This window comes from Rutidosis leptorrhynchoides, chromosome 5 (assembly GCF_046630445.1).
Source record: "Rutidosis leptorrhynchoides isolate AG116_Rl617_1_P2 chromosome 5, CSIRO_AGI_Rlap_v1, whole genome shotgun sequence".
Classification (NCBI taxonomy): domain Eukaryota; kingdom Viridiplantae; phylum Streptophyta; class Magnoliopsida; order Asterales; family Asteraceae; genus Rutidosis; species Rutidosis leptorrhynchoides.
Window position 1 is genome coordinate 333981903 of NC_092337.1, and position 72089 is coordinate 334053991.

At 34.0% G+C, this 72089-nt stretch overlaps 3 protein-coding genes across 5 annotated transcripts; 2 read left to right on the top strand and 1 right to left on the bottom strand.

Annotated features, from left to right (window-relative positions):
- The first annotated feature begins 12312 nt into the window (after positions 1–12312).
- LOC139847909 (expansin-like A2) lies at positions 12313–15129 on the top strand. Its single transcript, XM_071837639.1, has 5 exons — positions 12313–12473; positions 12581–12690; positions 12772–12950; positions 14480–14612; positions 14698–15129. Exons 1-5 carry the CDS (start codon positions 12353–12355, stop codon positions 14926–14928), a joined length of 774 nt encoding a protein of 257 aa, XP_071693740.1. The 5' UTR covers positions 12313–12352; the 3' UTR covers positions 14929–15129.
- A 7783-nt stretch (positions 15130–22912) lies between these two features.
- On the bottom strand, positions 22913–28400 carry LOC139846742 (uncharacterized). 3 transcript variants are annotated; one of them, XM_071836235.1, is made up of 5 exons: positions 26670–28400; positions 26409–26572; positions 26080–26303; positions 25023–25787; positions 22913–23076 (listed from the first exon to the last, which is right to left on the bottom strand). In XM_071836235.1, the coding sequence occupies exons 1-4, from the start codon at positions 28249–28251 to the stop codon at positions 25052–25054; spliced, it is 2706 nt and encodes a 901-aa protein (XP_071692336.1). In that variant the 5' UTR covers positions 28252–28400; the 3' UTR covers positions 22913–23076; positions 25023–25051. The 3 variants fall into 3 exon arrangements, with proteins under 3 accessions (XP_071692336.1, XP_071692337.1, XP_071692335.1); XM_071836236.1 differs by lacking the exon at positions 22913–23076 and adding an exon at positions 23245–23382; XM_071836234.1 differs by lacking the exon at positions 22913–23076 and having other exon boundaries at positions 24705–25787.
- On the top strand, positions 23423–24711 carry LOC139846743 (NAC domain-containing protein 6-like). The gene is made up of 3 exons (XM_071836237.1): positions 23423–23631; positions 23934–24202; positions 24309–24711. Exons 1-3 carry the CDS (start codon positions 23466–23468, stop codon positions 24651–24653), a joined length of 780 nt encoding a protein of 259 aa, XP_071692338.1. The 5' UTR covers positions 23423–23465; the 3' UTR covers positions 24654–24711.
- Positions 28401–72089: the final 43689 nt, after the last annotated feature.

Below are 72089 nucleotides of genomic sequence, written 5' to 3' on the forward strand. Positions count from 1 at the left end.
AATTGCATTTGGGTTCCCCGCATTTAACGCTTTAAAGAAAACACGGCGTAACTTACGGTCTCCCCAATGTGATATACCCCACCTATCAAAGGAAAGCCTTTTATAAACTAAGGAATTTCTGGAAAGTCTTTCAAATGTTTGACAAGTTAATTTCGCCATAACTAAATGTGCTGATGAATTCTGACCGACTCTAGACAAGATTTCCTCAATCATATCCTCTGGTAGGTCTTCTAAAATATTCGGTTGTCTACCCTTAACGTTCATTTTGTTTTTATACTGTAAAATAGACAAGGATTACTTTCGTAAAAGATAATTAACAAACAATACAAGCAATTTTTACATAGAACATAAAAGTACAAGCACACTACAATAAATATAATACATAACATGATCACAACCCTCTATTCTGAATCACTGGTTTCTTCTTCTTCGGACTTGGTTTGTTTTCCTAATTTTCTAGGTGAAATGTCCCGTTCTTATTGATTAAAAACGTTCCATATTAATTGATTTCGTTGCGAGGTTTTGACCTCTATATGAGACGTTTTTCAAAGACTGCATTCATTTTAAAACAAACCATAACCTTTATTTCATCAATAAAGGTTTAAAAAGCTTTACGTAGATTATCAAATAATGATAATCTAAAATATCCTGTTTACACACGACCATTACATAATGGTTTACAATACAAATATGTTACAACAAAATAAGTTTCTTGAATGCAGTTTTTACACAATATCATACAAGCATGGACTCCAAATCTCGTCCTTATTTAAGTATGCGACAGCGGAAGCTCTTAATAATCACCTGAGAATAAACATGCTTAAAACGTCAACAAAAATGTTGGTGAGTTATAGGTTTAACCTATATATATCAAATCATAATAATAGACCACAAGATTTCATATTTCAATACACATCCCATACATAGAGATAAAAATCATTCATATGGTGAACACCTGGTAACCGACATTAACAAGATGCATATATAAGAATATCCCCATCATTCCGGGACACCCTTCGGATATGATATAAATTTCGAAGTACTAAAGCATCCGGTACTTTGGATGGGGTTTGTTAGGCCCAATAGATCTATCTTTAGGATTCGCGTCAATTAGGGTGTCTGTTCCCTAATTCTTAGATTACCAGACTTAATAAAAAGGGGCATATTCGATTTCGATAATTCAACCATAGAATGTAGTTTCACATACTTGTGCCTATTTTGTAAATCATTTATAAAACCTGCATGTATTCTCATCCCAAAAATATTAGATTTTAAAAGTGGGACTATAACTCACTTTCACAGATTTTTACTTCGTCGGGAAGTAAGACTTGGCCACTGGTTGATTCACGAACCTATAACAATATATACATATATATCAAAGTATGTTCAAAATATATTTTCAACACTTTTAATATATTTTGATGTTTTAAGTTTATTAAGTCAGCTGTCCTCGTTAGTAACCTACAACTAGTTGTCCACAGTTAGATGTACAGAAATAAATCGATAAATATTATCTTGAATCAATCCACGACCCAGTGTATACGTATCTCAGTATTGATCACAACTCAAACTATATATATTTTGGAATCAACCTCAACCCTGTATAGCTAACTCCAACATTCACATATAGAGTGTCTATGGTTGTTCCGAAATATATATAGATGTGTCGACATGATAGGTCGAAACATTGTATACGTGTCTATGGTATCTCAAGATTACATAATATACAATACAAGTTGATTAAGTTATGGTTGGAATAGATTTGTTACCAATTTTCACGTAGCTAAAATGAGAAAAATTATCCAATCTTGTTTTACCCATAACTTCTTTATTTTAAATCTGTTTTGAGTGAATCAAATTACTATGGTTTCATATTGAACTCTATTTTATGAATCTAAACATAAAAAGTATAGGTTTATAGTGAGAAAAAGTATAGCAAAACATTTCTTCAAATTCGAGACGTGGAAATTGTTATGTACAGCTGCGAGTTGTTGAGGTAACTCAAGTCGGTAAGCTACTGGTCCGACACGATCAATAATCTTGAATGGTCCAATATACCTTGGATTTAATTTCCCTCGTTTACCAAATCGAACAACGCCTTTCCAAGGTGCAACTTTAAGCATGACCATCTCTCCAATTTCAAATTCTATATCTTTTCTTTTAATGTCAGCGTAGCTCTTTTGTCGACTTTGGGCGGTTTTCAACCGTTGTTGAATTTGGATGATCTTCTCAGTAGTTTCTTGTATAATCTCCGGACCCGTAATCTGTCTATCCCCCACTTCACTCCAACAAATTGGAGACCTGCACTTTCTACCATAAAGTGCTTCAAACGGTGCCATCTCAATGCTTGAATGGTAGCTGTTGTTGTAGGAAAATTCTGCTAACGGTAGATGTCGATCCCAACTGTTTCCGAAATCAATAACACATGCTCGTAGCATGTATTCAAGCGTTTGTATCGTCCTTTCGCTCTGCCCATCAGTTTGTGGATGATAGGCAGTACTCATGTCTAGACGAGTTCCTAATGCTTGCTGTAATGTCTGCCAGAATCTTGAAATAAATCTACCATCCCTATCAGAGATAATAGAGATTGGTATTCCATGTCTGGAGATGACTTCCTTCAAATACAGTCGTGCTAACTTCTTCATCTTGTCATCTTCTCTTATTGGCAGGAAGTGTGCTGATTTGGTGAGACGATCAACTATTACCCAAATAGTATCAAAACCACTTGCAGTCCTTGGCAATTTAGTGATGAAATCCATGGTAATATTTTCCCATTTCCATTCCGGGATTTTGGGTTGTTGAAGTAGACCTGATGGTTTCTGATGCTCAGCTTTGACCTTAGAACACGTCAAACATTCTCCTACGTACTTAGCAACATCGGCTTTCATACCCGGCCACCAAAAATGTTTCTTGAGATCCTTGTACATCTTCCCCGTTCCAGGATGTATTGAGTATCTGGTTTTATGAGCTTCTCTAAGTACCATTTTTCTCATATCTCCAAATTTTGGTACCCAAATCCTTTCAGCCCTATACCGGGTTCCGTCTTCCCGAATATTAAGATGCTTCTCCGATCCTTTGGGTATTTCATCCTTTAAATTTCCCTCTTTTAAAACTCCTTGTTGCGCCTCCTTTATTTGAGTAGTAAGGTTATTATGAATCATTATATTCATAGATTTTACTCGAATGGGTTCTCTGTCCTTCCTGCTCAAGGCATCGGCTACCACATTTGCCTTCTCCGGGTGGTAACGAATCTCAAAGTCGTAATCATTCAATAATTCTATCCACCTACGCTGTCTCATATTCAGTTGTTTCTAATTAAATATGTGTTGAAGACTTTTGTGGTCGGTATATATAATACTTTTGACCCCATATAAGTAGTGCCTTCAAGTCTTTAATGCAAAAACAACCGCGCCTAATTCCAAATCATGCGTCGTATAATTTTGTTCGTGAATCTTTAATTGTCTAGATGCATAAGCAATCACCTTCGTTCGTTGCATTAATACACAACCGAGACCTTGCTTTGATGCGTCACAATAAATCACAAAATCATCATTCCCTTCAGGCAATGACAATATAGGTGCCGTAGTTAGCTTTTTCTTCAATAACTGAAACGCTTTCTCTTGTTCATCATTCCATTCAAATTTCTTCCCTTTATGCGTTAATGCAGTCAAGGGTTTTGCTATTCTGGAAAAGTCTTGGATGAACCTTCTGTAGTAACCAGCTAGTCCTAAAAACTGGCGTATGTGTTTCGGAGTTTTCGGGGTTTCCCACTTTTCAACAGTTTCTATCTTTGCCGGATCCACCTTAATACCTTCTTTATTCACTATGTGACCGAGGAATTGAACTTCTTCCAACCAAAATGCACACTTTGAAAACTTAGCGTACAATTCTTCCTTCCTGAATACTTCTAACACCTTTTTCAAATGTTCACCATGTTCTTGGTCATTCTTTGAGTAAATAAGTATGTCATCAATGAAAACAATGACAAACTTGTCAAGGTATGGTCCACACACTCGGTTCATAAGGTCCATGAACACAGCTGGTGCATTAGTTAAACCAAACGGCATGACCATAAACTCGTAATGACCGTAACGTGTTCTGAAAGCAGTCTTTGGAATATCATCTTCTTTCACCCGCATTTGATGATACCCGGAACGTAATTCAATCTTTGAATAAACAGACGAGCCTTGTAGTTGATCAAATAAGTCGTCGATTCTCGGTAGTGGGTAGCGGTTCTTGATGGTAAGTTTGTTCAACTCTCGGTAGTCGATACACAACCTGAATGTACCATCTTTCTTCTTGACAAACAAAACAGGAGCTCCCCACGGTGATGTGCTTGGTCGAATGAAACCATGCTCTAAAAGTTCTTGTAATTGGCTTTGCAGTTCTTTCATCTCGCTGGGTGCGAGTCTGTAAGGAGCACGAGCTATTGGTGCAGCTCCTGGTACAAGATCTATTTGAAATTCAACGGATCGATGTGGGGGTAATCCCGGTAATTCTTTTGGAAATACATCGGGAAATTCTTTTGCAATGGGAACATCATTGATGCTCTTTTCTTCAGTTTGTACTTTCTCGACGTGTGCTAGAATAGCATAGCAACCTTTTCTTATTAGTTTTTGTGCCTTCAAATTACTAATAAGATGTAGCTTCGTGTTGCCTTTTTCTCCGTACACCATTAAGGGTTTTCCTTTTTCTCGTATAATGCGAATTGCATTTTTGTAACAAACAATCTCTGCTTTCACTTCTTTCAACCAGTCCATACCGATTATCACATCAAAACTCCCTAACTCTACTGGTATCAAATCAATCTTAAATGTTTCGCTAACCAGTTTAATTTCTCGATTCCGACATATATTATCTGCTGAAATTAATTTACCATTTGCTAATTCGAGTAAAAATTTACTATCCAAAGGCGTCAATGGACAACTTAATTTAGCACAAAAATCTCTACTCATATAGCTTCTATCCGCACCCGAATCAAATAAAACTTAAGCAGATTTATTGTCAATAAGAAACGTACCCGTAACAAGCTCCGGGTCTTCCTGTGCCTCTGCCGCATTAATATTGAAAACTCTTCCGCGGCCTTGTCCATTCGTGTTCTCCTGGTTCGGGCAATTTCTAATAATGTGGCCCGGTTTTCCACATTTATAACAAACTACATTGGCATAACTTGCTCCGACACTACTTGCTCCGCCATTACTATTTCCGACACCATTTGTTCCTTTCGTTCTATTAACCCCTGGTCCGTAGACCTCACACTTCGCCGCGCTATGACCATTTCTTTTACACTTGTTGCAAAATTTGGTGCAGAACCCCGAGTGATACTTTTCACACCTTTGGCATAGTTGCTTCTGATTGTTGTTGTTGTTGTGGTTATTATTGTTGTTGGGATGATTGTTGTAGTTGCTGTTGTTGTTGTTGTTGTTGTTGTTGTTGTTGTTGTTGTTGGGCCGTTTGTTGTAGTTGCGATTGATGTTGCGATTGTTGGGATAATTGTTGCGATTATTGTTGTAATTGCTGTTGTTGTTGTTGTATTGGTGATTCTTATCACCGTTTTCCTCTCACTTTCTTTTGACTTGCTTCACATTGGCCTCTTCAATAGTCTGTTCTTTAATTCTTTCTTCAATCTGGTTCACTAGTTTGTGAGCCATTCTACATGCCTGTTGTATGGAGGCGGGCTCGTGTGAACTTATATCTTCTTGGATTCTTTCCGGTAATCCTTTCACAAACGCGTCGATCTTCTCTTCCTCATCTTCGAATGCTCCCGGACACAATAGGCACAATTCTGTGAATCATCTTTCGTACGTGGTAATATCAAATCCTTGGGTTCGTAACCCTCTAAGTTCTGTCTTGAGCTTATTGACCTCGGTTCTGGGACGGTATTTCTCATTCATCAAGTGCTTGAATGCTGACCATGGTAGTGCGTACGCATCGTCTTGTCCTACTTGCTCTAGATAGGTATTCCACCATGTTAACGCAGAACCTGTGAAGGTATGCGTAGCGTACTTCACTTTGTCCTCTTCAGTACACTTACTTATGGCAAACACCGATTCGACCTTCTCGGTCCACCGTTTCAATCCGATCGGTCCTTCGGTTCCATCAAATTCTAAAGGTTTGCAGGCAGTGAATTCTTTGTAGGTGCATCCTACACGATTTCCTGTACTGCTAGATCCAAGGTTATTGTTGGTATGTAGCGCAGCCTGTACTGCGGCTATGTTTGAAGCTAGAAAAGTACGGAATTCCTCTTCATTCATATTCACGGTGTGTCGAGTAGTCGGTGCCATTTCCTTCAAAATAGTCAAATGGAACAAGTTAATCATACAGAATATTAAGAGTAGTTAATAGTATTTCGTAGCATAATATGAACTCATTTATAAAAGCTTTTTCTTCATATTAGCGTTTTATAAGTTTAAATTCGGGTAGTACCTACCCGTTAAGTTCATACTTAGTAGCTAATATACAATTCAACTACTACAATTATATATGAAAAACTGATTATAATAATATTTCGCGTTCAAACTTTTACACAATATTTTACAAACTTATAATACCGCTTATTTTACAAATAGCATGAAATATAGCACACAATAAATTTGATACAAGATGGTTGTGAAGATAATTCTAGCTAGTACACAAGTCGTTCAGCAAAGGCAATAAAGACACGTAATTCATACGTCCAGAAACAAGTCATGCATTCTGGTTTTACTAGGATTACTTCCCATCCTTGGTCTTGTGGAACATAACCATTATGGCCGTTGATAAGACATCGTGTTGTAACGTCGTCAAAGGGACGAGGGTTACGTAATGTCCAACAGTCCCGTAACAATCTAAAAACCTCATTTCTTACCCCAATTACCGACTCCGTCACTTGTGGGAATGTTTTGTTTAATAGTTGTAGCCTGATGTTCTTGTTCTCACTTTGGTGAGAAGCGAACATTACTAATCCGTAAGCATAACATGCTTCTTTATGTTGCATGTTAGCCGCTTTTTCTAAATCACGAAGTCCAATATTCGGATATATTGAGTCAAAATAATTTCTTAACCCATTGCGTAAAATAGCATTTGGGTTCCCTGCAATATATGCGTCAAAGTAAACACATCGTAACTTATGGATTTCCCAATGTGATATCCCCCATCTTTCGAACGAAAGCCTTTTATAAACCAAGGCATTCTTAGAACGTTCTTCGAATGTCTTACAAACTGATCTCGCCTTAAATAGTTGTGCCGAAGAATTCTGACCGACTCTAGACAAGATTTCATCAATCATATCTCCGGGTAGGTCTCTTAAAATATTGGGTTGTCTATCCATTTTGTGTTTTTATACTGTAAAATAGACAAGAGTTAGATTCATAAAAAAAATACTTATTAATACAAGCAATTTTTACATATATCATAAAGCATAAGCCCACTATATTACATATATTACACCACACGAATACAACTATCTTATTCCGACTCGCTTGTTTCTTCTTCTTCGGTTTTGGTTCGTTTTGCCAAGTTTCTAGGGATATATGATGTTCCCCTAATACGAGCCGTCATTTTCCACATTGGTTTAGAAAAACCTGGTGGTTTAGAGGTTCCCGGGTCATTGTTACAACTTAAGGACTTCGGGGGTTGACGATACATATAAAGTTCATCGGGGTTGGAATTAGATTTCTCTATTTTTATGCCCTTTCCCTTATTATTTTCTTTTGCCTTTTTAAATTCAGTTGGGGTAATTTCTATAACATCATCGGAATTCTCGTCGGAATCCGATTCATCGGAGAATTGGTAATCCTCCCAATATTTTGCTTCCTTGGCGGAAACACCATTGACCATAATTAACCTTGGTCGGTTGGTTGAGGATTTTATTTTACTTAACCGTTTTATTATTTTCCCCACCGGTTCTATTTCTTCATCCGGTTCCGATTCTTCTTCCGGTTCAGACTCTTCTTCCGGTTCCTCTTCGGGAACTTGTGAATCAGTCCACGAATCATTCCAATTTACATTTGACTCTTCATTATTATTAGGTGAGTCAATGGGACTTGTTCTAGAGGTAGACATCTATCACATAATATCAAACGCGTTAAGAGATTAATATATCACATAATATTCACATGTTAATAATGTATAGTTTTCAACAAAATTTGTTAAGCAATCATTTTTCAAGTAAACACGGTCGAAGTCCAGACTCACTAATGCATCCTAACAAACTCGGTAAGACACACTAATGCAATTTTCTGGTTCGCTAAGACCAACGCTCGGATACCAACTGAAATGTCCCGTTCATATCGATTATAAACATTCCATATTAATTGATTTCGTTGCGAGGTTTTGACCTCTATATGAGACGTTTTTCAAAGACTGCATTCGATTTTTAAAACAAACCATAACCTTTAAAATATTACGATGATTATCAAATAATGATAATCTAAAATATAGCGTTTTCACACGACCATTACATAATGGTTTACAATAATATTACACAACAATATATATGTCTTCGAATGCAGTTTTTAAACAATATTATACAAGCATGCTGACTCCAACTCTTGTCCATAAATTAGCATGCAACAGCGGAAGCTCTTAATAATCACCTGAGAATAAACATGCTTTAAACGTCAACAAAAATGTTGGTGAGTTGTAGGTTTAACCTATATATCAAATTGTAATAATAGACCACAAGATTTCATCTTTTAATAACATGCAATCTGCATAAAAATCATTCATATGGTTGAACACCTGGTAACCGGCATTAACAAATGCATCTAGAATATCCCCATATATAAATATCGAAGTACTAAAGCAGTTCAAATTCTCTGACTGGAGCGTGTCAAAGCCCATAGATCTATCTTTAAGATTCGCGTCAATTGGTGGCAATTATAATAAACAACAATTCTTAGGCTACCAAGTTCAACAAGGGCGATATCCGGTATAACGATTCAACATAGAATGTAGTTTAAATACTTGTGTCTATTTTGTAAATCATTTTCAAAACTGCATGTATTCTCATCCCAAAAATATTAGATAGTAAAAATGGGACTATAACTCACTTTCACAGATTTTCACTTCGTCGAAAAATAAGACTTGGCCACGGGTCGATTCACGAACCTATAACAAATATGTACATATATATCAAAGTATGTTCAAAATATATTTACAACATTTTTAATACTTTTTAATGTTTTAAGTTTATTAAGTCAGCTGTCCTCGTTAGTAACCTACAACTAGTTGTCCACAGTTAGATGTACATAAATAAATCGATATATATTATCTTGAATCAATCTACGACCCAGTGTGTACACGTCTCAGGCTAGATCACAACTCAAAGTATATATATTTTTGGAATCAACCTCAACGCTGTATAGCTAACTCAAACATTACTGCATATAGAGTGTCTATGGTTGTTCCAAATAATATATATACATGGGTCGATATGATATGTCAAAACATTTGCATACGTGTCTATGGTATCCCAAGATTACATAATATATTAGAATACATGTATAATACAATATAAGTTAGCTAGGATATGATTTGTATAGATTTGTTAAAAATTTCACGTAGCTACAACAAGCAAAATTATCCAATCTTGTTTTACCCATAACTTCTTCGTTTTAAATCCGTTTTGAGTGATTCAAGTTGTTATGGTTTCATATTGAACTTAAGTTTATGAATCTAAACAGAAAAAATATAAGTTTATAGTCAGAAATACAGGTTACAAGTCATTTTTGTAAAGGTAGTCATTTTAGTCGAAAGAACGACGTCTAGATGACCATTTTGGAAAACATACTTCCACTTTAAGTTTAACCATGATTTTTGGATATAGTTTCATGTTCATAAGAAAAATCATTTTCCCAGAAGAACAACTTTTAAATCAAAGTTTATCATAGTTTTTAATTAACTAACCCAAAACAGCCTGCGTTGTTACTACGACGTTGTATGTCTGGTTTTACGGTGTTTTCGTGTTTTCAGGTTTTAAATCATTAAGTTAGCATATCATATAGATATAGAACATGTGTTTAGTTGATTTTAAAAGTCAAGTTAGAAGGATTAACTTTGTTTGCGAACAAGTTTAGAATTAACTAAACTATGTTCTAGTGATTACGTTTTCAAATCTTCGAATAAGATAGTTATTTATATATGAATCGAATGATGTTACGAACATCATTACTACCTCAAGTATAGTAGGTAAACCTACTGGAAATGATAAAAATAATCTTGAGCTTGAATGGATCTTTGATGGCTTGGAAGTTCTTGAAGCAGAATCATGACACGAAAACAATTTCAAGTAAGATTATTACTCGAATCAAGATAGTTTATAGTTATAGAAATCGAATCAAAGTTTGGATATGAGTATTACCTTGAATAAGAAAGATAACCTGCTGTAAATAACAAAGGTTTCTTGATCTTGGATGACTACTTGGATTGGATTAGAAAGCTTGGTAGTAATCTAGTAAACTTGAAATGATTCTTGAATGATTTTTCTTATGACGATTATACATTAGATTTTGAAGTAGAATTTGATGTAGATGAAGAAAGGTTGCTGAATATAGATGTGTTCTTGAATGAAAGTGTTTAGGTAGAAAGAAAATTAAGATTAAGATTGAAATCAAATGGGTTATGGTGATAGAATTATGGACGTGAATATGCATGTATATGTAGTCAAATTTGATTAACTTTTAAGCTTGGAATTTAGTTGCAATAATTCTTACAATTAGTCAAAGATAAACCCTACATGAAAAACTCCAAATTCCAATCAATTATGGTTGATCATGATGGTTTCCTATTGGTATATACCAATAGTAAATACATCTAGAAGCTGTGTATTGTATGAGTACGAATACGGGTGCATACGAGTAAAATTGTTGATGAAAACGAATGAGAATGAAATTGTAAGTATTTTTGCTAAGTAGAAGTACTTTGATATGTGTCTTAGTTAACGATCTTATTTAATGTTGTTGAAATCTTAAAATCAAATTTTTAACACATTTTTAATAGAGCGATATTAACCCAAACAAAAAGTTTCCAAGCTGACCTAGCAGCTCTACCCCAGCCAGGGGCTCTGCCCCTTGGACCCCGCCAGGGGTTGCCACCCCTTGGACCCCGCTATCGGGGGCGCTGCCCCCGAACCCGCGTCATAATGAAGATAAGTTCAAACAATTGTGCACTCCACACTTTTCCAAGCTTGTTCGATATTTATCAAAGTTATTTTGGGTTAACAAATTAATCCCATTACACTTAAATCATATTGGTGACACAAATCACCAACAATGAATATATCTTGATATGATATGTATACTTTAAAATGTCGTTACAACGATAATCGTTACATATATGTCTCGTTTTCAAAATTCTTAAGTTAGTAGTCTCATCTTACTTGTATAGTTCATTGTTAATACACTCAATGATATACTTAATTATCATTTTATCATGTTAAATATAGTATATCAATATCTTAATACAATACATATGTATTTAGTAAGACGTTGTTATAACGAAAATCGTTATGTATATCGTTTCGAGCTTCATAATTCAATATTCTCATTTTTTATGTATATCACACATTGTTAATATACTTATTGAGATACTTACTTATCATAATCTCATGTTAACCATATATATGTCCATATATGTATCATCATGTCGTTTTTACAAGTTTTAACGTTCGTGAATCGCTGGTCAACTTGGGTGGTCAATTGTCTACATGAAACTCATTTCAAATAATCAAGTCTTAACAAGTTTGATTGCTTAACATGTTGGAAACATTTAATCATGCAAATATAGTTTTCATTTAATATATAATCATGAAATAATCATGGAAAGTTCGGGTCACTACAGTAATCCTGTTGAATTGCGTACATTAGAGTATGAGGTCTGATTACTCGCCTTCCCGAGTAACCCGGACATGTAAAATCTTTTACCTTTTTTACCATACATGAACAACAAATAAACATAAATGCTAGTAATTATTTTCTTTTGTTGTTATCTTCTATAAATAGTACATTTACCGACATGTATATGTGGAATTGTGGATATAGCAGGTATATAAAGGAGAAATATTTCATTCCCATTTTATTTTTGATACTTCAAAATCAAAAATGTATTTCAAAATATATTAATAAATCATTCTTGATACAGTAGTATGAAAACACCAATAATCTTTTAATATATTCCCAAGACAAACCCATGTTCACCGACATTTTGTCCTTAAACTGTTACGGAGTATAAAAAATAAATATTTTTAAATACTTTCAAATACTCGTATCTATATCTATATAAACTCGATCATATTCACATTCCACATAGTTCACATTCACATAGGCATATATATCACATCCATCTATAAACACAAAAACACACTACAAACACAATGGCAATTTTCATCTACTTCCTCTTTACCCTTCCAATAATTGCATCATCGACTAGTGGGTGTGACAGATGTCTGCACCAAACTAAAGCTGTTCTTTTCACTAATGCTTCTGCTCTTTCATGTACCATATTTTGTTTTTTTTTATAAAAATTAAATTTTGAGACTGACCATGATAATATTTTTCGAATTAAAATAATGGGTATCAATTATCTTTGTGAAATAATGTAGATGGAGCATGTGGGTATGGTTCATCTGCAACAAGCTTCTATGATGGTCATCTTGCTGCTGCTATTCCTAGCATATTCAAATCCGGGTCGGGTTGTGGTGCTTGTTTCCAGGTACAAGTTTTAAATATTTGGACATATGTAGTTGTTTTAATGTGATGCCGATGATGATGATGAAATGTCATTGATTTGTAGGTTAGATGCATGGATAAAAAGATGTGTTCAAAATCTGGAACACAAGTAATAGTGACTGATTTGAATAAGAACACACAGACAGAGTTGGTGTTGAGTAGCAGAGCTTTGATGAGTATGGCTAACAAGGGTATGGAACAGAATATATTGAAACTTGGTGCTGCCAATGTTGAATATAAAAGGTGCACATTTTCATTTGCTTATTGATATAGAATTTTTTAACTGGCAACTTTTAAAGTGTTATAACACTAAAAAATGGTGGTTAAAGCACTTAAAGTGTTGTATAAGTTGATGATCGTCATTATAAAACTAAAAAATAATCGTTGTATATAATGATTTAATGTGTATTAACATAATCCTTAAAAAAAATCCATTTATATATGAGATATTTAAAGTGATCGTGGCCAATTAACTAACTTGTAATCAACTATTACTATTAGTTACATACAATACTTTTTCTTTACTTACAATTTTGACTCTTACTTTTTATTTACTTTTTTGTTACGTAAGAGTATAAAAAACTCTGTTTTCTTATTCTTATCTATTTATATAAGTGAACAATTAATTTGAATAATCTAAAAAAATTTATGGTCAACAAATTAGCGACGGAAGGAGTATTATATTAACTTAATTACATATTTTATAAAGGATTTTGTTGTGCTCTCATGCCACATGATAAGAAGGGTTGAGAGTGAGTATATTCATCCATTCCATAAATTAATTAAAATGCATTGAATAAACGTGAAAGTTTGTAAAATAAAAAAAATTATGCCAAAAAAAGTTTCTAATAGTAATTGTTATTTTGCCAAAAAAAAAAGTTTCTAAAATAAAAGTTGTAATTAATGTAATTTTTCTATCTTTGGAAAGTTTATGATAATTTAATACTTACGTAAGATGATGTGATATAGAGGCACATGTTAGCAATACTCATTTATAAATTAGAGTTATTATGTAAATTAAAAAAATATATATATGCAAAATAAAAGATAAAGTAATATCTATGCTCTATAATTTTTTTTATTTTTTTATTTTTATTTTTATTTTTGTGAAAGTCAAGGTTAGTTGTTAGTTGTTAGACTCGAACCTGGATCACTCTCGAATCCATGAAACATGGATACCAATGAAGCAAGGCCTCGTTGGCTATGCTCTATAATTAATATTCAAAAAACAACACCACATAATTTCACAGCTTACGAGGTATAAACGATGTGAGATGTAAACAATCTTTCTTATCATTTATTCTCCAATACATCACAAGTTATTTTTTTATCCACGTTTAGAGAGAGAGTTCTTCACTCTCACATGAAGAAAAAGTCATCATCTCTATTTGAGTGTGAGAGATTTGTTTCTGCTCCAGCCAATAAAAAATAATAATAAATATTTCAACGTGTATAGCTACTTTTATCTTTGATTATGCATTCAAATAAGTCTGACTTCATTAATTAAAAAAATTGCTAAATCTCTTCAACTTTAGTGGCATAGTGCTGGCCTAGTGGTGGTGGGCTCTACTACTGGGCCACAATTAAAAATGCCCATTCTTGAGCCATATGTCAATTAACGTGTGATGTAAAAGTGTGCACCATTTATTGGGCCACAACCATTTTAGGTACGTTAAAAAGAGCATCATAAGTATATAGTACTACTGCACTAGCAAAACATCGAACGTAATTATTATGAAAAAAAAGTACTGATTTCTAATTAAACTGTGTAGAGTGCCTTGTGATTACAAAGGAAAAAATCTTGCAGTAAGAGTAGAAGAATCAAGCCACAAACTTCAATATCTTGCCATAAAGTTCTTGTATCAAGGTGGACAAACCGAGATCGTGGCCGTTTATATTGCCAAGGTACGTTGATCTTTGTTGTTACTCGATCAACATTATACTACATCGAAAATTCACATAAGTAACTTGTGAAGTATTATTTATTAAGGTTGGTTCGACAAGTTGGGGTTATTTGAGTAGAAAGTCTGGTGCTATTTGGGAGACAAGTCGAGTTCCGGCTGGTGCATTGCAATTTCGGTTGGTGGTTACATCCGGATACGATAGAAAATCGATTTGGGCTAAAAGTGTGCTTCCGGCTGATTGGAACGTTGGAGTGGTGTATGACTCCGGTGTGCAAATTGATGACATCGCTGAAGAAGGTTGTGGGCAATGTGATTAGACTCGAAAATATGTTACGAAGTGAGTTGAGTTTAGGATAATCAAGTTGATGGTGTAACTAATAAATATAATCTATCTAATGTATGTATTATATCGTATCGGCATGAATTATATTTATATACTACTCTAGACCCGTGTATACACACGGATTTCATGAATTTGTAGTTATCTTTCTAGAAGAACATATTTATTACCGAGTATTTGATGCTATATTTATTATTTCTAAAATGCCATATAAGTATTTTAACCGGTATACGCGGTAATAGGTAACGTTTTGTTTACATAGATATATAAATACACGATTTAAAAGTTGTTTACATAGATACATGATTTATAAGTTTATGACATATAATAGTAGTATATTTACGAGGGTATATAACGTACAATAGAATAAAAATAAAAATATGATCTATTTATAGCTTTAATCGTAATTTTAAGTGTGAAAAGACCAGAGTGTCCATGTGAACAGTAAAATGTTTATGGGATTTAGTGTGTATATATAATGTATAATATAATTCAAATCATAAAACAATAAAAGTAACCATGTGTACAGTAAAATGTTCATCAGATTTGGTATGTGGATATAATATAATATAATATAATTTATTTTCTTTCAAGCTTTTAATCTTTTATTAAATTTATACTTTTATTTAACATATTTACTTAATAAATATTTTCTTTTCACTATCATTTTTAGTTATAGGCTATATCAATTAATTTGGTAGATCTCAAAAAGAAATACGATTATATTATTTTTTTATCATTTTATTTTTCATCTAATATATCTCAAATAGCCTATACTAATTAACACTTTAATAAGATTGTTGTAAATGTATGTCCACTAAGAGTAAAATAGCCTAATGAGAAACATATATCTTTGTGACAATTGTGGATATGTATATTGTAATTGTAAATTATTAAACTAGATGGTTAATGTATATATTGAAATCTATTGTTGCAAACGATTTTTCGCAGCAACTCGTGGTGATCCTTTTTGCTCGTTAATTCTAAAATGACATTTCTATTAGGAATGGTAATGGACCGGGTGATCTTAAATCCGTATCCATTTCATATATATATATATATATATATATATATATATATATATATATATATATATATATATATATATATATATATATATATATAATCGATCCATATTCATTTTATTCATCGGTTGATATCCATATATGTTGGATTAAGCTGGTTAACGGGCAGGTATCCGTTGAAAGTTATTTTCAAAGATATTTCTATTAATGAAATGAAATCATTAAAGTATTCATAAAAATATAAATTTAACGTAAGTTAATAAAAGTTATATACAAAAACGTGTAACTGATATCGTCAATTGAGCAAAATATATACAATTGTAAGTAAATATATAAACACCCTACTTACGACCAAAATTAGTCGCGGCAACGCGCAACTCAGCGTTTATATAGTTCAGGCTAAATACCCATTTGAATCACCTACATCTAAGTATTAATTTAGTACTTTACAAATTACAATCGTAAATCTTATAAGACAACATATAAGTTAACTTTTAATAAAAGATGATATGACAGGAAATCATGATTGGCATCTTCATGAAAGTTAATCTTATGAGCATGACCTTTCAACACTCAACAATAGTTTCAGCTTGACCTTTCGACAAACAAAATTTTATATAAAAATATGAAATGCAAATAGATTTCACATCTTTTTACCATAGACTATTCGGACATAAACCATCGACCTACAAAATTCGTTTGATCAAATAATATTACCAAAAAGTGCAGAAAAATAAGGAATAATAGTTTCCTTATTTAAATCCAATTAAAGAGACAACGTTTTTGCAAAAATCATAACTAAATCATCACGACTCAAAATAACCTGAAACCACTTGAAAAAATTTGTTAATCAAGTCCTATGTAACCATAAAAAAAAAAATTCATTCCCTAATTCAACACCGATATTTTAAGACAATTAAACTATACTCGTAGGTCACAAAAAATTTCCAACAGGGCATATGCACTTTAGAAAAATCATAAATAGTTCAGAACTCAACGAAATATTATGAATCCTCTATGAAAAGTTATGTATTTTAAATGTAGAATCTAAATATGAAATTTATAAAAATAATAAAATAGATACCTAGCAAGAACAGTCAGTTTAAATCTGATTACGAATTTCAGTCAACTCAAAAACAAGTGAAACATGCATGAACACTTAAGAAATGATCATATACATTAGTTAAACCCTTAATTTTGAAATAATATGTAATAATTTTAGATTATAAAAGATTAGGTTCTGATTTTCTTACAATCTATAGCAAGAAATCAATAGAACGCGCGAGAATGATTATCAACTAACTACTAGCTTTCAATTCCTAGCTTGAATCAATGAATAATTTTAAAAATTGATGATGGATTGGACATGGTGATTCGGTCGTCAGCTTCAAAGAGAGAGGGGGAAAAGCACGTACAAATTTAAGGGTTGCAAATAGGAGTTATGGACTAGATAAGTTGCCTTATATTTTAAAAATGAAAACCTGGCCTAGAGATCAGGAAGGGCCGATCGGTATTATGAGCCCACCATGGGTTTCCTCACAACTTTTAATTTTTTTTTGTAAGTTTGACACTTGAACCTTTATGTTAAATCTCGAATCTCGATACATTTATATCGCAATACATTAACTTTTTAAAATTAGACCACTTCTAACGGGCTCCGCCCTCACTCATTCTTCATCCGCCCTCCCGAAAACTTCATTGGCATTCATGTGTCATCACCACCTCCCTCCTCCGCCCTCCTTTCCTTCTTCCTCATGACATATTGCAGCACGGATATATTTTCTCTTTCCTTATTTTCCTGCATAATTTATTTGTACATTACCATAAATAACTTGTACATTACATATTTAATTAATTTTGTGGGGTATGTGATAGGGAGGAAGCATGTCATGGTTGGTAGTGGTGTGTGATGGGGAGGAAGTGAAAAATAAATGGAGAGAGAAAGCTGATGTGGCGCTGATGTGGCGGTGTGTCCTGGGGAGAAAGTGCGTCATGGTTGGGAGTGGTCTTACAGGAGATCGAAACCTAGTAAATCCTAGAAATATGATAATATTTACGTGTGCATAAACTATAATAAATGCAAATAATGTCGGGAATTAATATGTTTTAGAAATAAATTTTAACGGAAAAATCAGAGTCGTTATAGTACCTAACCATATAGAAAATTTCGCAAATTTTAGGTAGTGCCTTATGTTGGCGTTGCGTCAGAAAACCATGAGGATACTTTTGTATCATTTGATATTCACGTCCCCATTAGAAATTTTGCACGACTTACCGTAAAATAACCACGTTGATCTAGAGTCATTAAATTACAATAACTCATATTTTCATTCCAACATCACTCCATAAAGTCAAAATAATGTGATCAATTATCTACTAATGTCATCTAATCGACGCTCTAACGTTTTTCTTTTGTTGTACTTCTCGCGACATGGAGAATTGAAGCGGTGTAGTTGCAGGCCATAGTGGATAACGATACAACAATGTACGTTTATAAATGGTTAATGTGTTACGAATGAATGCCTTGCACGAATCACCACAATGATAAACTCTAAATTTTGGAAATTTCAGTGTGAAAATAAGAATGCTTACTACCGAACCGATTTAGTGTTGCTGAGATACACGTCGTCATATCCGAAACCGCGTTTTGAAATTTTCATCGTGACATTTGCAATCTTCAACAAAATAGTCATCGTAGGTGTGCAAGTTCATTTTCACGTTGTATTTAACGACGTGTGTATGAACTCTCCGCCTTGTTTTCGCTTTCCATTTCAACATCGCTCTATATTTACCTTTTACCTAGTATAAAGCACTTGCATGATATACACATCGTTAGATGAAGATATTTTTTTACTTGTATGGAAATTTGAGAGAGAATAGTTTGAAAAAATAATTGATATGTATATAGTATATGTGTTTATATAGATGAAAAAATGACATCTAAAGCCGAAAAAAATATATCTATTGAAAGATATACGTTGGCAACGGATATATTTCAAAATTTTCAAACAAAACCGATGTTTTTACAAAGTCGTGTGCCAACACTTAACCTCGACGGCGAGAAGGGACGGTGATTTGACGCCAAAAGGGAGTCACCAACGTCGGTTTCTCGGTGTCAAATTTGGTCGACAAAGAAAAAAAAAAATGTATAGACTCCGGGTGCTCTAATAATAATAAAATTGGAAAGAAAGTTGAAAACTAGTTTTTCTATTTATTTACTTTGACAAAGTGCAAGAAACATAGGCATAAACTAGTGATGAACATGGTATTGTACCGGTATTGAATCGTACTAAACCGGTAGGTACAGGGGCGGAGCCAGGATTGGTGGTCAGTGGTGTCACCGGTTAAAACTAAAAAAAAAATTCTACTAGATGTCTTATTTCAGTGGTGTCACTAAAAAAAATTTACACTGTCCATTGGTGTCGCAAGTTAAAAACCCAAATTTTTTCCACTACATCGCGTATTTCAGTGGTGTCCCGTGGCCACCCTGGGCTCTACATAGCTACGCCTCTGGGTAGGTACCACCAGATTTTTATTCAAAAATGAGTACTGATTACCGTACCGCTATTATCAATTCGGTACCGGTATGGTTCCGGTACCGATACGGTAAAAATACGTACTACACCTATTTCCTACTGATAAGATAACAACATGTATTATACCGTACCGAATTAAATAATAAAAATAAAAGATTAATTTGTGCATATTTTAAATAACTTGAACAATAGTTGTCATAACAATATCACAAAGGTTCATAGTTAAAAAAGTTCATAGATAGTCAAGAAGATAATACTGTAATCATATTAATTCAATAAATAATTAGTGCTAAAACCTTACCCACAATGACATGAGACATGTAGCAACATGGTAAAAAAAAACTGTAAGAGTATAAGACGTAATCAACTAAACACCAGGATAGTATAACAAGAAGACTACAAGAGGTAATCAACTAAACACCAGCACAATATACATTTATAGCATGTCACCTCTTATGTTATCAACAAACTGATTCACCTTTTCATACTACAGTAAATTAAAACAACAAAATATCCATATAAATAGTAAAATATCTCGGACCGTACTATATCTATAAATAACTTATCTTACATATTTATAATGTGACCGGTATTGGGTACTAAAAGGAAAAAATATCGGTACCGTACCGAAAATAACGAACTGAAATTTCTGAATACTGAATATCGAATATCATACCGATTGTAGCAGTACAGTACCAATTCGATAGGAGTATGGTATGGTACCAAACTATCGATGCTCATCCATAGCATAAACTTTTGAGATAAAATGTAAGTGAGAGTGAAAAAGTAAAGTTGATTGTTTATTTTTTAAAATAGATAGTAAATCTTGATACCAACTAAAATGGAAATGTGAACTCTTACATTGAAACGACGAATATTTTTGTTGAAATAAATTCTTCCTTAACAAAATATCACAAAAAGTTATTAGAGAAAGTCTTTTTTAAAATTCGATGATGCGGATTTTCAAAAGATAGTCTAGTGGTTGGTATTTTTAAAACTCAAGTACAAATCTCAATAGCAACATATCATGGGGTGTTTGATAATAAATGGTTACCTAAGCGGTTACCGAGTTGCCCAAAGAAGTACACCACTCGGGTTCGATTCCTGGTTATGCCAAATCGTTCAGAAAGGGAGATAATAAATGGTTGCCTAAGTGGCCACCGAGTTGCCCAATGAAGTACACCACCCGAGTTCGATTCCTGGCTATGCCAAATCGTTCGGAAAGAGAGTGTGACTAGAGGGTGCGCATAATGTGCAATTCACCCGATATCAGGTCTTACGCCCGGGGGGCTTGATTACTCGAGGTTTACCCTCTATTGGGGAGCCAATGTATTCGTTCATAGGGAGATTCTCGCTAACCCAAAATAAAAATCACAAGATAATTTAATTATGTTGTGTATATCAGAATAACATAAATTTCCTCTCCGACTAACTTGGACGGAGACAATCTCATCCATTTAGTGATGTCAGATTTAGGCAAGAAAGTATAAGCCTTCGTGAAAAAGTGTGAACAAGAAGTTGGATCATTTGATTAATACTCTTCGAAGGGGATGATGATTTGTATAGACGAAAAATAATAATAATAATAATAATAATAATAATAATAATAATAATAATAATAATAATAATAATAATAATAATAATAATAATAATAAAATAAATGAAATGGAGTCAAGATCACAACTTGTATATTTTGATTTTGTATAGTTGAAGTCAAGGTCAACCTAACTTTTCTTATTTACGGAAATGTAATGAACTAGTTGTGGAGCACTCGCTTCGCGTCGGGAGCTCCGTTTTAAATGCGAGTAAAAAAAAAATAAAGTCTTGATCTATTTTGTAAAAAAGAATTTTTTTCGATATCTAACATTGAAACATTGAAGGTTGTTCCTTTTGTGAAAGTTGCTTCTTTTACCGTTCGTTTTTTTTGTTTTTGTTTTTAAAAAAAGTTAGTTGATCTATTTTGTAAAAAGAATGTTTTTCGACATCTTTTGGTAGCATTGAAGGGTTGTTCCTTTTATGAAAGTTGCTTCCTTTATCGTTGAGGAAGAAAAGGAAAAAAAAAGGTTAGTTGATTTTTTTGGTAAAAAAAAAAATTTTTTCGACATCTTTTGGTAACAATGAAGGGTTGGTTCTTTTATGAGAGTTGCTTCTTTTATCGTTAGAGACAAAAAAAAAATGTGAAATGACAAAAATACTCCTGATTACTATTGATGAATAGTGCTACAGGGTTTGTCTATTAGATATATAGATAATTACACTGGTTCTGACCCATTTACCTAAGTGCGTTATGAAGATTGAAGATCGTGTTCAAGTTGGGTATATTTGATTCATGAATCGGCTAACTCAAATGTTGAGTTTGTGATAAAGTTTTTGATTAACAGGTTAATCGGCCAACTCGAAAATAATACTCCGTAATAATTTTGCGAATCTGATATGTTAACATGACAACTGATCAGTTTACCTCAACTAAGATTGTGTACGTATTGAGTACTTTCCACCAACATGGATATCAAACGAGTCAGGTTCGGGTAGGTACATTGGACCAATCAACAAAATCCTACCCAATTTTATCACACATCCTCCTAAAACTAGTTGCAAGAATCAAACAATATGAGAAGTTGTGATGCGATTCTGTGGTTGATGGTCTGCCTTCTTTAGAGGAAGTCGGGAGTTCAACCTTCGTTGACTACATATTAATAACCCTAAGACCAAATTGGATGATTTTTTTTTTCTTTTTTAATTATTCTATTTTTTATTAGTTTACGTCATATTTTCTCTCACCAAAACTTTGTCACAGCCAAACGACACTCCACTTTAATTAATTTCAATGTTAAATTTTAATTGATATATAGATTAATTTATGGATGATAGAGTTAAAAAACAATTACGAGTAGTCGAGTACTATTTTACAATTTAATAAAAAAAAAAAAAAAAAAAAAAAACTCAAACCCCACAGTAAATAACATTTATTTCTTTAAATAGAACAAACTTATATATTCAATGTTCAATGGTCCATGACTCAATGACCACTAATTAGTTCCACTTACGACTCGTTCAAATCAAATCTAACACAATAGCGATTTCTCTCTAGAATTTCAAAACTATAATCACTATTGTCCCTTTCATCGGACTTGCATATTAGCCTAAAGGTAGGAACTTGGAAACTTCAATAATATCATAGCATTAACACATTAAGTCAAAGTTTTTAATATCAAGATCTCGATCATATATGACATTCCAAGCAAAACATAGCCCAATCATAAAATGATCGTTTTACATAGGATCGAACATATGATCATGGGGACGTAAGATCATATGTTTTTGCTAACAATGCTTCCGACGGTCGATAAACTACCTATTTTGAACATTATATACAATCATTTTTCCTTTGGCTCCGGGGTTGTCACTTGAATCATACATTAAAAAGGAAAGTTTCAAAACTTTCCATCTCATTTTTTCACGTCTCCACAATATTCATTTACCTTGTTACCTATTGCATTGGTATGCTTACAAGTGTATGGTAGACCGAGGACTCGTCACCAACAAGTCATTCAAAGATACACACTGAAAAATCATAAAACCGATTTGATAGTTAGACGGATACGTTTTAAAGTATTGTATTGTACAAAATCATATACGAATAAATTTGAGGGTACGAATTGCTCCCCATAAGAAAAGCATATTTGTTATTGGTCTAAAAATACATCATTCTAAATAAAGAATATAAGCCTCATCATAAAAATTTAAGAATTGTGATCTGTATTTTCTTTACAACACGGGCCCAAGGAATGAAATTTCCACAAAATTGCACCACTCGTCTTTAGTCCTTGAAATTCCACAAAGACTTGAGTCAACCGTGTCCTTTTTTTCCTTCATCAGATACATCCGTATAAATCAAATTCAAATATAAGTAACACGATGAATATACTTATACTTGTACCATTAATTTCTAAATGGAGGAGACTCCGTTAGAGCTAGAACTTCCCGGTTTTCGATTTCACCCAACCGAGGAAGAGTTGATAGAATTTTATCTCAAAACGACGATTTTAGGGAATGATACGTGTTTTGAAATCATCGGTTTACTTAACATTTACCTCTACGATCCTTGGATTCTGCCAGGTACCTTCTCCTAACATTAATCGAATTACATTGAGTTTTGTTTTGTTTCAAAACAAAGTGTCTGTAAGTTTACTAAGGGGTTGTTTATTTTATTTTTCATGAATTTGCCTCTGTTTCCATTTGCCTCTTATTCTGAAGGGGTGTTTGATTCCATGTCTTCTGAAAACAAATCAGTTTTAAGATTAAATGATAGATTAAGTGACAAGGAAACAATTTTACTTACTGAATTAAGAGCTGTACAAAATGTACCAGACTATTAAGTAGATAGTAAACATGCCCTAATTAATAAATGTTAATTGTAGAACTATCAAAGATTGGGGAGAGAGAATGGTACTTTTTTGTGCCAAGAAACAAAAAACTAAGTAACGGAGGGAGACCAAATCGAACAACCAAAAACGGGTTTTGGAAGGCAACAGGGTCGGATCGTAAGATTTTCTCATTAGCTGACACAAATAAGCACCTTGGGTTAAAAAAGACTTTGGTGTTCTACAAGGGCAGGGCACCTGGAGGTAGCAAAACGGATTGGGTCATGAACGAGTACCGGTTGCCAGATTCATCCCCACTATCGAAGGTAGTAACACATACGGAAATTATCCATTTGACAATCATTTACAGTTCGACTGGGTTTACAGTTGAAAACGGTTCAGTTTATAAAAATATTGGTGTTTGATTGGCAGGAAATGGTGTTGTGTAAAATATACAGGAAGGCAACATCCATCAAGGTGTTAGAGCAAAGAGCAGCTATGGAAGAAGCACAACCTCCACCATCTGTAAGCTCGATTCATAGTCCGAGTCTTGACATGTTTAAACCAAAACCAATCAGAATAAGCCATGTGGCATGCGACTTGAAGAATGTCAGTACCAAATCGAGCCTGAAGTTGCCGATAGGAGCAGAAAAGTTAGCCGAACTCCGGTTGCCAAAAACAGACATGACTGCGAGTCAAGATTCACAGATTCGTAGCCCATGGCTACATGATCTCATTTTCACCCCTTCTCCCTATGCGAATGTACTTAATTTCTAAAACTAATTGTGCAATTGCTAATGATTGTAATAATAATGATAATTCTTATTCTTATTTATGTAAACAAGAGAATGATACTACTAAATCGATTTACATTAATGTTGTCGGGAAGCTGCATATAAGCTAAAGTTGTTCAACGAATAGAAAACTAACATTTACAAGAATCGCACTAATAAAAGGGATAATGTATAATCCCTTCTCGTCTTCATTTTGCAGGTCCAATAAAACGAACCCGCAAAATGAAAACGAGAAAACTAACGAAACAAATGAACCCAAAATTGGATATAGACCACATCCTACTATCTACTTCTACTGTATCTATGTTACGTAGAGTAATACATAAAGAAAAAATAAAATACATCCACTTACAAAAATTAAAGCCTTCTTTTCATTGTTCGTCATGAGACATTTTCTTGCTGGCGAGAAATTTTGTCTTCTTCTATACGTTGCAATAACTCTTCACAAGTTTTCAAAGATGCAGCAGCGAATTTTTCCATGGCTTCAAAAATGAGCCTTAACTTCGTTTGAGCGCTAACAGTTTTACTAGTTTCGCTCTGATAAACAGCTGAAAGACCATCAAATTCACCAACGGATAGAACAATTCGTTTATCGAGTACCTGCAACTCTTTTTGAATTTTTTGATCTTCCCTTTCTAAATCCTTAACTTTTCTGTCCATGTTTTTATGCACTTCCAACCTTCGTCTCATTTCTTGCTTATCCCGTTCCCATAACTGAAGAACAACTTTCACAAAATCTCGCATCGATTTCACCACTTCCTTATCAGAGATTATGTTAATGGCTTGAGCCCACTGGTTACAGATTATAAACACGGTTGGTGCACCTATTCGGCTGGGTGAAAATGGAACCGGCCCATCAGCGGTTTCTTCGGGTATGTACAAAAGACATTTAAGAAGCCAGTTGTTTAATGATGTCACAAAACCCTTTTGCGCTCCAAACCAACATGAGAACCGAAAAGTCCAATTTAGAAGTTCATGTTCTAATTGTAAGGTGGCTTCTAAACAGTCATCAGAAAAGTGTTTTTGGGAAGCAATGGCGTCTAACCGTTTAGCAGCTCCAATTGCATGAGTTTGACTCTGATGACATTCAAGCATTGACCTCCACATTCTAGTTAACCTAGAGACACAAATTTCTCACATATTAAATCCCAATTTTGCAGCATTTTAATCCAATAAGAAAGCTAAGATTTTTATCAGGGATAACATATGCATTAAAAAGCTTACAAATTGGTAAAATCGAAAGTATTCGGTCAAGCATTGATGAAGTAGATGCGGTTTATTTTTTATATAATAAACGAAGAGATGGGTATTGACTTGGATTGCATTATTAGTGTAATAGTTTAATATCTGTATGGCCTATGGATACATTATCCCATACAAAAATATTATACAACTAAAGTAACACATACCCTTGAATGAAGTCATTAAGTTGTGGCCACAAGTCTTCATCTCTCAATTTGTTAATTTGCTCAGATATTTTATCTACAACTTGAATTGCAATTCTAATTTTGGTTGATAGACTTCTAACTAAAGTTCGTGTTGCATCGATTTTTTGTGGTTCGGCACCCTTCTCATCTAAACGTTTTAGTCTTCTATCCTTCTCGTCATGGAGTACCCTCATTTTCTCCTCAACCTATACATTACACAAGCATTGTTCGTTTTACCAATAAAATAAATAATTATAACTCTATAAACATACTATTATTACTAACAGGAATGATGTTAACATAATACATACCTTAACTTCCTCATATAACTTCTTCTCCCATAGATAGAGTTTATGCAAAGTAGATGAAAGATTATTAGACTTCCTCCTTAGATCTACGTTCTCATCTAAGTTGTCAGAATCATTGTTTTTTATTGCTAGTGAAGGCGAAAACACATTTAGCATCTTCGAGGGAACTGATTCATGGATACATTTCATAACCAAAGTCAGCTACATAAGAATGTATAATTAATTAGCATGAAAAAATAAATAAGTTCACAATAAAAAATGGACCTTGATAGGCGGCATGCTTTCGGTTGTGTGGAACTTTTCCAACTTCAAGCAGCTTGGCTACCTCATTACCAGACTCTGAAGCACGATCAAATTGTATTTGAATTTCTTTAACAACATCTGAATCACTATGAAACTCATTAAGAGGCTTTCCTCCTCTAGACGTCTCCCCTTTATCCACCATATGAACTTCAAACTCAACAGGTTCTTCTTCTTGTACAGTCGGAACACTTCTGTAATGCAACTCATTAATCGAACTGTCATCACTATCATCATCAACCACTGCTGCTTTCTTCAAATCTACATTACCCCCACCACCACCGCCACCACCAGCACCAGCACCATTGTTTCCATCAACAAACGTCTTACTCGTAGTATTTATTTCCTTAACGACTTCTTCCTGATAATCTTCATCTTCCAATTCAGGTATCCCCTCTTCCTCCCTAACTTCTCTTGAATCCCTACTTGGTGTATATGAAGGATAATAACTCTCAAATGTCTGAAATGGATCTAAAAAATCCCATGTGGAGGTCGACGGTGGTGGCGGTGGAGGTGGTGGTGGCGGTTGTTTTGAAGTCGATGCCTCATTCTGTATATTCCCCGGAGGCAATGACACACCACCACCGTAACGTGGATCCCTCGAAGAAGCAAAAAACTCACCATAACTAGAGTAATTATTGTTATAGGAGTACGAAGAGCTAGGGTTTTCATTATTAGGGTTCTGATAATCATAACTATTACTGTTACTATTGTTATAATAAGATGACGATGACGTTGAAGCTTCCCCATAACGTATAGTTTCCGGATTCATTGGCCGTTGCTGGTACACTACGGACGGCGTAGGCTGTTTTCTCATAAAATTCGCTGTATAACGATTAGAACCATACCCCGGCGGAGGATATTCGGCCGGAAGATAACCATAACCTGAAGGAGGATAACCAGCAGGTGGATAGTTAACCGGAGGATAACCAGCAGGGGGATAATTAACCGGAGGATAACCATCAGGGGGATAATTAACCGGAGGATAACCATCAGGTGGATAATTATCAGGCGGATAACCGGCAAGAGGATAATTAACCGGTGGATAACCGGCAGTGGAATAAGAAGAACCTAGGGTTTCACGCGGATCAATATAAGGTAAATTACCGTGCTGTGGATGCTGACGTGGCGGTGAAAAATCATTTCCATGGCCGTCAATAACAGAGTGTGAATGAAGTACACCGTCATCTTCATCGGAAAATTCATCGGAATCAGATAGAAAGTGAAGATGAGAATCACCGGAATTCGAATGATGATGACCGTGTACAACAGCCTGCACAGGCTGTTTAGACGACTCACCTTTCCTTTCAATCGGTAAATTAAGCACCGGCGACGGAGGACTATTAGTGCCGTGTACAACGGCAGCCGAGTGCACATCAAAAAACCGATGTAACGAAACGCCGACGTTTTTAAGAGAGTGACAGTACGCTAGATGAGCTTCTGCTAAAGCATAGCGTTGATGAATCGCATCGTCTAGAAACGTACATCGTTGACGGCATAACGCAACCGCCGGCGACTCTTCCGGCTTAGAACCTACACAGCCCATATCTAATTAATTCGAAAAATTAATAAAAGAAAAATCAAAAGGGGAGAAGAAATTGGGCGTAGGGGTAAAATAGGAATTTAGAAGTGAAAAGGTTAGGTCTTATGAAAAGGGGGAATCTTTGACAGCAAGGGATATCTCGTCGGCTTGTAGTAGCGGACATAAGAGATAATAGAGATATAGATACAGATGATAGAGATAGAGATAGAGATAGAGATAGAGATGATAGAGATAGAGAGAGAGGAACTGAATGCATCGTCGGTGTGTAAGAGAGAGACAAACGAGTGTACTTTTTTTGAAGAGTGAAAGTGCGTGGGTATGTTTCGATGGATGGATAGTGGTACAACTACTGTTATTTACAGTTTGGTCCTTGGAGATTTAGGTATTGGTTCATATAGTCCCTAGAAAACTGTAACTGAAAGTTGGAGTTTCTGTTACTGTTCGGTTACTTTTTATGGCAAAGATCGATGTAGGTAAAGAGAATCTTCGGACGATATTGGAATATGGAAACCAGTTGTTTGTTTAGCTAGCTTTGAACTTTTTCTTTAAAAAATTCTTAAAAAAATAACAATAGAAACTTTTCAACAAAAAAACGTAGGCTTGCTTGAGTGGTCATCGAGTTCCTCAATGAAACACACACCACCCGGGTTCAATTCCGGGCGATGTCAAATTATTCAAAAATGGAGTGTGACTAGAGGGTGCGCATAATGCACAATTCACCCGGTACCAGATCTCACGCTCGGGAGCTTGATTACTCGAGGTGTTACCAGTGGCGAAGCCACATACAAATTAGGTGGGTCAATTGACTCCACTCAAAAAAAATTTGTGCCTCTTGTTCTATATTATATATGGGGTACAGTTTATGAAATATGTAAATTGACACCATTCAATTTTATCCAAGACCCCACTAGTCCATTCAACAAAAATAAAATATTCAATTCAGTCAATTTTTTGATGCTGGGCCTAGAATTCGATTCATTAAACACACAAAATTTCAGCCCATTATATTCTAATTATGATATTATCTAATACTCATCTAAATTCTATTGTACAATCAGTACATGAGTAGTAATATCAATTACTCCGTATTTTTTAATTAGGGTATACGACGGTACAACTCATTGTAGAGGGCAATTATGTTAGAAGATAACTTGATTTGTTATATCGGTACTTAATCATGTTTTATTATTTATAATTTTTTGACTTGTTTGTTTTAGTGTTATTTTCTGACTCCATTCCGTTAAAATCCTGACTTCGCCACTGGGTGTTACCTTCTATAGGGGAGTCAATGTGCTCGTTCATATGAGGGTTTCCTTGTTTACCAAAAAAAAAAAAAAACTTTTCAACAAATCAATGAAGGTCTAAACACGAACAATATGAAAAATTTAGTTTGAATATATGTTGATCATGTCTATAAAGATGATGTTGCTTAAAGGCAATAAATAGTGAAAACTATTTTTTTATGTCTGTAAAATAACATGAACTTATCATTAACACTTAGAAGCGTATTTTTAAGTTTGCGAGTTTGCAGACAGAATAAGACATTATATTATCTTATGTCTTCAAAAAAATCTACGGTAAATATGTATACGGGCGTGCTGACATAATAGATAATATCCTAGACTGAAAAACAAACTACTCCTAAGAAGTTGAACAACCTAACCAAGACAAGCCAAACATAGCACCAAGTTAAACAAGGGAACTAAAAACATACAAACACGACAAGGACTATGACCAAAATGAGAGAGTCTAATCTAACCGCCACCGGAAATTATGAACCATCTCCTACACAACTCAAAAGCTAAACAAGGGAACTAAAAACATACAAACAGGACAAGGACTATGACAAAAAAGAGAGAGTCTAATGTAACTGCCACCGGAGATTATGAACCATCTCTACACAACTCGAAAACAACTGCCAGCTTCTGAAATAAACAAAAAAAGGAACCAGTAACTAAGAAAAACAAAATTGAATACCATCCACAAAGAAGTTCTTCAGTTTGACTCCTTGGAATTTCTTCGCCCTTTTCAAATTCGCTTTAGGTTTAGATTTAATCAACTTTACTTCATTTTTAACCAGCTCAACGTCCTTCATAACAGAATCAAAAAAACTGAAAGAAGAACCCATAGCCACCTTGCTAACACCCGAGCCATCTCTATCATATCAAGAATCGTTTATTTCCTTAACCAATTAGAACTCGTAACCATATCTAAAATCGCACCTTCACCAGCCTCATTGATATACCCGGATTAGTCAAGTTTTTACGTGTAGTTAGGCTTAAATGAAATCGAAGGTATATCAGGTAGGATTTAATATTTATAGTGCTGGGACCTAAATCTATGTCTGTAAATACTAAGGTTAATAGTGGAAAGTATGACCTAGGTTCGTTCTATGAACAGTCGAATTTGAAATGGAGCTTATTCAGATAATTTAGTAATCAAGACAGTTAAATTTACACAATTTATTTCTTAAAATCAATGGGCTAATAGATCTAGTGGAGAGGCAGGATCTTTTCGATATATAACCTTCAAAAAATTCAACTACCAAGTCCAGCTAGAAATTTTCTAAAGACCAACTATTTGGATCTTATATTGTATAGATAGGATAGTTGGTTTGGTTGGTTTTTTATAATTTAAAATAATCAATTAATTAAAAGAATTTAGTTGGCATGCAAGGAACAACTATGGATATAGAGAACGAGGTTTACCATGATTTTCGATAATGTAGAAACGCTTAGATTAATTAGATAGACCTTGGTGTAAACTCTAGAACCATGCCAGTTTAGCGCGCTTTCTAAAATGATATGTCACTAGGAACTAGTATGTCGTTATTCTGATTAGATCGGTTATGCCCAGCTCCCGAAACTATGTACCCCTTAACTGTCGTTAAGTATGGTAGTGGTCCTTATTAGGGATACGTGCATATACCTTTAATAGACGAGTACTAGAATGCATTGCAGACCTTGTGTGATGACCCGGGAATTTTCGACCAAATTTAAACTTGAATCTTATTTGATTTCGATACGATAAGCAAAGTCTGTAATGTTGAGTCTCAAAAACTTTGAACTGTGTTCATGCATATATTTGACCTTTGACTACTTCCGACGACTCACGAACAATTGTGTATAAATAATTATGTAAATATATATAAATATAAATATAAGTGCATATATAAAATTTTGAGTTAATAATATACATTTAAATCAATTGAAATTAAAAATATAAAATAATATAACTAAGTGGTTATTAAATTAAAACTATATATATAATTTCTATAGATAATTATTATGTATAGTGGAATATATAAAAGATATAAATATTATGTGTATATATTATCTAATTATTGAATATTACATAATTAGTAATATTTAATAGTAAGGTATTAAACTACAAGTTAAAATATAATTGTTATAATAATACTATTACTTTCATTATTATTAAAATAAATATCTGTATTAATAATATTATAATATAAATATGAGATTTGATTTGTATAAATTATTATGTTATTAGTATTATTAATATGATTATTATCATTAATAATATTAATATCATCATATTTAGTATTATTATTAGTATTAAGAATAATGATATTATTACCATTTATTAGTTAATATCATTACTAATATCTAGTATTATGATATTTAATATAATTATTATTAGTGTTATTATAATTAATATTTATTAGAAAACAATACATTTTATTATTAACATTAATAATAGGATTAGTATCATTTTTATTATTATTAGTATCAAGGTTATATATATTATTATTAGTTCCATTATTATTATCATTAAAATTAATGTTTGTATAATTAATATCACAATGTTTTCTTATTATATATTTAATATTCAGATATAGACATAATAGATATACAGCTACACAAATACAGATATGTAAAGTGCATATATATAAAATACTGATAATTACACGTGATAAATTATTTATATCATTATCAACTTTTCTTTTTCTCTTTATTTTTTTCCACACTCGTGAACTCTTGTCGAGGATGCACACCAACATACAAATTTCAATCAAATCATCTTACTGCATAAAATTGATCATTCGTATGATTTATAACCATCACTGCCATTCGAGAAGTTTGATCAGAAAGAAAGAAACAAATCCATTTTTTTTATTTTTTTTCTTTTCGCAACCCATTTAATCCATAACTCAATCTCGAATCAATCATCAAAATCTGTTAACGCAGAGTTATCAGGGATCATTCAGTGAAGTTCTCTGCAAATTTTCAAGCTTTAATTTATCATTTTTATTGTTAATTTGATAGTCAAACTGTTTTTATCAAAAAGTCAACTTTTTGGTTCTTCATGAAATTCGAAATTTTGTAGGTGTTTCTATAGAGTTTGAGGATTCACAAAGATTCTAAAAGTGATTTGAAATACGTTTCGTATTATAAATTTCGTCCAAAACGATATCAAACTGGAAATCAAAATTTTTTTTTATTGTTCTCGTCGAACAGTGACAGTGGCGATATGTATATACATATATATTTTTTTGTTTGCAATTAATTCAATAATTGATATATATTGATACTATCTCAGTTGAAGGTCTAAAAAAAACTAAAATTTTTACTCGTTGTTACCAATTGATTTGAGTTTGGCCAAATGGATTTCAATAAAGAAGAAGAAGATGAATGCAGGAAAATCGGATAAATAGAAATAGGTTAGGAATTGAAACAGAAATAGGGAAGCAGAGGAATGGTTATGAGTGTTAGCGGGTTTGCGAGGGGTCTTGGGTTCAATCCCTGCTTTGGGCAATTATTATCATTATTATTATTATTATTATTATTATTATTATTATTATTATTATTATTATTATTATTATTATTATTATTATTATTATTATTATTATTTTTATAAATTATTATTGTTATGGTTATTATTGTTATTAATAGCATTATTATTAAGTATTGTTATGATTACGATTAATATCATTATGATTGATAGAATTATAATTATTATTACTAATGTCATGGTTATAATTATAAGTAATAAAGACGTTATTAACATTAGTATATTTTTTTTTAGTATTATTAACATTATTATTAATCCTATCATTTAGGTAACTATTATTATTATTATTATGATTAATGATTTTGATTATTAATGTTATTATTATTTTCAATAATATTAGTATTAGTATCATTTTTATTAGTATTATTAATATATTTAAAATTTGTAATATCCTTGTTTTCATTAGTATCATTAATATTATCATAACTATCATTTTTAATCGATAAATAATGTACATAGAATATACTTAATATATATATCCTAGCTTTATATCATATTTCAAACATAATAACATTTTTATATAAATACTTATATATAACAAATTATTAAACTTTAAATCTAATACTAAACACATAGATAGATATAGATATGGTAATATAACTAAATGTATAGATAATAATTATTCTTTTTATCAAACCTATTAATAGTAATTATATAAATATTTGCATATCACAAACTATTGATTTTTAAAAATAACACTAAACAATTATATATATATATATATATATATATATATATATATATATATATATATATATATATATATATATATATATATAACTAAATGTATAGATAATAATTATTCTTTTTATCAAACCTATTAATAGTAATTATATAAATATTTGCATATCACAAACTATTGATTTTTAAAAATAACACTAAACAATTATTTATATATATATATATATATATATATATATATATATATATATATATATATATATATATATATATATAACTATATAAATAATAATCATTTTCAAATTTATATATAAACAAAATATATAATACATAGGGTTATAAGATATGAAATTTGTTCGATTACAAGTATATATTCTAATGTATATATATGAATGATATAGGTTCGTGAATTCGAGGCCAACCCTGCATTGTTCAATATCGTCATATGTATTTTTACTACAAAATACAGTATTGTAAGTTTCATTTGCTCCCTTTTTATATATATTTTTGGGACTGAGAATACATGCGCTGCTTTTATAAATGTTTTACGAAATAGATACAAGTACTTAAAACTACATTCTATGGTTAGATTATTAAACCGAATATCGCCCTTCAAGTCTAGTAACCTAAGAATTTAGGGAAATGACCCCTGATTGACGCGAATCCTAAAGATAGATCTATCGGGCTTAACAACCCCCATTCAGGTTATGGATGGTTTAGTACTTCGAGATTATTATACAGACGAGAGATTCTGTTTTGGGGATATTCTATGCATTAAGTTAACGTCGGTTACCAGGTGTTCAATCCATATGAATGATTTTTTATCTCTATGCCGTGCGAAATGCCTGATATGAGATTATGTTTAAGAGAAATGGAAATGAAAATCTTGTGGTCTATTATATTATTGAAAAATTATTATTTATGTTAAACTAATGAACTCACCAACCTTTTGGTTGACACTTTAAAGCATGTTTATTCTCAGGTATGAAAGAAATCTTCCGTTGTGCATTTGCTCATTTTAGAGATATTACTTGGAATCATTCATGACCTATTTCGAAAGACGTTGCATTCGAGTCGTTGAGTTCATCAAGATTATTATTAAGTCAATTATATTTGGATATATTATGAAATGGTATGCATGCCATCAACATTCGATGTAATGAAAGTTTGTCTTTTAAAAACGAATGCAATGTTTATAAAATGTATCATATAGAGGTCAAGTACCTCGCGATGTAACCAAATGTTATTGTATTCATTCTTAAGGATTAGGACAGGTCATTACATGTGGTATCAGAGCGGTGGTCTTAGCGAACCAGGTCTTGTATTAGTGTGTCTAACTGATAGTCGTTAGGATACATTAGTGAGTCTGGACTTCGACCGTGTCTGCATGTCAAAAGTTTTGCTTATCATTTCATGTCGAAAATCATCTACTTATCATCCTTAGGAAATTGCCTGCTTATTATTCCTAGTCTAGACACATCTTACTGCATTAATTGCATGAATAGTGTATAGACAAATCCATATCTTAGCGTATCTGTTACTGTAGACTTTATCTGACACGTTTCCTTAATTTCCTCCGTAATCTACGGGATCTTCTGTACTATATTAGATATTCTATATACTTAGAATATTATCTGATAACCGAAAATCATTTCATATCGAAAATCCTATAACTGATCATAAGAGATGGATCCTACACCTAGCTTGCATTCCATTAGTTCTGGAAGCAATTTCGAGATGCGCATTGAAGTAGACTCCGAAGTCAATGAACCCGAAGTGTCTCCACCGTTTAGCTATTTTTCTTTCTGGAGGAGATGGGGGTGGGTCCGAGACTTACTCACTCGATGGAGAAATGAAGAAGGCGAGCCCTACCACGAACCAAACTTACCTCCTAACATCGGAGAAAACGATGTACTCACCGATGAACCTATGCGCAACACTGTATTCACCCTTCTTGCTAAAGTTTTCCACCTCGAAGGTCGCATTACTGCAATCTCAGAAAATATTCAACCTCTACTTCCGAATACCAATCGAAGGGGAATATTAGAAGAAGTTAGGGAACTTCGAATTGATAATCAAGATCTATCGAATCAGATGAGTGGATGGATAGACATGATAGAGGGTAGGATATAAACCCTGACAAGAATGGTGCGTGATTTACAAGCTATACTTACTACACCAACATCATCACCAACCTCAGCACCAACGACACTTGTAGCACCGACAGCAACAGTACCAACATCAGCAGCACCAGCAGCATAACCAGTACCAACAACAACAACATCATCACACGTCTCAACCTCGCAATCTATACCTCAAGCATAATCATCGTTCTACAAATCGTTCAACATAAACTATCTTCGTCCTTCATGGCGATTATGTAATCTCTAATGTTTTAGAGATTATGTACTCTAGTTCTAGCCGTAAATCTTATGAGTTTAATATCACATGGACTCATTAAATCCATGATTACGCCTGAAGAAAATATATATGTATATATGTTTTCATAAACATTGTAATTAAAATTTTTATTGTACAAACTTTTAATGGTGAAAATATTTTAACGGGTAGGTAATACCCGAGGAATATTTAGATTTCGCATTAATAAGTTACACTGTACATTTTTCAAATCTGATTCAACAGTCATTTACTATCCTACTTACAACCACAGATATACGTAACTGTTCACCACAAAATAATCATTTTCATTCAATTTCATATTTGGATTTTGATTTATCAGAATTCAACAAGTGGCATAATGAAGAAAACATTGGACAAAATAAAATTTGTTAGAAACAAACAAATTAACTATGAGAAATTTTGTTAAGAATCCAGGCTAACTGTTCCTCGCTAACTGTTAATTCCGTATTACCTTTTATTTATCGCATTTTATTTATCGCAATTTCAATTCTCGCAATTTTATTTATCGTCATTTAATTTCCGTTATTTATATTACGCACTTTAAATATCGGGACACGTATACAAGGTTTTGACATATCATATCGACACATCTATATATATTATTTGGAATAACCATAGACACTCTATATGCAGTAATGCTGGAGTTAGCTATACAGGGTTGAGGTTGATTCTCAAATAATATATATACTTTGAGTTGTGATCGAGTCTGAGACATGTACACGGGTCACGATACGTATTAATTAATTCGAATATTATAAACTATATATGAATTATTGAGTTAGTGACTGTGGACTGCAAACTGTGGACTACCAAAATTGGACAATTAAAATGAATTAAAATATTGATTATAACATATGAAACTAAACAATTCTTCAAGTTTGCCACTTGAGTTCATCTTAAACCTCATTTGTATCTTGACGATTACAATCTGTGTTCAAACCTTTCATGATTCTTGAAAACACCTCAATCGAGAGGATGAACCAACCATACCTCATCTACGGAAGAAAAGATTGATGCATATAGTTATGCACCTGAAAACACTCGAAACCTGAGTAAACGTTTAACACGTATCTGTGTAAATTCCTTTAGTGTTATTATTACCCAAAATAACTTAGTGATTTCCTTTCAAAGTAGCAAATTTTGTCACAGCTCCAGCAAGACAACTTCGACTTTTCGTTCGAAATAACCATATTATAACTTTGACATATATGCGTGCTCTTTTATTGTTACCGGGGAACCTTTCATATTCTATCATATTACCATCAGCGTTTAATCATCTAAAAACACAATTCTCCTGAAACCACCTCGAATTGATAACCGATGATTCAGATATCATCGTATCTTTCATTATACATATCTTCCATATTTCTGAAGATATTTTCATAACTATTCTTATCTGAAACCATTAATCTCTTCGTGCTATCAGTGTTACATCATATAGAAGCTGATAGTTTCTATATTCTGTAAACTTTCGAGCTTAAAACATGAATGTTATTGAAGTAATGTTGGGAACTGATGCATGAGTTAGTATAATATAATGACACTTGATCAACGTGATTATATTACAGTAAGTCATGCTGAGTTTCTAATGGAACGTGATGATTCACAGATTATAACATCATCATGTGCCATGTTACACGACTCTTACATTCTATTTAATCTATAAACACATCAAGAACATATTTTCTTGATAGTCCTATCTTTTCCCTTGAATTCGAGTAATTTGACAAATCAAATCGTGCGATACTTTCCTTCTTGTTTAAGAACATTAAGTTCATTCGAAATTCCATATTTACGAATTCTGGACCGTTACTCGCTTTACTAGAGGTTGAGAAGAGAATAAAAAGGCAAAGAGCTTCAAAATATAAGAGAAAATATAAAGCCCAATAACAACACAGAAGTTACAAACCGTGGATATTAATACGAATAGCAATATAAAGACACGGTATAATTAAGAATAGTATCAGCCCAAGGTAATAGTAGAAGTAAACAGGTTCTTCTGGAGGAAGATTGAAAAAAGGATAACATAAATGATAATTAGGAAAATATCAAGGATTAGAACGGGATTAAGCATTTTTACAATCTTTTGGATGTATGAACTAAGAAAGAAAGTATAGAAATTGTAAGAATAATAGAACAGAAGAGTTTAATTTATAATGAAAATATCAGACAGAGTAATCTAGGCAGATCACCATATTTGATTAAAGAGATCTTAATTTCCTTACTCGCCGAAGAATCAAATCTTTTAGATTTCGAAGATTTTCTTTAAATCCCTTGAATTCCGGAATTCAACCAAGACAACGTCAAAAGTTAAAACGAAACTTCATTTATTCATTTCACTCTTTTGTGATAGCTTCATTCGTGCTCTTCGAATAATCGAATTATTTTATCTGTATTATTCAATAATGATAAAACTCTATTTAGCAGCTCATATTCGTCAGGAAAACATATTTATTGTTAGCCATGACGACCTCACTCAAATTTCGGGACGAAATTTCTTTAACGGGTAGGTACTGTGATGAGCCGGGAATTTCCGACCAAATTTAAACTTGAATCTTATTTGATTTCGATACGATAAGCAAAGTCTGTAATGTTGAGTCTCAAAAACTTTGAACTGTGTTCATGCATACATTTGACCTTTGACTACTTCCGACGACTCACGAACAATTGTGTATAAATAATTATGTAAATATATATAAATATAAATATAAGTGCATATATAAAATTTTGAGTTAATAATATACATTTAAATCAATTGAAATTAAAAATATAAAATAATATAACTAAGTGGTTATTAAATTAAAACTATATATATAATTGCTATAGATAATTATTATGTATAGTGGAATATATAAAAGATATAAATATCATGTGTATATATTATCTAATTATTGAATATTACATAATTAGTAATATTTAATAGTAAGGTATTAAACTACAAGTTAAAATATAATTGTTATAATAATACTATTACTTTCATTATTATTAAAATAAATATCTGTATTAATAATATTATAATATAAATATGAGATTTGATCTGTATAAATTATTATGTTATTAGTATTATTAATATGATTATTATCATTAATAATATTAATATCATCATATTTAGTATTATTATTAGTATTAAGAATAATGATATTATTACCATTTATTAGTTAATATCATTACTAATATCTAATAATATGATATTTAATATAATTATTATTAGTGTTATTATAATTAATATTTATTAGAAAACAATACATTTTATTATTAACATTAATAATAGGATTAATATCATTTTTATTATTATTAGTATCAAGGTTATATATATTATTATTAGTTCCATCATTATTATCATTAAAATTAATGTTTGTATAATTAATATCACAATGTTTTCTTATTATATATTTAATATTCAGATATAGACATAATAGATATACAGCTACACAAATACAGATATGTAAAGTGCAGATATATAAAATACTAATAATTACGCGTGATAAATTATTGATAGTGCTCCAAATAAAAATATATTTAGGCGCAATATCCTTCCAATATGTAAAGTTTTCAGTTGCAATTGTTCTATTTCAAGTAATATTCGTTTATATTAAATAAGTGCGAAGACAAAAGGCGAAAACGAAGATTTGAAGACGCAAACATCCAAAAAGCTCAAATGTACAAGATACAATCCAAGTGGTTCAATTTATTGATGAGAAACGTCTAAAAATGACAAGAGTACAAGTTGTGAAACGCAAAGTACAAGATATTAAATTATACGAAAGGACGTTCGAAAATCCGGAACCGGGACCTGAGCCAACTATCAACGCGCGACGCAACGGGCCTAAAATTACAAGTCAACTATGCACAAGAATATAATATAATATTTAAATAATTATATAAATTATTTATATATTATATATATATAATAAATATGTCGACAAAGCTAGGATCCAAAATTTGGTGAGCTGGATTCAGTAACTCCGCACTCGCGGAGCTGTGAAGGCTTAAACCTCCGCACTCGCGGAGCATCCAAAATCAGAAATGTCCTATAAATACAACGAGCTTCTGCCGAGTTTAAAAGAACAAAATAATAATAATAATACTCCTCTGTAATAATAATAAATATATATATATATATATATATAGTATAGTGTAGTTTTATATTAGATTAGTTTGGGTTATGTAAAGGTTATTTTACGGGCTCTAAAGTCGAAGTTCTGTCCGTGTAACACTACACGATAAATACTCAATGTAAGTTATGTTCTCCTTTCTAAAATTAATGTCTCGTAACTAAGTTATTATTATGCTTATTTGAGCCGAAGTAATTATGATGTTGGGCTAAATATTAAAGATGGGGTTATTGGGCTTTGTACCATAATTGGGGTTTGGACAAAAGAACGACACTTGTGGAAATTAGACTATGGGCTATTAATGGGCTTTATATTAAATTAACGATACCTCGTTAATTTAATATAAAGGTTATGATTTAACGTATCTATATATAACCACATACGTTTAATCGGACACGATGGGCGGGATATTTATAAGTACGAATTATTGTTCATTTGACCGGACATGGGGATGGATTAATAGTCAATGGACTCATCAAAACAGGGGTGGATTATATTCAAGGGTAATTGGTGTAATTGTTAACAAAGTATTAAAACCTTGGTTTACACACAGTCGATAACCTGGTGTATTCATTAAGCAAAGTATTAAGACCTTGTTACAGTTGGAATCCCCAGTTAGTTAGAATATTTGACTTCGGGTATAAGGTTAAATTTACCGAGCAGTTTATAATTATGACCGATGAACTATTATGGACAAAAACCAGATAGGTTTCAAATACATCCAGGACAAAGGACAATTAACCCAGGACAATAAATTAAAATCAAAACGTCAAACATCATGGTTACGGAAGTTTAAATAAGCATAATATATTTTATTTCATATTTCCTCGTACTTTTATTTATTGTCATTTTAATTATTGTTATTTATTTTATATTGTTAGTTAAATATCGTCATTTACTTTACGCTTCGTTTAAAATATAAAATCGACAAACCGGTCATTAAACGGTAAACCCCCCTTTTATATATTATTATATATAATTATATATATTTTGTACAAATATAGTTAATTAAAATATAGTGTGAAATAAGTCAGCTCCCTATGGAACGAACCGGACTTACTAAAAACTATACTACTTTACAATTAGGTACACTGCCTATAGTGTTGTAGCAAGGTTTAGGTATATCCCATCTGTAAATAAATAATTAAAACTTGTGTAATTTGTAACGTATTTCGTAGTAAAAATATATAACTATTTCGTACCCCGCTCCAACACCATCAAGTTTTTGGCGCCGCTGCCGGGGAACTCGGTGAAACGCTATATTTTTAATTTATATTTTTATAAATATATTTATATATAATTTTTAGAAAAATAATATAAAAGTAAAAAAAAAAGCAAAAAAAAAGGAACCAGTTTGAGCCTGCATTAATCCGCACTCGCGGAGCTTTTTGGGCTGTAGGTATCCGCACTCGTGGAGCTGCTCTGACAGCTGCAACCTTGTACGTAATAATTACACAATTAGGGTTAATTAATATATTATTATTACTTAAACCTAATTAGGGTTTTATTTAATAATATATTTTTATATTTAGTTATATTAATTTGTAATTTTAAGTATTATTATTATAGATTAATAATTTTATATAATATATAATATATAATAATAATATAAAAATAATATTTTTATTAAAATTGTAATTTTGCCATTTTTAGTTTCTTTTTATAAATTGTATTTTTTATCGTTTAATTCGTAATTTTTATTGTCGTTCGTATTTAGTTTTAAGTTAGTATTTTGCCATAGTTCTTTTAGTATTTATAGATTTTTAGGCTTTGCCATAAAATCCCTTAAGTGCTTTTTCTTTAGACTAAGATTTAGGTGCTTTAGAATTTTGCGACGCCGTTTTAATATTTTAGTACCTTTTTAAGTAATTGCCGTTTTGGATATAGGATTTCTTTTAAGCTTTAATACCTTTAGACGCAACCTTTAATTCTTAGTTTTAGACTTTTAAGTTTCGACGAGCTACGTTCTTTTTATTATTTTTCGACCTTTTATTTTTAGACGTTTTCCGACGCGATCTTTTTCTTTCTTATTTCTCGACAATCTAGTTTTTAGGACATAGAATTTTCTATTTTTTTTCTCTAAAATTTCAAAAACGAAAAATTATTTTAAGCAGTTAAATTGATAGACATCCAAATTTTCTGGTTCGTAGTAATAGTTGGATTTGTTAGTGGCTGAGTTGTGAGCTTTCGATTTAAAAGGTTCTGGCTCCCTGCTGCATCTATTGGCTATTTGAAACGTGGGAAAAATCAGAAAAGTCTATTAATTTGATAACTTATATAATTTTTAGTTTTATAACTAATAGGATAATTAGTAAATGCACCACATTGTAGCTAAAATTTGGTAATAAGCGCATTATGGAAAATCTCGAGAATATTTTGGAAACTCTTTATGACATCCGAAATCAATTTAATCAATACTCTCAAACGGTTGTTGATGACAATTTGTTCGGTCAATCTTGGATCACGAATGACGAAACAATAACTGGTTGTGAAATCTGTGGAGATTATCACTCAACATGGGAATGTTATTATTACGTTCCTATGGAAAATTATGCACCCATGGAACCTGAATGGAATGATTATGAGGAATACGATTCTAATTGGGATTATTCCCAAGAATATATCCAAACTCAACAACCAGAAGACGAGGAAAATTATGTGTCTGAAAATTCTTTAGATTATATGAAAATCAAACTCGAAGAACTCAATGCTCAAAATGAACAAATGAGAGAGTTTGTAAATAGGCAAACTGAAACTCTATTAGATTACACACCTGTTGATATGAGGAATATTGTGCAAGAAAATCTCATATCATCGAATTTTGATGAATTCGAGAGCTCCGAAATCACCAACTATCTCGATGATACTTTTTATTCAGTCTTACCAATTTCACAACATATCGACACATTAGCCTCTACCGATGAAATCATCGATCCATCAATGGATGAAGAAGAAGTAAGGGTGACAAATTGGTACTCTTGGGAAAACGATAACGTTGAAAATTTTACCCCCGAGACTAAAGTGGTGGGACCGATAAGTACCGTTAATGAAAAAGAATCTACTTCGATCCCGAAATTCACCATTCCACAACCTTCCAACCCAATATTCTCAATAGACGAGTCATCTACCGAAGATGAACTACGAGCTGTAATAGATAATGACACCTCGGATTTCACCCAATTGGGTAATAGAGGTGAAAACTTTGATCCAGAGAATAAACGGAAGGAAATGTTAGGAATTGTCCACCCTATAGAAATATGTATATCGGTGTATATCGATCCATTTGACCAAGAACCAGAAAAGAGACATTTCCATTTACTAAAAGCTACACTTAAAAAAGAATTAAGTAGTGATGATCGGGTGGTTCTAAACTTTAAACCCATTAATATATTATACACCACTCGAGATGTAAATAACTGGCTCACTATTTTAATTCGTGGAACTTATTCTACCGACTTCACATATCATCAGCTAAGTGTGGGGAAGTCTAACCCCACTTAACTTTAAATTAGGGGTTCGGGTTAGTGCATAACTCGTTAATAAAAATGCACGATTAGGGTAAAAGACGCATTTTCAAAAATTAGCAAACAGTTCAGAAAAGCAACCGTTTTTGAAGAAAAACATGTGTGATAAAACAAGAAGGAATGAACGATTAGGTGCGCCATCTATCATTCGACGAGCTTTGTAATTACAAACTGGGTATTTTCAATCACTTTTCTACACTAATCACCCTCATGAATTTATAATTAGAGTCTGATTTCATGCAAATGAGGGCATTGCATGATCTCAAGTGTGGGGAAGGGTTATAAATTCTCTCGGGTTTATACTTGGCTTATTTTCTAAATATTGTGAAAATTTTAAAATTTTTCAACTAAATGAATTCAAAATCATGTTTATACATATTTATGAACGATAAAACTAGGTGTTAATGCCGAAATTATTGTTACCTCGGAAAGGACATAAATTGAGAAACAACTAAAACGCTTGAATTTATTTATTAGGATATAAAAAGACGCATGAAAAAAGCCAAGTGTGGGGAGAATGTACCAAGTTATTCAATTAAAAACTATCTATCACATGTTTCTGTAAAGTTTAATGCAGGTACTTTTGTTTTGGACTAAATTAACTGTTTTACCCGGTTTATTGAAAGAAAGATGGATCTACACGATGAATCAATTCCATCATTAAAAGGAAGTAAAGTCTTTCGAAAAAGACACGCGCTTCTTGATTTAGGTCAAGAAGTTGCCATCCAGACCAGCTGTAGGTTGACGAAAAATCTAGAAAAGTCATCTCTAAAATCAGCAGGAAATCCACGGACCTCAGCATCAAACAGGGTCGCCAAGTGGTCAGACTTATCCTAACCATGAGAGGATCTGTCTCGTAAAATGGGGAGGGCGCCGTGCAAATTAGTTTGATAAGACTAATGAATCAAACCCCCAGAAAGGATAATCTCCTTAAAGATTAAAAATCAGCTTTTAAGCCTGATATTACTCAATCCTTGAGACTGACCTTAAAGATTGAGAATTACAAACTCATGGAATTCAATGATATCTAAACTCGAGCTTGAACGAGAAAATATTTTGATCAAAATACAAACCGATTTGTTTTCTAAAAACTCATTTTCAATGCGTTCATTACCATTGAACGTAAAATCCTAAGAATTCCTGGAATTCATTAGGTCACCTGAACCAAATCGGGTGTCAACCGTAAGAACGGTGGTTGCATAGCATGGTCGAAGACAGGACCTTGTGCCAGACCAAAAAACTATAGGATGATCTTTACTATTGCTCATACAAAGGATAGTACTAGCATCCGACACGATATAGACCATAATCAAAAGCATGTCACGGGACATTGCCTTAACAGTTGCTTGTTCAACGCTTTCCTTTACAACCGGACGGTAGTTTACCGAAAGGTAATATACGGAGCAAGTATACTGGACGTGTTGCTTTCCTAATACAAGGTTAGCAAGTGGGTGACACAAAACCATAAGTTTTGAGCTAAAATTTTCAAATCTGAAACCCACAAAACCCACAAAAATATTTTGCAACACCGGTGAAGGGTTATTCAGAAAAACTTATCTAGGGTAAAAGCTAGATTGAATTTTCAAAAGATCAAATATTTTCATAAAGATCCAATTTCCTTAAAGGATCTAAATTTTCATAGTTATGTGGGACTGTAAACCACATCGTTACTATCATTGTTCATACCACCATATCAAAATCACAGATGTACAAAGTGTGAAGAATAAAGAAGTGATTTGTGTGATTTAATTTCAAGTTCTGTATTGCTTGAGGACAAGCAACGTTCAAGTGTGGGGATATTTGATAGTGCTCCAAATGAACATATATTTAGGCGCAATATCCTTCCAATATGTAAAGTTTTCAGTTGCAATTGTTCTATTTCAAGTAATATTCGTTTATATTAAATAAGTGCAAAGACAAAAGGCGAAAATGAAGATTTGAAGACGCAAACGTCCAAAAAGCTCAAATGTACAAGATACAATCCAAGTGGTTCAATTTATTGATGAGAAACGCCTAAAAAAGACAAGAGTACAAGTTGTGAAACGCAAAGTACAAGATATTATATTATACGAAAGGACGTTCGAAAATCCGGAACCGGGACCTGAGCCAACTATCAACGCGCGACACAACGGGCCTAAAATTACAAGTCAACTATGCACAAGAATATAATATAATATTTAAATAATTATATAAATTATTTATATATTATATATATATAATAAATATGTCGACAAAACTAGGATCTAAAATTTGGTGAGCTGGATTCAGTAACTCCGCACTCGCGGAGCTGTGAAGGCTTAAACCTCCGCACTCGCGGAGCAGCCAAAATCAGAAATGTCCTATAAATACAACGAGCTTCTGCCGAGTTTAAAAGAACAAAATAATAATAATAATACTCCTCTGTAATAATATATATATATATATATATATATATATATATATATATATATATATATATATATATATATATATATATATATATAGTATAGTATAGTGTAGTTTTATATTAGATTAGTTTGGGTTATGTAAAGGTTATTTTACGGGCTCTAAAGTCGAAGTTCTGTCCGTGTAACACTACGCGATAAATACTCAATGTAAGTTATGTTCTCCTTTTTAAAATTAATGTCTCGTAACTAAGTTATTATTATGCTTATTTGAGCCGAAGTAATTATGATGTTGGGCTAAATATTAAAGATGGGGTTATTGGGCTTTGTACCATAATTGGGGTTTGGACAAAAAACGACACTTGTGAAAATTAGACTATGGGCTATTAATGGGCTTTATATTAAATTAATGATACCTCGTTAATTTAATATAATGGTTATGATTTGACGTATCTATATATAACCACATACGCTTAATCGGACACGATGGGCGGGATATTTATAAGTACGAATTATTGTTCATTTGACCGGACACGGGGATGGATTAATAGTCAATGGACTCATCAAAACAGGGGTGGATTATATTCAAGGGTAATTGGTGTAATTGTTAACAAAGTATTAAAACCTTGGTTTACACACAGTCGATAACCTGGTGTATTCATTAAGCAAAGTATTAAGACCTTGTTACAGTTGGAATCCCCAGTTAGTTGGAATATTTGACTTCGGGTATAAGGTTAAATTTGCCGAGCAGTTTATAATTATGACCGATGAACTATTATGGACAAAAACCAAATAGGTTTCAAATACATCCAGGACAAAGGACAATTAATCCAGGACAATAAATTAAAATCAAAACGTCAAACATCATGGTTACGGAAGTTTAAATAAGCATAATATATTTTATTTCATATTTCCTCGTACTTTTATTTATTGTCATTTTAATTATTGTTATTTATTTTATATTGTTAGTTAAATATCGTCATTTACTTTACGCTTCGCTTAAAATATAAAATCGACAAACCGGTCATTAAACGGTAAACCCCCCTTTTATATATTCTTATATATAATTATATATATTTTGTACAAATATAGTTAATTAAAATATAGTGTGAAATAAGCCATCTCCCTGTGGAACGAACCGGACTTACTAAAAACTATACTACTCTACGATTAGGTACACTGCCTATAGTGTTGTAGCAAGGTTTAGGTATATCCCATCTGTAAATAAATAATTAAAACTTGTGTAATTTGTAACGTATTTCGTAGTAAAAATATATAACTATTTCGTACCCCGCTCCAACACCATCAGATATCCCGGCGAGTCCCTGCGATCTCGGGCAGATTTCTTCAGCCTTTTCAGGTTTTTATCCGAAACGCTTGTATTTTGTATTAAACATATTTTGTTACCACTTATGTGTAATAATGCATTCTGATATTACCATGTTAGCTTAATTAATCTGTATGTTGTCATGATAGAAGTCTGGATTAGCGTAGTTATGTTAAATTAGTACAGTTACTATTGTTATGCTGAACTTGAAAGTCTGATAGATTTGCATGCTAGCATCTTAAGAATTGACCAACCTAGGTTGTGATCAGGACTTGTCCACCTATATGAACTTAGCTACTTCATAGGATTAAGACCCCTGGTTATACTATATCTGAAGATTCTATGAACTCGGTATGGTAGGAGTTCCCGAGAGGCATCTAATGCGCTTTTAGGACACAGAACCTAGGAATTGAGACATAAAAGACCTAGTATGCCTATTGACTGTTCCAAAGAGACCTCTTAGGAGCTGTTAAGATCTAGCTAGTGCCTTAACTGTATGACCTAAACCTGTTGCATGTTCTTGTTTGATTATTTCCCTAGGATTAAGTCATATCAACTGTTTAGGTATCTGTTAGGTTTCTATCTACTTTACTTTCAGTATATCAACTGTAATGCTGTATAATGTTTGATTTGGTATGATCTCATTAGTATGATGAAATGGTTTTTAGTTTTCATTTAAGGTTTTGCCAACTTAACTCAACGGACTCCTTCTGTTTGTGATCAGTGTTCAATCAACACGGCACGTTGTTATTCAGTTATCCTAACTGATAACAAGGGTTAGGATTAGAACTTAACTCACTAATAAACCTAGTGCTTTACTAAGGATAACCTCCGAGGTATAGTTACCTTTTAATTATAAAACCAAGTTACATGCTTTTCATTACTCAACGAGAACTCCGAGAGTCTAGAGATAAGTAGGTCTGTGTAATTGGCTCATCCAACCAGATCTACACCATTCCAATCTTAGCCTTAGCATACACATAATTACCTTAACCTAACCTAAACTAATATCTTGGTCAACATTTCCCTGATCTACATACTCCAGATATCCTTCCACTTGCTTTACTTTTCTGCAATTAGTACCATTAGTTTAAAATCACTACTATCCCTTATCTAGGTAATTTAACCAAAGAAAATTATCCACTTGATCTTCAATTCGTTAAACCATTCAAAAAAATGACCCTAGGTTAACTTACACCTTCTACATCTTAGAAAGTTAAACGTAAATTTAGGCCCCGCATAATACAAATAATAAACCCATGTTCGCTACTCTGATCAGCTGATTCTGACGCCCTGGGGCCTAACGACACCGCCCGAATAAAACCGTCCGTTTCAGTCATATCATTGTAGAGACGAGTTTTTGGCGCCATTGTCGGGGATCAAATATTTTAATTGAGAAAGATTTTAAACAGATAAAAGTATTGTTTGATGGTGTCTAAGAAAGACAATTATACACGAACTTGGTTGTTGGATTGTTAGAACAGTCTCCAATTATATTGGAACCAAAGGATCCTGCCTCTCCGTATTCGGCCTGGCCACCTAGATACGAAGTAATATGTAAGAAGTCCTATCAATTGAAATATCCGATAAGGTTAGCGACCGAATTTCAAGAATAATTGTTTTTATTAAATTATCGATCCTTTTAGTCAATTAATATTTTCTAAAAGTTACTTTTCAAGTCTTTTTAAATAGAAAATCTAAAAAAATAGAACATCAAAATACCTTTGCTTCTATTCAAAAGTCATGCTTAGAAGAAATAGGAGGATCATTCACCTTAGGAATCGAAGGAACTCCTGAGATCAGTTCACATATGATCAAGCTGGTCAGTATGATCTGTAAAGGATTACCGACTGACAATCCAAACTTTCAATTAAACAAATTTATCAGTCTAGTTGACTCTTTTAAGAAGGAAGAAAACGAGAAAAACTTTTTAAAACTTCATCTTTTTCAATATTCTCTGTCTACACGCGCTTTAACATGGTTTGATGAGCTTAACCCGAATTCAATACATTCATGGGAGGAACTAGCCACCAAGTTTTTAATTTTTTTTTTTATCTATCCTCCCTGTAAACCTGTTTAAGAAATGACATCACAAACTTTTCTCAAAAAGAAAACGAGGCATTGTGTCTAGCATGGAATAGAGCAAAGGTGATGCTTAAATGATGTCCGAATCATTCGTTAAGTTGGGCAGACATAATCTGAACGCTTTACAATGGTTTGACCAAGGATGATAAGTCTCCCCTAGACATGGCCTCGCAAGGCAATTTCATGTCACGAACTGTAGATGAAGCTTGGAATCTTTTAGACACAATAGCTTTGCAACAGGAAGATTGAAGCAATGAAGCTGCTGAGAAGGATGACGTCTTCGATCAAACGGTAAAAATGCTAGAAACCATGTTACAAGATCTCACCCTCACTCTTCAAAGTTTACCAATTCCTAAAAGTCCCGATGCTACTAGAACCAATCTAAGGTATCCTTACCCTAGATGTGCACATAAATAGCAAAATAGCTCGGACTATAATATAATCCTCCCAGTACACCAACCTACTCTCTACTATAAGGAAACTTTAATTGAATTTATGAAAAAACAATACACGATAAACCTTCAAGTCGTAGAATGCCAAAATAAGTTTGATACTCCGTTAAAGACTTTTGAAGAATTAATAATCATTTTGCAGCTTACACTTAAACGATTAACCACTAAAGTTGAATTAGAGTGTAGTGAGTTTGATGCCCTAGTAGTCACTAGAGGTGGGAAGGAAACAACTGTTAATATACCCATACAAGATTTTTCCGATACGGAACCTGTGCCAATTGATCCAGTTGTCAATCCACCAGAACCTATCTCTCCTAAAGCCTCGAAAATTATTCCGTAGGCCCGCATACCTTTCCCAGGTAGGCTTAGGAAGGAAAAACAAGAAGCTCAATTCACTAATTATTGGGATATTATTAAGAATATGCATTTGAATGTATGACTAGTAGATGCTTTAGTAGAAATGCCAAACTGCGTTAAATTTTTCAAAGAACTGCTTTCAAACAAAGAGAGGTTAAGAGAGATAGTTAGCTTGCCTTTAAGTGAAGAATGCTCATTAGTGTTACAACATGGTATCCCCCCTAAGTTAGGAGATACAGGAAGATTTACGGTACCGTGCTACCTGCAAGATGTTCAAATTAGTAATGCGTTAGCAGACTTAGGAGCTAGTGTAAACCTAATGCCTTATTCATTATTCAAAAAGCTAGGATTAGAAGATTTAAGGCCTACCAGAATGACTATCCAACTCGCGGACAGATCAGTTAAGATTCCTCTAGGAATAGCTGAAGATGTCCTAGTCAGAGTAGATAAGTTCACATTTCCCGTCGATTTCGTCATTATGGATATTGAGGAAGACACGAAGGTCCCACTCATACTTGGTAGACCATTCTTGAATACTGCTAAGGCCATAATTGATGTACACGAGAAATCGTTGAAATTAAGAGTTGGAAGTGAAGAAGTCACATTCAATGTCGACCAACTCATGAGCCATCCCCGCGAAGAACATCTCAATCTCGCTGATTCTTTTCAAGAACTCGTCAACGAATACTTGGAGGAAACTATGGCTATATGTAGTCAAGATCAAATTCTAAGGCAGATTTACACCTCCTGAAGTAAATCTCGACATCCATTCAGCCATAAATCCTGGTCAAAATCAATCTCCCCTCTCCGAAAGTTACTTTCTCAGTAAGACTATTCGAATAGCACCACTAGGTCAAGGCATTCCCTAACTCTATTAAGGAGAAGACCGAATGAAGAAACATATTTCATTCTGGTATTTCAGGAACCGTAGTTAAAAGAGGACTGTGTCGAAATTCCTGAACCAATCTTCGAAACTAAAAAAGACGTTTCTGAAGATGAAGCATTAAGAAGGATAATTTCCAGAACCAAAGAACATATAGCATCAATGACCTTTATTAAGGAAGAAGAATCAGAATTCCAGGAGAGGTATGACTTGTTAGACAAAGCAGAAATAGCTAGAATGAAACCATCTATCGAGGAACCTCCGGAATTGGAGTTGAAGAAGTTACCCAAATATCTGGAGTATGCATTCTTAGAAGGAGAATCGCAACTCCCCGTAAACATGTTGAAAGACCTCACGCCACACGAGAAGGAGAAATTGATTCAGGTTCTGAAGTCACATAAGAAAGCAATTGTTTGGAAGATTTCTGACATAAAAGGAATCAGTCCCAACTATTGCAGCCACAAGATTTTCATGGAAGATGATTTCAAACCATCAGTTCAGAGGCAAAGAAGGGTCAATCCTATGATTCAAGAAGTCATCAAGAAAGAAGTAATCAAACTTCTGGACACCGGTCTGATCTATCCTATTTTCGATTCACCGTGGGTCAGTCCTGTTCAAGTCGTACCTAAGAAGGGAGGAATGACCGTAATCTAAAATGAGAATAATGAACTTATTCTAACACCGGAGGTCACCGGTTGGAGGGTTTTCTTAGATTATCGTAAGCTTAACGATGCAACCCGGAAACATCATTTTCCATTACCATTCATTGATCAAATGTTGGAACGTCTATCAGGAAATGAGTTCTGTTGATTCCTTGACGGTTTTTTCAGCTACTTTCAAATTCCCCTCAATCCAAAAGACCAAGAGAAGACAACCTTCACCTGTCCTTATGGATATCGATGCATGCTCTTTGGGTTATGTAATGCACCAGCTACATTTCAGCGATGCATGGTAGCAATATTCCATGACATGATTGAACGTTGTATGGAAGTCTTCATGGATGACTTCTCAGTCTTTGGTAGTACTTTGATTCGTGCCTTTCTAACCTTGACAATATGCTCACCCGGTGTGAAGATTCGAATTTAGTTTTAAATTGGGAAAAATATCACTTCATGGTGAAAGAAGTCATAGTTTTAGGACATAAGATTTCAAAGTCAGGAATAGAAGTCGATAAAGCATAAATTGAAACCGTAGCTAAAATTTCAAAACCTACCACAGTAAAAGTGGTAAGGAGTTTCTTTGGATATGCCGGTTTCCACCGACGTTTTATCAAAGATTTCTCAAAGGTCACGCGACCTATTACTCATCTCCTCGGAAAGGAAGTTCCATTTGTCGTTAATGAAGAATGTGTGCAAGCATTCAACTATCTGAAGGAATAGTTCACACATGCACCCATCATGATAGCTCCTGATTGGAGTTTACCATTCAAAATCATGTGTGATGCGAGTGAATTTGCGGTTGGAGTTATACTAGGAAAACGGAAAGATAAGCACTTTCATCCAATCTATTACGCTAGCAAAACCTTAATCGGAGCTCAAGAGAATTACACCACTACGGAAAAGGAGCTGCTAGCAGTAGTTTTCGCCTCCGACAAATTCCGTTCCTATCTCATCCTGTCTAAAACTATGGTTTACATAGATCATTCAGCCTTAAAATATCTATTCACTAAACATGATGCTAAACAAAGACTCCTACGATGGATCTTACTCCTTCAAGAATTCGATATTGAAATTAAAGATAAGAAAGGAGCACAGAACGTCCCAACAGATTATCTCAGTCGTTTGGAGAACCCAGCGATGGAACCACTTGCTGAACAAGATATCAGAGACAAATTTTCGGAAGAACGGCTTATGAGCTTAGGACAAGCTAACATAGGATCGCAATTCAATGATACTCCTTGGTATGCTGACATAACTAACTACCTATTTGCTGGAGTAGTACGAAAAGGAATGAGCGCATCCCAAAAAGGAAGTTCTTCAGGGACGCTAAGTACTACTACTGGGAAGATCCGTACCTGTTCAGAATTTGCCCTGATCAGATAATCAGGAGGTGCGCAGATGAGAAACAAACAACAGGGATTCTTCACCAGTGTCACCAAGGACCAACTATAGGTCATCATGGAGCAAACTTAACCGCAAAAAAAGTCTACGAATTAGGATTATATTGGCCGTCTATATTTCGAGATGCGCAAGAGCTTGTAAAGCGTTGCAACGCATGCCTAAGGTAAGGTATTATCTCTATGAAGAATGAGATGCCTCGGACTAATATTCAAGCTTTCGAGATCTTCGATATATGGGGATTAGACTTTATGGGTCCGTTCCCGAAGTCTAATGTTAAAGAATATGTCCTTGTAGCAGTAGATTACATTTTCAGATGGGTCGAAGCCCAAGCATTTCCAACCAATGATGCCAAGGTCATCACCAACTTCCTGAAGAGACTCTTCTGCCGATTCGGAGCTCTACGCGCTATAATAAGTGATAGAGGCACACACTTCTGCAATACCTAATTCATGAAGGTGATGCAACAATACGAAGTTACCCACAAGATGTCCACTGCCTATCATCCACTGACTAATAGACAAGCAGAGGTCACTAACAGAGCACTCAAGAGAATTCTAGAACGCACCTTCGGCCATCATGGGAATAAATGGGCCGAGAAACTAGATGATGCTCTGTGGGCATTCCGGACTGCTTACAAGAATCCTCTAGGAACTACACCATATCATATGATCTATGGAAAATCCTGTTACCTTCCGCTAGAACTAGAGTACAAAGCTCTCTAGGCATTGAAGACCTGATACCTTGATCCCTCAGTAACCGCTAGTGTAACATCCGGATGACGGGCCTAGGTGAAATTTACATTTTTGTCCTTTAAGAGTTTTAAAGTGTATTTAAATAAAATATATATTTATTAATTGTTTACAATTAATTGTTAGTCCAGTGGGTGCGTTTGTTACAAGGGTCGCATAAATAATTTATTTATTTAGGGCTACCGAACGAGGTGCGTAGCGTTTCAGTAAATAGGTAAATACACGTATTTTAACAAGAAAGGGATTTAAATACCCATTTAAGACTAGGACCGCCCCTAGTATTCTTTTATTTCCAGTACTTGGTTTTATCCTCCTCTCTTTCTTGCTCCCATCATTCCCAAACCAACCATAAACCCTAGCTTTTATTTTAAATGAAGATGATGATTATTTACAAGCCTAAATTCGTGATTCTTGCATCTTCAACATCTAGCAACAAGGTTTGTCCTTAATTTTGATTTAAATCCTTGTTATTTAGGGTTTATGCTAGTTTTATAAAAAGTTACAATTTTTCTTGAATCATTGACTTTTGGTGATGAAATTGCTTGATAAATGCAAGATTTATGTTAGATAAATATTAGTGATTGTTTGTGAGCTTGAATTTGATCAAAAATTGCAAGAAACAACATTTTGTGGGTGCACCATGGTGAAGACAGCAGCTATGCTGCTGCTACTATTTCTGTTCCGGCGGCTGGCCACCGCTGCCGGCTGCAGCTGGCGGCCAGCGGTGGTGGTTGGCGGCCGGTGGTGGTGGTTTTCATTTTTTGGTACACGAGATGGTTTGGTTCACCCGTTTGAACCCCAAACCGTTCGTGTTAATTTAGGAGTATTTTGGTTTCGCCCATTTTAGCCTTGACCCATTTTGTGAGTTTTAATATGGGTTCTTAATTGTATTTGTGGGCTTTTGTGTGGATTGCTCGTTTTGACCGCGACACGACCATTTGGTGTTGGGCATCTTATGTAAATATATATACATGTAAATATATATGCGTATGAAAATATGTGTGTACAAATACATGTATGTATGGATACATATATAAATATAATGTATAATGTATAAATTGTGTTAAATCTTGTTCACAAGTGTTATTTAACTTGTCTGATGCTAGTTATATATTGTATATATGTTGTGTATTATTGTGAACGTATTTCTTGTCTAAAACACTGCTCGAAACTCGATTTTTGTGGGTTAAACGGACAGGGACAGCAGCTACTGTTTTTGTTGCTGCTGCACGGGGCACTTTCTGCTGCAAATTTGCAGCTGGAGCTACTGTTTGCAGCCTTATATGTTGCTGCTATGTTGCGGTTCACCCACCGTGACGCACAGCGGCTTGGTGTGGTTGCACCCCGATGACCCGTACACTTGTTCTATGGTTCATGTGTTGATTTATCGCCCGTTTGACCCCATTTGACCCGCTTGGACTATATTGTGTCAAAATTGGTATTTGTTTGTTTTGATCCATCCACGATGTCATTTCAAGTGTATATGTATGTTTCGATATTTTAAAATCAGTTTTGAGCTTATTTGGGTTAAAGTTGGACAAATGGGTCATTACTGTCTAGTTGACCCATTTTTGTGACTTGGCATTGTGTATATATATTTTACATGGATATATACATGTGCAAATATATTTATATGCGCGATCACCCGTTTTGACCATTGTCCCGTTCATTATAATATTTCGTGCATCGTTATAACGACTTGGATATATATATATATATATATATATATATATATATATATATATATATATATATATATATATATATATATAGTATGTTTTAGTATGTGATTTATTATGTACATTATATATATCTATGTATAAGTGCATGATGTGTTGTGATAAATATGTGTAGTGTTATGTGGACATATATATATATATATATATATATATATATATATATATATATATATATATATATATATATATATATATATATATATATTGTCAAGATGTGACGTGATTTGTATATACATGTTTATATATAGAGGATATATATATGTATATACATAGTGTAATATTATTAGTAAATGTGATGTGATTTACTAACTTGTTCAGTATTTGTCCTCAGGTGATACAGACGAGGAGAAGACTCGGTGACATTAGACTACTGAGTTTAGCTGACGATTGGTGAGTGGGTCTATCTCCGGATAGAGTTTGAGTAGCAAGACGTGCTACTGTTGTTTACTCTATTTATTGTATTAGTGTTATGTCCGATTGCCATGTTCAGATAATGGTTAACATGTTAGTGAATTATTACATGTTGATGATATTGTGTGATATTATGTGCACTGTGTTTGACGCCAGCCGGGCCTGGGGAGGCTGGGGACTCATAACCGAGCCTCGGGAGGTTAGAGTCCGTATGAGGTCAACCGAGCCTGGGGAGGTTGGGTCCAAAGGCTACTGATTGTGAAGTATAGTTTGAATGACGCATCCCCTGCGTCCGAATGACTATACTGTGAATCAAGTAGCGAGGACTATCGGTAGAATCTAGCCCAATCAGCTAGGAGTCGTGTGCTCGTACAAGCCGCCGATCCTCATATTGTCGTTGTCTTTGTTTGTATGTTGTTAGGACGATAGCATACTTTTATGTTGTTGTTGGATTGATGATTAAACTTGATTCGTTAGATAGATTCCATTCACTTAGCAGTTGTGCTAATCCCCCACATTTCCACCCTTTGCAGGTTGAGTTCTGTTGTATGTTAGATATCAGGGTGCAGATGGGATGCTGGAAGATATGTTTGACAAGTCGAAACTCTGATGTCGCGTCTTTTGTTATTATTTTCGTTGTTTTAACGTAACACCCAGTTTTAATATATGTAATGGACTTTAAATATATGATATGATGTAAATAAAATATAGTACATGTGTCTTTTATATTTTTGTATCAGCTTCTATAACAGGTTTCCGCTGTGACTTAAAAAAAAAAATCAGGGGTGTTACAATTGTGGTATCAGAGTGTGGATTTGGCACCATGTTCACGGAAGTGACATGTTCCTAAATCGTGTGTTGAGTCAAACATACCTTGGGGGATGGGTTAAGTGAATGAGATAGGTATAACTGCGTTAGTTGTTAGTTACTAACCTGTGTTATACTAAGCTTTAGTGTGAGATGTTGTGTAGTATAGGTATGGTCGATAGTGACGGTAACGCTGTGGCCCCCAACGCCCCTAGAACAGTCAGAGCTGCAGAATACATATGTGTATCAGGTAAAGAATCTCGGTGACAGATGTCAGGGTTGTAAGGACAGTTACCGAAGGTTCAGGGCAGGTAGTATAGGTTAGTGCAGTAAGTGAAGGTGGATTCAGATTTTGTACCTTTAGATCAGACAGTCTAGTTAGTCAGGTGGGTGTTCAGTTTCAGTTTGGATATAAATGCGGTGGGTAATATTTCTCAGTCACTGATGATGCAACCTCAGCAATAACTAGATAGCAGTACTATTATCCGATACAGAAGCATTCGTCACCAGTTATATAAAAAAAATTCCATTGGACAGAATTTGAGTAGTTGCCTCTTGGGTATTCCGGGTTAAATCAATCAGTGATCTAGGAAGTTTAGTGGATTTAAGCAAGTCGAAGGATCAAGACGGAACGATACGAGTTCTTTGTAAAGAGTATGGTGTGAAAGGTACAGGTCGCCTCACTTTAGGTTATGATTTCCTTCTGACGGTAGGATGTGTGAGGTGTGGTAAGATAGATAAGAAAGTTCAGTTGCTACCCTTCAGAGGCAGTATTAGTTGGATATGTCATTGTACGAGATTCAGAGCATCTTGGTGATCCAAAAATCAGAGATAGAGTTCTGGGGCAGGGCCCGGGGCACATATTATCATCCGGTTTATCTTCTGCTCTTGCGGACTGACAAGAGAGAAGGAACCCCCACAGTGGATACAATTGGAGCATACCAGATGTTGGTAGAGGCTGGTGATACATATGACGACTTAAATGCCGGTATGTGTTTATTAAATTTTCATAAATTTTGTTATTACAATTGGTAATTAGTTGTTGCATGTAGTACGTCGTCATTGTGGATATTTATGCTAGACATTGTTGATTCATATAGTGGAAACTGTTTAGATGACCTTAGTTTAGTTTCCTGTTAGTAGTGCATAGTGACTTAATTATTGTGCAGGTTTGCCATATTAGTTGAGACATGTTACTGGTAATGCGTGCAACATGTTGACATGTTAGTAATGTTGTTGTAGTGCCATGCTTTAGGTATTGGATAGATATACTAAATGCGATTGGCTGTTAGTTCAGACTTAGTTTATGTTGCTATGCCAGATCTATTAGTGAGAATCAAGACTTGTAGGAAGTCTTTTTCTCTACCGTTGACTGTTGACCAGTGGGACACACGTAGTGATCCGAAGGGATTGTTTTAGAGTCGTAGTCCCCTTATATCTTGACCAGAGACTTGAACTCTATTGAGTAGCCATATGAGGCATAATCTGCATGCTTGATAGACAGTAACTGAAACAGTAGATGTGACTGAACCAGTAGTATCCTTGTATGACTGGACTTGTTGTGTAGGACCCGTAGGGTTGTCCTAAGGAATTGTCTTCCTTCCTTGGCGTGACGTAACCTTGTATGTGGCCCTTAGAACGTAAGTGCAAGCTGTTTCTTGATATTGGTCTCTTGGGTAGGTAGAGACGAACTTTGACTGGACCGAGGATTGAGTTTTGGGTGTGAGTTGACCCTAAGTCTAGGGTGAGTGTCCGACTATGAGTGAAGTTATGATTAGTATCACTTAAAGACTAATCGATGTAAATTGATAATATCATGTTCAGGGGATATTGTAACTGTAGAGGACTTAGGGAGAAGTGTTCGAATTTACTAGTGTGTTGCGAAAGAAGGATTAGTTGGGTACATTTGAACAGTGAAAATGTGCCAGGATAGTTGTAATCGGATAAAAAATTTAGAAGCCCTGAGTTTAGAATATATTTGTTATTAGTGGATTACAACTGTCAGTGATCAGAGTAAATAGACTGCGATGGATTGACGGATTCGATTAGGGTCTTGCTCCGAAATACCCGAAATGAAGGTATGATTTGGGATGATGTATTACGCCTGGACAACGGAAATACATCATGGTAAATCATACAATAGTTTCAGGAGTCAGAGGAGATGTAGTGATTGATAATCTGTTTTGAATTTTGGAGGATTTTGACCAAAAGTTGACCTTACTGACTTGGTACTGACAGAGGTAATGTACCCAGACTTTGTGTAAGTTATTGGTTATATAGGTTTGAATTGTGGATTCTGATGGAATCATAACCGAGTGGTGACCTTTATGATGTAACTTTAGCGATGTCGGGTGCATGAATTAAGTTTACTTGAGGGAAATGACCAGTAGAAAACTACTTCCGGTATAGGATGACAGTTATTCTATAATCGGGATTCGTGATTTAGTGATTGGATTTGACTTGGAACTGTGTTGGGTAAGCGGTCTTGCGATGAATAAGTGGACCATGAATGCCATTTAGTCAATGAATTAGTGAGTGAACATCGGCATGATTGAGTGAATTTCGACGAAATTCTTGAATATCAGGTTTGAAACAGGTATTAAATTACTGAATTTGGGTAACTTAGTGTAAACCGGGTTGACTTAGCGATATTGTTGTGATGAAATTAGCTAGGTTTGTGTGTTCTAAGGTAAATGATAGCCATTAATCAGTGTTTTAGACCAAGTGATTTGGGAAATTCGATGAACGTGATACGGGATAACCCCAAATGTTGAGTGATTAGATATAATGTAGTAGGTCATTAGTGGTGACTCGAGACGTTACTGTGTAGAACCTGGACTTGAGGTGGAATTTTGGTGGTAATTCGTAAGATTGATGACAGAACAAGATAATTGGCGTAAGTTATTCTATGATCTTCGACAAATGGATTATGACTCACAATGATAGATGACTTGTTGACCTTTTCAGTTTGGGTTTTAGACGGAAGTTGACTTGATCAGTTTTTGGGATATCGACAAAATTTCAGAACAATGATCTAGACCAGAGTGTGGGGATTAATTTAGGGTATCGCGTAGTGTAAGTAACCTGGCAGATCAGTGTATAGCGGGTCTTGACCATTGGGTAGTAGTTTTATCGGCAAGTTGTGTTTGACTGTGGACCAATGAGTTTTCATCTTGACCGACGAAAAATGAACGGAACTTTGTAACACTGGTGACTGTAAGACATTAACTGACTTAGGTCTCGTTGTGACCCGTTATGGTGGTTTGTAGTACCCGTGACCCTTATTGACTTTGATTGACCAGATTCCGAGGACAGAATCTCTTTAAGGGGGTAGATTTGTAACATCCGGATGACGGGCCTAGGTGAAATTTACATTTTTGTCCTTTAAGAGTTTTAAAGTGTATTTAAATAATATATATATTTATTAATTGTTTACAATTAATTGTTAGTCCAGTGGGTGCGTTTGTTACAAGGGTCGCATAAATAATTTATTTATTAAATTCGGACTTTGTTTGGGCTACCGAACGAGGTACGTAGCGTTTCAGTAAATAGGTAAATACCCGTGTTTTAACAGGAAAGGGATTTAAATACCCATTTAAGACTAGGACCGCCCCTAGTATTCTTTTATTTCCAGTACTTGATTTTATCCTCCCCTCTTTCTTGCTCCCATCGTTCCCAAACCAACCATAAACCCTAGCTTTTATTTTAAATGAAGATGATGATTATTTACAAGCCTAAATTCGTGATTCTTGCATCTTCAACATCTAGCAACAAGGTTTGTCCTTAATTTTGTGTTAAATCCTTGTTATATAGGGTTTATGCTAGTTTTATAAAAAGTTGCAATTTTTCTTGAATCATTGACTTTTTGGTGATGAAATTGCTTGATAAATGCAAGATTTATGTTAGATAAATATTAGTGATTGTTTGTGAGCTTGAATTTGATCAAAAATTGCAAGAAACAACATTTTGTGGGTGCACCATGGTGAAGACAGCAGCTATGCTGCTGCTACTGTTTCTGTTCCGGTGGCTGACCGCCGCTGCCGGCTGCAGCTGGCGGCCAGAGGTGGTGGTGGTTTTCATTTTTTGGTACACGAGATGGTTTGGTTCACCCGTTTGAACCCCAAACCGTTCGTGTTAATTTAGGAGTATTTTGGTTTCGCCCATTTTAGCCTTGACCCATTTTGTGAGTTTTAATTTGGGTTCTTAATTCTATTTGTGGGCTTTTGTGTGGATTGCTCGTTTTGACCGCGACACGACCATTTGGTGTTGGGCATCTTATGTAAATATATATACATGTAAATATATATGCGTATGAAAATATGTGTGTACAAATACATGTATGTATGGATACATATATAAATATAATGTATAATGTATAAATTGTGTTAAATCTTGTTCACAAGTGTTATTTAACTTGTTAGATGCTAGTTATATATTGTATATATGTTGTGTATTATTGTGAACGTATTTCTTGTCTAAAACACTGCTCGAAACTCGATTTTTGTGGGTTAAACGGACAGGGACTGCAGCTACTATTTTTGTTGCTGCTGCACGGGGCACTTTCTGCTGCAAATTTGCAGCTGGAACTTCTGTTTGCAGCCTTATATGCTGCTGCTATGTTGCGGTTCACCCACCGTGACGTGCAGCGGCTTGGCGTGGTTGCACCCCGATGACCAGTGCACTTGTTCTATGGTTCATGTGTTGATTTATCGCTCATTTGACCCCGTTTGACCCGCTTGGACTATATTGTGTCAAAATGGGTATTTGTTGGTTTTGATCCGTCCACGATGTCATTTCAAGTGTATATGTTTGTTTCGATATTTCAAAATTGGTTTTGAGCTTATTTGGGTTAAAGTGGGACAAATGGGTCATTAGTGTCTAGTTGACCCATTTTTGTGACTTGGCATTGTGTATGTATATTTTACATGGATATATACATGTGCAAATATATTTATATGCGCGATCACCAGTTTTGACCATTGTCCCGTTCATTATAATATTTCGTGCATCGTTATAACGACTTGGAGATATATATATATATATATATATATATATATATATATATATATATATATATATATATATATATATATATATATATATATATATATATATATATATATATATTATGTTTTAGTATGTGATTTATTATGTACATTATATATATCTATGTATAAGTGCATGATGTGTTGTGATAAATATGTGTAGTGTTATGTGGACATATATATATATATATATATATATATATATATATATATATATATATATATATATATATATATATATATATATATATATATATATACACACACACACACACACATACATATACATATATTATCAAGATGTGACGTGATTTGTATATACATGTTTATATATAGAGGATATATATATGTATATACATAGTGTAATATTATTAGTAAATGTGATGTGATTTACTAACTTGTTCAGTATTTGTCCTCAGGTGATACAGACGAGGAGAAGACTCGGTGACATTAGACTACCGAGTTTAGCTGACGATTGGTAAGTGGGTCTATCTCCGGATAGAGTTTGAGTAGCAAGACGTGCTACTGTTGTTTACTCTATTTATTGGATTAGTGTTATGTCCGATTGCCATGTTTAGATAATGGTTAACATGTTAGTGAATTATTACATGTTGATGATATTGTGTGATATTATGTGCACTGTGTTTGACGCCAACTGGGCCTAGGGAGGCTGGGGACTCATAACAGAGCCTGGGGAGGTTAGAGTCCGTATGAGGTCAACCGAGCCTGGGGAGGTTGGGTCCAAAGGCTACAGATTGTGAAGTATAGTTTGAATGACGCATCCCCTGCGTCCGAATGACTATACTGTGAATCGAGTAGCGAGGACTATCGGTAGAATCTAGCCCGATCAGCTAGGAGTCGTGTGCTCGTACAAGCCGCCGATCCTCATATTGTCATTGTCTTTGTTTGTATGCTGTTAGGACGATAGCATACTTTTATGTTGTTGTTGGATTGATGCTTAGACTTGATTCGTTAGATAGATTCCATTCACTTAGCAGTTGTGCTAATCCCCCACATTTCCACCCTTTGCAGGTTGAGTTCTGTTGTATGTTAGATATTAGGGTGCAGATGGGATGCTGGAAGATATGTTTGACAAGTCGAAACTCTGATGTCGCGTCTTTTGTTATTATTTTCGTTGTTTTAACGTAACACCCAGTTTTAATATATGTAATGGACTTTAAATATATGATATGATGTAAATAAAATATAGTACATGTGTCTTTTATATTTATGTATCAGCTTCTATAACAGGTTTCCGCTGTGACTTAAAAAAAATAAATCAGGGGTGTTACAGCTAGGCATCAAAAGATGCAGATGAATGAACTCGCTGAATTAAGAGACCAAGCCTATGAAACGTCATATATCTACAAGGAACGAACGAAGCTAACACACGATGCAAAACTGATACCTATAAAGTTTGCTCCCGGAGATAAAGTTCTACTCTTTAATTCCCGATTCAAGAAGTTCGCTGGTAAATTTAGATCAAGATGGAGTAGGCCATACAAAGTAATACATGCTTTTCCACACAGAGCCGTAGAATTAGAAGGACCTTCTGGTAACTTCAAAGTCAACGGCCACCGACTAAATATAACACCCTAGTTTTTTTAAATACACAGCGGAAGTCAATTATTAACTATTAATTACACATATAGATATATTTCACGAAATCACTGATGTTACTTAAATACAGACCATATTATAAAATCGTTTACATAAAACATCAGAGTCACACCGTGTCAAACATCTTCATTTGCCTTGCTATACCCACCAAAGGCCGCTAATACACACATGCAAAGCAAAACACTGTGGGGGAATTAGCATAACGCTAAGTGAATGGCAGTATCTAGTTGGACATCACTACAAGCATCAAGCAAAGCTTAAAGGCACTGGTCACTAATCACTTAAAGCCATACATAAGAGGACCGACAACCCATAGCTGATCAAGCTAGAATATACCGATAGTCCACACTACTGAGTCACTGGTATAGTCATCCAGACATGACGCACTCGTCATTCATACTATACCACTAATCAGTAACACTTGGACCCAATACTATCACCCTAAATACACAAGGTAAATAGCATTGACCTCTTACGTCGGAATTCACCATCGACGTTCACTGGTGCGCAAATAATTACATATAGTCACTACACTGGTCACAGACTCCTAAATAGTCTAGTCATAAGCATGGCACTAATCACTACACTTGTCATTGTATAATCATGCCCATAAAGATAGTCCCACTCACCGATACCAGCAAAACTCAGTGGTCTTATATTACTGACTCTTCACTTCCACTTTATCTCCTGAGAATCAAAAAATATCCCAAGTTAATAATATATCCAAGTGTTGAAACACAATTTCATATTCAGTAGAAATATTCACATAACAGACCAGAATTTCGAGCACCATAAACTTCTCGAGCAACACAAGGTTTTCGAGCACCATAAGGTTCTCGAGCACCAAAGGTTTTTGAGCAATATACTGTTTTCGAGCAGAAGGTTCTCGAGCAGTATAAACTTTTCGAGCACTAGGGTTTTCGAGCACTGTTTCTTGGGCACAATTTTTCGATCAGCACTGTATCACCATCAGCTTCGCCGATTTGGTGATTTTATGCCTAAAAGCTCGATTTCAAGGTTCTGGGTCTAAATCAAAGCACAAGGAAACACACCAAACATATACACACATATTCCTTACTCAAAATCACTAAGATCTAACACTTATTTACAAGATTTAGGATCAAAGTACCAAAATCCCCAATTTATATAAAAATGAACCCTAAAAATTTAATCATCATTTATACAAACTTAACACAAATCAAGCATACCCGAATTATGTATATATCATAACCAAGTTATAATCACTATCAATTTTAACATGTAATCATCAAATCAAAAGATTTGATCATTACTCCTAATAGTTATCATAACCATAAAAACTTTAACTTATTCAATATAAATCACAAATAGATATATGTACCTTTTTTATGTTTGCTGAATCTTAAGAAAGATTAAACACTTATCTTACTAAGTTCAAGTCACGAATCAAAGGATGATGATAGCCATGGAGTGTATATGTTAAGTAATAAATATGGTAAGTGTGAAATGGTTACTCCCTTAGTTCAATTTCACCAAAAAAAGAAAGAAATAGATTCAGTTAGAAATAGCTAGGCATGTATGTGTGTATTTTTGTTACCATCACAAATAATGAAGCAAAATAAGATAATGAAATTGAAATGAGATCATGAGCCAGAAAGTGAAACAAGGATAAGATGCCATGAGTACTACTTCAAAGTGAAGTAACCTCCTTGCAATATAATCACTTAATTAAGAGATATTTTATCCGTTATCTGAAACACAACGTACCTCGTTAAGTAGTCCTAACAAGGTCCAAATCACTCAAACAAAAATTTTCCGTGACCATCGTCACGAGCACATTAATTTAGTCACAAAATAAATTATCAACTCATAACTTATTATTTCACTCCTTATAATTAAATCATATGATTTACTCATAATTTAAATATCATATTTAAATTATGATAATAAAATAACACAATATATCTATTTCATCTGGGCCCATAACCAGGGTGTTACACTAAAAGCCTATCTAGACGACCACAACAAGGAAGAACATCTCTTTTCCTTTGATCAGTTCTGAAGGCATGCCAGGAAAAGTCGAGCTGTAACAACTTGATAAACAAAGCGCTCTTTGGAGGCACCCCTTGCTTATCCTTTTTATTTTCTTGATTTTTATTTCAAATTATTTTTAGTTTACAAAAATATTCTTTACTGTTCACTAACCCTAAGCGTCATACTTGCGCTTAGTACTTACAAGTTTGTTGAATGTATTCAAGAAAAATGCCGAGCTCAGGAGCTTCCTATTGCATTCCAGTTCGCAGGAGAAGGACTCCTAGAGTTTACCTATCGGAGAGCAGCACTGATCAGCATAGGCCTTCAACGGGACAGTTGGGCCAGAGGTGTTTGATCCTTGAGAGTGTTGAAGAGGACATCAGTACGACACCGCCAGCCCCTCCCGTACGACGCTCCAGGCGTTTAGCTTTGACACCCGCTGAGCATATAGAGCCACTAGAGACACGTGAGCCGCAGACTGTGATACATTATGGAGCCACCTTGAATGACCCAGATGTTACATGGGCATTACTTAGAGACCAGCAGAGACTCTATCGAGCTCTCAAAGCATACCTTCAGCGCGAGAGAATGCCCAGAGTACTCTAGGCCCTTCGTCATTCAGACTAGCACGCCGTATTCCGCCAACACGACAAGCTACTCCCAGGCGCTCCACCCCGGTCTCAGTTCATTCAGTAGCCGCATCCGCCATCCCAGTTCATGCTACTCCTACTCCCATCACGCCGCCCGTCATAGCTGTTTCACCTGCTCCAATCATTGAGACGATACCTGTTCGTGAGGTACCTGAGGGCTGTCACTTAGTCACAGTACCTATATCAGTAGAGCCACCAACGGCCCATGTTTATGAGATTACCGGGAGCATCCCTGATGAGGAGCCATTCCCGAGCCTATCACACCTGGAGTTGCCATGGGACCTTTGTCTATACACACTTTTGAAACCTGAGTTGGATTCATGACAGCCGCTTGAGTATAAAAAGTTATATATATATATATATATATATATAGTGGAAATGCTGTTTTTCTCTCGTTTGTTCTTCATGCAGAATTTTATCAAAGAGACTGGTCCTTTCCAGCAATATGAGCCTGACCATAGGAAAGTCCAGCATGAGGAAGAGTAACCTGACCGTAGGGAGTAGGGAAGTAATATTTCCTCAAACCTCTTTCAATTATTACGCACTAAAATCTCTAAGCGTGGGTTAACCCCCAACTAACTTAGAGATTCTAAGAGATATTGTCCTTAATTTATAAAGTATTAAAATATGCTATTTCAGAGAACATTAGGGATAATGTTCTTCTAAGTGTGAGGTATTGGGTAAAGGTTTAAGGACAAGTAATCGTAAAATGCCACATTTTGAAAAATTCTTTTGTCTAAAAAGTGATTAGCAAGAATATTTAGGTAATTTCGAAAAAATTCTTACTTCGTTTTACCCAAAAGATTCTATAAAATTACTAGAAATCGGTTTTCGAACATTCACTAGAACGGAACGATTAAGCTAAAACTCATGATTTGTGTTAAAAGCTTTCTTTCGAAAAAAATATGTAAAAAGGCTACGCATGACCAAGCACGACCCCTACTCTCAAAAAGTGAGGACTCTTGGACCCAAAGTATCTGTATGACCCATCAAATCTACAGTACTTTGTCAATTCATTTGATGAGCGTGCCGGTGTACAGTTTAAGTTATAACTTGGTTTTGTCATACATTTCGAGGCCAATGGTTAGTAAGCACCATATATGGTGCAGGTGTGATACTCCTTCCAAAATCAATCTGAATAGAGAAGCAAAAAATCATCCGTTTCTATTTCCACTCCACACATTTAAAACCGACCAACTCACACACAGAGTTGATGAATCAGAAAATACTCACCCCAAATTCACCCCCCAAAATACACTACCCATTTACTTTCATTCCTTTTCCTCTTAAAAATCCAGAGATCAATAAAGAGATAGATCGATCAAATTCGCTTCAAAAGCACTTGTTAAAAGATTCCGAACCTCTGATTATTTTTGATAGGCCAAAGACCTATTTTCATCATCACTTCCTCTCTGGGCACCAGGAACAAAGGACAAAAGTTATGAAGAAGGGTATGCAAAATATATATATATATATATATATATATATATATATATATATATATATATATATATATATATATATATATATATATATATATATATATATATATATATATATATATATATAGATTTAATCAAGAGGGAAGCACTTTTTTGGGGGGAAGTGGGGGGGGAGGGAGTAATTTTTTTTTCGTTTTTTGAAAAAACTTTGTTCACGAACATTATAGATTAGATGAAAATATGAACATTTAAAAATGACACTTTATGATAAATGTCATTATTTTAGCCGAAAAACGCTCGAAGAAAAAATTAAAAACATTCAATGTACTGAATGTTTTGCTGCTGAGTATTTTTTAAAGCGTTAGAAATTATGGTTTTGAAATTAGGGTTTAGAAATTAGGGGGTTATAAATTAGGGTTTAGCCATTAGGGTTTAGAAATTACGATTTTGGGTTTAGAAATTAGGGTTTAGGGTTTAGAAATTAGGGTTTAGATTGAGTATTTTAACACGAACGGTTTAGAGTTTAGGGTTTAGCTTTTGGGTTGAGGGTTTACGGAGTAAACCCGAAAACCCTAAACCCTAAATTCTAAATCAGGCTAAATTCGAAAAAAAACACTTCATACAAGATGAAAACAAAATGATGCAAATAAACTCAGCAGCAAAACATTCAATGCATTGAATGTTTTTATTTTTTTCTTCGAGCGTTTTCCTGCCAAAATAATGACATTCATCACAAAGTGTCTTTTTTAAATGTTCATATTTTCATCTAATCTATAATATTCGTGAACAAAGTTTTTTCAAAAAACGAAAAAAAATAAAATAATTTGTTTCCTCCTTCCCCCCAAAAAAGTGATTCCCTGTTGATTATGACCATATATATATATATATATATATATATATATATATATATATATATATATATATGTATGTATGTATGTGTGTGTGTGTATATATATATAAATACACACACACACACACACACACACACACACACACATATATATATATATATATATGTATGTGTGTGTGTATATATATATATAAATACACACACACACACACACACACACATATATATATATATATATATATATATATATATATATATATATATATATATATATATATATATATATATATATATATATATATATATTAAAGAGCAAAATCTCTAAATAAAGGCAAGAAAAACCCGAGAAGTTTCCTAAAGAAGGATTGCCGGAAGAGCCAAGAAAAATTCTATACAAAATTCTTAACAAAATCCGCATCTTTCGAAGAAACTGTTTACAGAATTCAAGCCGTTTTCTATCTAAAATGGATACTCTGAAGAATCAAAATCTATCAATCAAAAGATCTGGATACTTTTCACCATTCCGTAAACTCCTCAACCAATCCTATAACACGTCTCTCTTGAAAGAATGCCTAGGAAGAAGATCAGTGTCGTCCTTACTTAACCGGTGGAGATATCGATGCTTTACCAAGCAAAGGCTTAGAACTGTTACACGACTGGCTTCTGAGTGACAATACAACTAGATTAGGGCACCCTAAACACTTGAGTGATATGAGTGATCCGCTAGTAAGGAGACTGGTCGTGTATACTCTACATCTGAGAGTTGGAAAGTACGCCTTTTTCACTATGGACACGTTTGAAATCTAGCGACTAAAACCATCGAAGTTCGAAACTTTCTCTAATACTTTCGAAAGGTGTGATGACTTCTGATGATGGAATAATAAAAGGATCCAAGGATGGGAGAGTAAGAATCTATTGGAAAGAACTTTATATTTTCACTTTTTGCTTGAGGACACGCAAAGCTAAGTGTGTGGTATTTGATATCGGCCAAAAAGTCACGTTTTTACCACCGTTATTAAGCCTTAAATCCATAAAGTTCCAAACTTTATCGCAAAAATTATTGCTTTGTCATTTGATTTTGTAGATTAAGTGATTACGAAGGTGATGCAAAAAGAATCAAGTAAAACGGAGCTAAAACGAAGAATCTAGAGCGAAAACGGTGAAAGTCATGTTACGATCCAAGAAAACAGACTGACCAAGGCACCAAACGGCCTGCCACTATGGCAAATGGCCTGCCACACAGGTCAAGCAAATGGGCATCAGAAACGGCTGATCTAGCCAAACGGCCTCTGCAAACGGCCTGCCAGCCATTTGTAGGAAAATTTCACTTCTATTTAAAGGGCTCCTTCCATCCATTTCAACAAGGCACTCAATTTGTATTTCATTTTATGTTTTCAAGATTTTTAGTTAGTTTTTAGTAGTACCTTGCTTAGCTTTTATTTTCCGAAGGATATCCCGGCGAGTCCCTGCGATCTCGGGCGGATTTCTTCAGCCTTTTCAGGTTTTTATCCGAAACGCTTGTCTTTTGTATTAAACATGTTTTGTTACCACTTATGTTTAACTATGCGTTCTGATATTACCATGTTAGCTTAATTAATCAGTATGTTGTTATGACAGAAGTCTGGGTTAGCGTAGTCATGTTAAATTAGTACGGTTACTTTTGTTATGCTGAACTTGTGAGTCTGATAGATTTGTATGCTAGCATCTTAAGGATTGACCAACCTAGGATGTGATCAGGAATTGTCTACTTATATGAACTTAGCTACTTCATAGGATTAAGACCCCTGGTTATATTATATCTGAAGATTCTATGAACTCGGTATGGTAGGAGTTCCCGAGAGGCATCTAATGCGCTTTTAGGACACGAAACCTAGGAATTGAGACATGAAAGACCTAGTATGCCTATTGACTGTTCCAAAGAGACCTCTTAGGAGCTGTTAAGATCTAGCTAGTGCCTTAACTGTATGACCTAAACCTGATGCATGTTCTTGTTTGATTGTTTCCCTAGGATTAAGTCATATCAACTGTTTAGGTACCCGTTAGGTTTCTATCTGCTTTACTTTCAGTATATCAACTGTAATGCTGTATAATATTTGATTTGGTATGATCTCATTAGTATGATGAAATGGTTGTTAGTTTTCTTTTAAGGTTTTGTCAACTTAACTCGATGGACTCCTTCTGTTTGTGATCAGAGTTCAATCAACACGGCACGTTGTTATTCAGTTATCCAAACTAATAACGAGGGTTAGGATTAGAACTTAACTCACTGATAAAATTAGTGCTTTACCGAGGATAACCTCCGAAGTATAGTTACCTTTCAATTATACAACCAAGTGACATGCTTTTCACTACTCAACGAGAACTCCGAGAGTCTAGAGATAAGTAGGTCTGTGTAATTAGCTCATCCAACCAGATCTACCCCATTCCAATCTTAGCCTTAGTATAGACATAATTACCTTAACCTAACCCAAACTAATATCTTGGTCAACATTTCCCTGATCTACATATTTCGAATATCCTTCCACTTTCTTTAATTTTCTGCAATTAAGACCATTATCTTAAAATCACTACTATCCCTTATCTAGGTAATTTAACCAAAGAGAATTATCCACTTGATCTTCAATTCGTTAAACCAATTAAAAACATGACCCTAGGTTAACTTACACCTTCTACATCTTAGAAAGTTGAAAGTAAATTTAGGCCCCGCACAATACAAATAATAAACCCCTGTTCGCTACTCTGATGAGCTGATTCTGACACCCTGCAGTCTAATGACCCCGTACGAATAAAATGGTCCGTTACGTGTCATATCACGGTTCTTACAACTTTTTTGACCAAACTGGTTGGTTTGGTTGCCTCGGTTCTGAAATCGTGCACATGTGTCGTTTCGAAACCCTTCGAGCTAGTACCCGTCAGTTTGCCTCTCCGGATCTAGGTACCATTTGTTGGGTACCGGATTCGATGCTTGTTATGGAGTGCATTTCTCGATCGTTTACAGTTTTTTCTCTGGTTTCTTTGTTATATCTCCATTTTTTCGATTCTTGCGTCATTATCTTCGTTTTTCCAAGATCTTAAAAATGACTAATAAAAAACCATTTTTAGTCAAATTTATATTTTTCTTGTGTAAAATAGGACAGATAACGAAGGAAAAAAACATGCTTTTTACGAGTTATTAAGTATCCCACACTTAGACTTTTGCTTGTCCTCAAGCAAACTTTCGTTAAGCCTCGTGAAAATATGGTTTTTAGATAATTAATGTGTGAACAATCCTAATATCATAAGTCTTACATCAAAATGAACACAATTAAATTTACACTAGCATAATAAAAGATGGAATGATCAACTAATTGGACATGGTAGAATTCATAATTAAATCATTAAAATTGATGAAAACTAGGTGTACCAATGTTG

Coding starts and splice junctions, on each gene's coding strand:
- LOC139847909 (XM_071837639.1), top strand. CDS start 12,353: ATGGCAATTTTCATCTACTTCCTCTTTACCCTTCCAATAATTGCATCA. Junction 12,474..12,580: donor TAATGCTTCTGCTCTTTCAT/GTACCATATTTT, acceptor GAAATAATGTAG/ATGGAGCATGTGGGTATGGT. Junction 12,691..12,771: donor GTTGTGGTGCTTGTTTCCAG/GTACAAGTTTTA, acceptor ATTGATTTGTAG/GTTAGATGCATGGATAAAAA.
- LOC139846743 (XM_071836237.1), top strand. CDS start 23,466: ATGGAGGAGACTCCGTTAGAGCTAGAACTTCCCGGTTTTCGATTTCAC. Junction 23,632..23,933: donor CGATCCTTGGATTCTGCCAG/GTACCTTCTCCT, acceptor TGTTAATTGTAG/AACTATCAAAGATTGGGGAG. Junction 24,203..24,308: donor ATTCATCCCCACTATCGAAG/GTAGTAACACAT, acceptor TTTGATTGGCAG/GAAATGGTGTTGTGTAAAAT.
- LOC139846742 (XM_071836235.1), bottom strand. CDS start 28,251: ATGGGCTGTGTAGGTTCTAAGCCGGAAGAGTCGCCGGCGGTTGCGTTA. Junction 26,573..26,669: donor AAAGCATGCCGCCTATCAAG/GTCCATTTTTTA, acceptor TCCATGAATCAG/TTCCCTCGAAGATGCTAAAT. Junction 26,304..26,408: donor AGTTATATGAGGAAGTTAAG/GTATGTATTATG, acceptor TGTAATGTATAG/GTTGAGGAGAAAATGAGGGT.